General features: G+C 28.0%; 16 protein-coding genes and 1 non-coding gene across 45 annotated transcripts; 9 read left to right on the forward strand and 8 right to left on the reverse strand.

The window, feature by feature from the left end:
* The first annotated feature begins 318 nt into the window (after window positions 1–318).
* Window positions 319–4,609, forward strand: LOC103573906 (tyrosine-protein kinase Fer). Of its 3 annotated transcripts, none has more exons than XM_014443587.2 (13): window positions 319–920; window positions 1,014–1,187; window positions 1,269–1,365; window positions 1,466–1,661; window positions 1,869–2,006; window positions 2,078–2,287; window positions 2,372–2,555; window positions 2,672–2,836; window positions 3,055–3,279; window positions 3,369–3,545; window positions 3,616–4,105; window positions 4,173–4,295; window positions 4,380–4,609. In XM_014443587.2, the coding sequence occupies exons 1-13, from the start codon at window positions 708–710 to the stop codon at window positions 4,535–4,537; spliced, it is 2,550 nt and encodes an 849-aa protein (XP_014299073.1). In that variant the 5' UTR covers window positions 319–707; the 3' UTR covers window positions 4,538–4,609. The 3 variants fall into 3 exon arrangements, with proteins under 3 accessions (XP_014299073.1, XP_008551388.1, XP_008551389.1); XM_008553166.2 differs by lacking the exon at window positions 2,672–2,836 and having other exon boundaries at window positions 319–449; window positions 545–920; XM_008553167.2 differs by lacking the exon at window positions 2,672–2,836 and having other exon boundaries at window positions 330–388; window positions 545–920.
* Window positions 4,610–5,091: 482 nt separating this feature from the next.
* Window positions 5,092–6,840, reverse strand: LOC103573907 (translation initiation factor eIF-2B subunit alpha). Its single transcript, XM_008553169.3, has 7 exons — window positions 6,582–6,840; window positions 6,395–6,496; window positions 6,161–6,300; window positions 5,974–6,090; window positions 5,785–5,897; window positions 5,433–5,703; window positions 5,092–5,344 (listed from the first exon to the last, which is right to left on the reverse strand). Exons 1-7 carry the CDS (start codon window positions 6,601–6,603, stop codon window positions 5,195–5,197), a joined length of 915 nt encoding a protein of 304 aa, XP_008551391.1. The 5' UTR covers window positions 6,604–6,840; the 3' UTR covers window positions 5,092–5,194.
* A 1,451-nt stretch (window positions 6,841–8,291) lies between these two features.
* On the forward strand, window positions 8,292–9,876 carry LOC103573910 (inhibitor of growth protein 1). The gene is made up of 3 exons (XM_008553171.2): window positions 8,292–8,584; window positions 8,723–8,929; window positions 9,034–9,876. Exons 1-3 carry the CDS (start codon window positions 8,449–8,451, stop codon window positions 9,609–9,611), a joined length of 921 nt encoding a protein of 306 aa, XP_008551393.1. The 5' UTR covers window positions 8,292–8,448; the 3' UTR covers window positions 9,612–9,876.
* Window positions 9,877–9,962: 86 nt separating this feature from the next.
* On the reverse strand, window positions 9,963–14,478 carry LOC103573911 (ubiquitin-conjugating enzyme E2-17 kDa). 4 transcript variants are annotated; one of them, XM_014443590.2, is made up of 5 exons: window positions 14,258–14,478; window positions 13,623–13,764; window positions 12,825–12,905; window positions 12,509–12,713; window positions 9,963–10,630 (listed from the first exon to the last, which is right to left on the reverse strand). In XM_014443590.2, the coding sequence occupies exons 2-5, from the start codon at window positions 13,664–13,666 to the stop codon at window positions 10,475–10,477; spliced, it is 486 nt and encodes a 161-aa protein (XP_014299076.1). In that variant the 5' UTR covers window positions 13,667–13,764; window positions 14,258–14,478; the 3' UTR covers window positions 9,963–10,474. The 4 variants fall into 4 exon arrangements, with proteins under 4 accessions (XP_014299076.1, XP_014299078.1, XP_014299077.1 ...); XM_014443592.2 differs by having other exon boundaries at window positions 13,953–14,478; XM_014443591.2 differs by having other exon boundaries at window positions 13,926–14,478.
* A 312-nt stretch (window positions 14,479–14,790) lies between these two features.
* On the forward strand, window positions 14,791–16,204 carry LOC103573912 (60S ribosomal protein L24). The gene is made up of 5 exons (XM_008553177.2): window positions 14,791–14,900; window positions 15,027–15,102; window positions 15,261–15,346; window positions 15,576–15,737; window positions 16,023–16,204. Exons 1-5 carry the CDS (start codon window positions 14,896–14,898, stop codon window positions 16,156–16,158), a joined length of 465 nt encoding a protein of 154 aa, XP_008551399.1. The 5' UTR covers window positions 14,791–14,895; the 3' UTR covers window positions 16,159–16,204.
* On the forward strand, window positions 15,807–15,940 carry LOC128668491 (small nucleolar RNA SNORA79). The gene has a single exon (XR_008404168.1). It is a non-coding gene; the product is annotated as a small nucleolar RNA SNORA79 (small nucleolar RNA).
* Window positions 16,205–16,278: 74 nt separating the features above from the next.
* Window positions 16,279–21,399, reverse strand: LOC103573914 (lambda-crystallin homolog). 2 transcript variants are annotated; one of them, XM_008553180.3, is made up of 7 exons: window positions 21,122–21,399; window positions 18,547–18,781; window positions 18,220–18,407; window positions 17,928–18,136; window positions 17,550–17,707; window positions 16,711–16,853; window positions 16,279–16,634 (listed from the first exon to the last, which is right to left on the reverse strand). In XM_008553180.3, the coding sequence occupies exons 2-7, from the start codon at window positions 18,579–18,581 to the stop codon at window positions 16,420–16,422; spliced, it is 948 nt and encodes a 315-aa protein (XP_008551402.1). In that variant the 5' UTR covers window positions 18,582–18,781; window positions 21,122–21,399; the 3' UTR covers window positions 16,279–16,419. The 2 variants fall into 2 exon arrangements, with proteins under 2 accessions (XP_008551402.1, XP_008551401.1); XM_008553179.3 differs by lacking the exon at window positions 21,122–21,399 and adding an exon at window positions 18,863–18,951.
* Window positions 19,188–21,111, forward strand: LOC103573913 (uncharacterized). Its single transcript, XM_008553178.2, has 5 exons — window positions 19,188–19,474; window positions 19,562–19,678; window positions 19,752–20,132; window positions 20,214–20,780; window positions 20,844–21,111. The coding sequence occupies exons 1-5, from the start codon at window positions 19,438–19,440 to the stop codon at window positions 21,062–21,064; spliced, it is 1,323 nt and encodes a 440-aa protein (XP_008551400.2). The 5' UTR covers window positions 19,188–19,437; the 3' UTR covers window positions 21,065–21,111.
* A 249-nt stretch (window positions 21,400–21,648) lies between the features above and the next one.
* LOC103573915 (nuclear factor NF-kappa-B p100 subunit) lies at window positions 21,649–26,433 on the forward strand. 3 transcript variants are annotated; one of them, XM_008553182.2, is made up of 10 exons: window positions 21,649–21,757; window positions 22,290–22,448; window positions 22,540–22,691; window positions 22,779–22,942; window positions 23,610–23,893; window positions 23,974–24,078; window positions 24,149–25,287; window positions 25,357–25,665; window positions 25,748–26,110; window positions 26,192–26,433. In XM_008553182.2, exons 2-10 carry the CDS (start codon window positions 22,298–22,300, stop codon window positions 26,306–26,308), a joined length of 2,784 nt encoding a protein of 927 aa, XP_008551404.1. In that variant the 5' UTR covers window positions 21,649–21,757; window positions 22,290–22,297; the 3' UTR covers window positions 26,309–26,433. The 3 variants fall into 3 exon arrangements, with proteins under 3 accessions (XP_008551404.1, XP_008551403.1, XP_053597046.1); XM_008553181.3 differs by lacking the exon at window positions 21,649–21,757 and adding an exon at window positions 21,764–22,007; XM_053741071.1 differs by lacking the exon at window positions 21,649–21,757 and adding an exon at window positions 22,124–22,178.
* A 213-nt stretch (window positions 26,434–26,646) lies between these two features.
* Window positions 26,647–28,663, forward strand: LOC103573917 (protein odr-4 homolog). The gene is made up of 6 exons (XM_008553183.2): window positions 26,647–26,856; window positions 26,970–27,149; window positions 27,231–27,433; window positions 27,495–27,852; window positions 27,929–28,145; window positions 28,217–28,663. The coding sequence occupies exons 1-6, from the start codon at window positions 26,761–26,763 to the stop codon at window positions 28,552–28,554; spliced, it is 1,392 nt and encodes a 463-aa protein (XP_008551405.1). The 5' UTR covers window positions 26,647–26,760; the 3' UTR covers window positions 28,555–28,663.
* Window positions 28,664–28,837: 174 nt separating this feature from the next.
* LOC103573918 (palmitoyltransferase app) lies at window positions 28,838–34,216 on the reverse strand. 8 transcript variants are annotated; one of them, XM_008553191.3, is made up of 10 exons: window positions 33,688–34,195; window positions 33,099–33,320; window positions 32,830–32,990; window positions 32,587–32,745; window positions 32,344–32,481; window positions 32,113–32,267; window positions 31,904–32,021; window positions 31,710–31,822; window positions 31,528–31,630; window positions 28,838–29,912 (listed from the first exon to the last, which is right to left on the reverse strand). In XM_008553191.3, exons 2-10 carry the CDS (start codon window positions 33,245–33,247, stop codon window positions 29,611–29,613), a joined length of 1,398 nt encoding a protein of 465 aa, XP_008551413.1. In that variant the 5' UTR covers window positions 33,248–33,320; window positions 33,688–34,195; the 3' UTR covers window positions 28,838–29,610. The 8 variants fall into 8 exon arrangements, with proteins under 8 accessions (XP_008551413.1, XP_053597047.1, XP_053597048.1 ...); XM_053741072.1 differs by lacking the exon at window positions 28,838–29,912 and adding an exon at window positions 33,400–33,568 and having other exon boundaries at window positions 29,933–31,630; window positions 33,658–34,216; XM_053741073.1 differs by lacking the exon at window positions 28,838–29,912 and adding an exon at window positions 33,400–33,568 and having other exon boundaries at window positions 29,933–31,630; window positions 33,635–34,216.
* A 455-nt stretch (window positions 34,217–34,671) lies between these two features.
* LOC103573919 (histone-lysine N-methyltransferase PRDM9) lies at window positions 34,672–38,860 on the forward strand. Of its 2 annotated transcripts, none has more exons than XM_053741178.1 (5): window positions 34,672–34,945; window positions 36,626–36,867; window positions 36,980–37,678; window positions 37,764–37,940; window positions 38,027–38,860. In XM_053741178.1, exons 2-5 carry the CDS (start codon window positions 36,631–36,633, stop codon window positions 38,408–38,410), a joined length of 1,497 nt encoding a protein of 498 aa, XP_053597153.1. In that variant the 5' UTR covers window positions 34,672–34,945; window positions 36,626–36,630; the 3' UTR covers window positions 38,411–38,860. The 2 variants fall into 2 exon arrangements, with proteins under 2 accessions (XP_053597153.1, XP_008551414.1); XM_008553192.2 differs by lacking the exon at window positions 34,672–34,945 and adding an exon at window positions 35,871–36,094.
* An 849-nt stretch (window positions 38,861–39,709) lies between these two features.
* Window positions 39,710–41,854, reverse strand: LOC103568495 (proliferating cell nuclear antigen). Its single transcript, XM_014443595.2, has 4 exons — window positions 41,449–41,854; window positions 41,176–41,341; window positions 40,734–40,878; window positions 39,710–40,398 (listed from the first exon to the last, which is right to left on the reverse strand). The coding sequence occupies exons 1-4, from the start codon at window positions 41,667–41,669 to the stop codon at window positions 40,142–40,144; spliced, it is 789 nt and encodes a 262-aa protein (XP_014299081.1). The 5' UTR covers window positions 41,670–41,854; the 3' UTR covers window positions 39,710–40,141.
* On the forward strand, window positions 40,585–49,089 carry LOC103573920 (eukaryotic translation initiation factor 4E-1A). Of its 2 annotated transcripts, none has more exons than XM_014443596.2 (4): window positions 40,585–40,691; window positions 48,021–48,199; window positions 48,482–48,799; window positions 48,873–49,089. In XM_014443596.2, the coding sequence occupies exons 1-4, from the start codon at window positions 40,656–40,658 to the stop codon at window positions 48,985–48,987; spliced, it is 648 nt and encodes a 215-aa protein (XP_014299082.1). In that variant the 5' UTR covers window positions 40,585–40,655; the 3' UTR covers window positions 48,988–49,089. The 2 variants fall into 2 exon arrangements, with proteins under 2 accessions (XP_014299082.1, XP_008551415.1); XM_008553193.3 differs by lacking the exon at window positions 40,585–40,691 and adding an exon at window positions 47,575–47,682 and having other exon boundaries at window positions 48,873–49,086.
* On the reverse strand, window positions 42,886–48,001 carry LOC103573922 (uncharacterized). Of its 6 annotated transcripts, XM_008553203.2 has the most exons (7): window positions 46,882–47,222; window positions 46,443–46,486; window positions 45,229–45,852; window positions 44,649–45,148; window positions 44,197–44,581; window positions 43,817–44,125; window positions 42,886–43,027 (listed from the first exon to the last, which is right to left on the reverse strand). In XM_008553203.2, exons 3-7 carry the CDS (start codon window positions 45,817–45,819, stop codon window positions 42,971–42,973), a joined length of 1,842 nt encoding a protein of 613 aa, XP_008551425.1. In that variant the 5' UTR covers window positions 45,820–45,852; window positions 46,443–46,486; window positions 46,882–47,222; the 3' UTR covers window positions 42,886–42,970. The 6 variants fall into 6 exon arrangements, with proteins under 6 accessions (XP_008551425.1, XP_008551427.1, XP_008551428.1 ...); XM_008553205.2 differs by lacking the exons at window positions 46,443–46,486; window positions 46,882–47,222 and adding an exon at window positions 47,774–48,001; XM_008553206.1 differs by lacking the exons at window positions 46,443–46,486; window positions 46,882–47,222 and adding an exon at window positions 47,440–47,485.
* Window positions 49,090–49,205: 116 nt separating the features above from the next.
* LOC103573921 (fas-associated death domain protein) lies at window positions 49,206–52,092 on the reverse strand. Of its 7 annotated transcripts, none has more exons than XM_008553199.3 (5): window positions 51,012–51,613; window positions 50,543–50,930; window positions 50,024–50,428; window positions 49,815–49,942; window positions 49,208–49,740 (listed from the first exon to the last, which is right to left on the reverse strand). In XM_008553199.3, the coding sequence occupies exons 1-5, from the start codon at window positions 51,045–51,047 to the stop codon at window positions 49,612–49,614; spliced, it is 1,086 nt and encodes a 361-aa protein (XP_008551421.1). In that variant the 5' UTR covers window positions 51,048–51,613; the 3' UTR covers window positions 49,208–49,611. The 7 variants fall into 7 exon arrangements, with proteins under 7 accessions (XP_008551420.1, XP_008551416.1, XP_008551421.1 ...); XM_008553200.3 differs by having other exon boundaries at window positions 49,228–49,740; window positions 50,024–50,179; window positions 51,012–51,605; XM_008553198.2 differs by lacking the exon at window positions 51,012–51,613 and adding an exon at window positions 51,701–52,092 and having other exon boundaries at window positions 49,206–49,740; window positions 50,024–50,853.
* A 365-nt stretch (window positions 52,093–52,457) lies between these two features.
* On the reverse strand, window positions 52,458–54,938 carry LOC106693944 (uncharacterized). Its single transcript, XM_014443580.2, has 3 exons — window positions 54,793–54,938; window positions 54,649–54,734; window positions 52,458–54,512 (listed from the first exon to the last, which is right to left on the reverse strand). Exon 3 carries the CDS (start codon window positions 54,096–54,098, stop codon window positions 52,458–52,460), a length of 1,641 nt encoding a protein of 546 aa, XP_014299066.2. The 5' UTR covers window positions 54,099–54,512; window positions 54,649–54,734; window positions 54,793–54,938.
* Between the last annotated feature and the right edge of the window lie 6,010 nt (window positions 54,939–60,948).

Raw genomic sequence — 60,948 nt, forward strand, 5'->3', positions numbered from 1 at the left:
CAGTCATGTAAAATAACACAAAATTACTTTTGTGAAAAATAAAATACTCAAAAGAATGGAAATGATTATAACATATTTAGATATCTAATTATGTTTATGACTCGTATTTGCTCGCGTACAGTTGTAATTTATATTTGATTTGACAGTTATCTCTGATCATTTGCATTTGATTGGCTAGAAAAACAGCTTTAACAGTTTACTACATCTATTTTAAAACATAAATAATAATATAATAGATAAAACAACAGATGACAGCACTAGTTTGTTTTGTCTTTTACTGCACTTTCACTTGATATAATCGCATATCTGCGAATTCAGTATGTCTTGTGGCGGTATTTCCGGAAGGTGGGTGAGAAATTTTCACCAAGTAGTAGACTGTAGTGGACTGGTGCGTATTGTATAAATAAGCATTAACGTAAATATAAGTTTTTAATTTCTACGTATTGAAGGTAGAATTTAAGCAAATTTAAATTTAAATAAATTTATTTACAAAATAAAATACAATAAAAAAAAGTAATTAAATAAATAAAAAAATATTTCTTAGAATGAAATGAAATATTTGGTCCTTCACTGTGGGAGACAATCTCCTATTTAAAGTGATCACGTCAGATTTGAGCAAATTTATAGGCATGAGTTAAACCTGATCGCGTTACCCTCTTAATCAAAGTGACATCAAGTTTAAAGTTAATTCTCAGTATAATTAAAAAATGGGATTTTCAACGAGTCTACAAGGACAATCTTCTCATGAAGCTTTGTTAGGAAGACAAGATGCTGAAATTAAACTTCTGGAAACTATGAAGAGATGTCTTACCACCAAAGTTAAATCCGATCGCGAATATGCGTCAACTATTTCATCTTTGAGCATTCAAGGAAAGAAAGTTGAACGTTATGATGACCTTGCTGGCAGTTTGATTACTCAGGTAATAAATATTTACCTCTAAATATTTTATACATTGTTAAATATACTACATACCTAAAATCTTTGTATTTATTATTGTATATTCTATAAATAGAGCTGGAGAGATATCATGGATTCTATCGATCAGACAGCTAGATTAATTAAACAACAAGCTGATTCTATGGAAAGTCTTGTTGTCGAACACATTGGAAATCTCTATGTGGAAAGAAGAAAAGCTAGGAAACTTTATCAAGAAGAACAAACATGGCTTAGTAATCAATTTCAACAGGTAGTCATTCACATTCTTTGTACATGTTTACCTTTTTTTATTGCTGTACACACAATATAAATGAATTATTTATTTATTTAGCTAACTGATGATGTCGCAAGGAAAAAGACAGAATATCAAAAGAATTTAGAGGCTTACAAATTGACTAGAGCTAGATTTGAAGAACACTATGTTAATCGTAAGTTTTATTAATCACAATTATTAGAGTTAAAAAAGAAAAAAGTATTTATGTCTTAATTTTTTTTTTTTTTTTTTTTTTTTTTTTTTTTTTTTTTAAGGTGGAAGAGGAGGTAGAAAATTAGATGATGTGAGAGAAAAATATCAAAAGGCCTGCCGTAAACTTCATCTTACTCATAATGAATACGTACTTTTACTTGGAGCTGTTGCTGAGTGTGAACACGATTTGAGAAGTTGTTACCTTCCCAGTCTTCTTCGCAGGCAGCAAACTATTCATGAAGAATTCATAGTAGCTTGGTAAGTTATAAAAACATATTGTGATTATTATTTATTAATATAGAAATAAAAGTAAATTTATTTTTTAAACTAATTATAAATTACTTAATACATTTCACCTGTTGCGTATTTTGAAGTTAAAAGAAAGGTAATATTTATATTAAAAAATCAATGTATGTATTTAAATTGAAATTATAAATTTATATTTTATAAATAATTAATTTATAGGAAACGCATTCTTCAAAATACCGTCAAGTACTCGGATTTTACTTCAGAAAAATTTCAAGAAATCCATGCAAGAGTACAGGCAGCTGTCGATTCAATAAAACCACTTGAAGAGTATAAAGATTTTATTGGAAAACATCGGTAATTAAGTTTTTTTCTACTTTATTATTTAATTTTTATTTATGAAAAAATTAATGACTCGTAAAATTTAGAACACGACCGGCATCCCCACTACGTTTTACCTTCGATGAAAATCTAGTCGACGACACATCTGGCAAGCTATTGCCAAACAAATTAACCGTAGACAATCTAACGATAGACTGGTTACGTAGTCGTTTAAATGAACTAGAGAATTCGTTGAAAAGTACTCAACAGAATCGTTTGGCTGCTCAGTCATCAAACGAAAATACCAGTGACCCGAGGTACTACAAAAATATATAAATCATTAAAAAATTAAAAAAAAATAATTATAAACAAAATCATTATTGGTAATTATTTTATTTCAGAATGACGATGTTAGATTATTCGCGAGAAAGAGAAGAATTACGGTTAAGGTGTCAAGAAAAAAAATTACAAAGACAGGTAGAAGTAATTCGTGGAGCTTTGAATGAATTAGGATGTGAAGAATTACCATCAGGATGTGATCTATCCATGGAAGGATCATTTACAGAACCACCACCAGTACTTAAGGTAAATTTAATGACAAACTAAAATATTATAGTTATAAATATATTTATAGCCGTTAATTGTAACATATTAGAATTATAAGAATTTGGTAGATTGGAAGAATAAATTGAACGTTGCAGAGAAATACAGTTGCAGATAATGGTATGTTTACGCTGAGACGAAATCAACGATTCATGACAATGATAAAGACCCCATTTAAATCTATACCTGCGACGAATGTTAATGGTATTATTCGAGCAAACAGCGTAGGATCATCAGCTAAGCCAATTCGACCCCGCCCGCCAGTATGTTTACAATTACCAGTGTGACAATAATAACAATTGGTTTTGAAATACTTACACAAATATTGTTCTTTTCCCATCTCCCCTTTAATAAATTTTAATTTTTGACGTGTGAACTAACGTGACTTGACAAATAATTGCATTGAAATATGAAAAAAATTTTAATTTACATATGATTTTTGTCATAAATTTAATTTTTGTTCATTGAAATTGTTTAACAGGGTCCATGCGGGATGAACAATTCGAGTAATGATCAAAAAAGTAACGGAGGATTAATGGAAGAAGAGTGGTTCCACGGAGTATTACCACGAGAAGAAGTAGTGAGACTTTTAGTTGTCGAAGGAGATTTTTTAGTTCGGGAAACTATGAGAAATGAAGAATCTCAAATTGTTTTGTCAGTTTGCTGGGACGGTCATAAACACTTTATTGTCCAAACAACTCCTGAAGTAATTTTGAATCTAGGATTTTATTTAAAAAAAATGATTAATTTTATAAATAACTATTTATTAAAAGTATGTATGTATGTATATTTTAGGGACATTTTAGATTTGAAGGACCAACTTTTCCAACTATTCCAGAATTAATAAAACATCAATGGCAATCAGGATTACCAGTAACTAGTCGATCTGGTGCAATATTAAAAACTCCTATTCCACGTGAACGATGGGAGCTTAATAATGATGATGTAATTCTCATAGAGAAAATAGGACGAGTAAGTGTTGAAATGAACTAATCTAAATATTTTTATTAGTATAGAAGTAAAAATAATATTTTGATTGTAGGGTAATTTCGGAGATGTATATAAAGCTCAATTGAGACCGTGTAAAACGGAAGTAGCTGTAAAAACATGTAAACTAACGCTACCCGACGAACAAAAACGTAAATTTCTGCAAGAAGGTCGAATTTTAAAACAATACGATCATCCAAATATTGTCAAGTTAATTGGAATATGTGTACAAAAACAACCGATTATGATTGTAATGGAATTAGTTCCAGGAGGTTCTTTATTGACGTATTTACGAAAAAATTCAAGTACGATATCAACTGGAGAACAACTTAGTATGTGTAGAGATGCAGCTGCTGGCATGAGTTATTTAGAATCAAAATTTTGTATTCATCGTGATTTAGCCGCACGTAATTGTCTTGTTGGCTATGATTCAAATGTTAAAATTTCGGACTTCGGAATGTCGAGAGAAGAAGAAGAATATATTGTATCTGATGGTATGAAACAAATTCCTATAAAGTGGACAGCGCCTGAAGCTTTAAATTTCGGTAATTTAATTTAATTTAACTTTTTTTTTTTTTTAAATAATTGACCAAATGAATTATTTTTTTCTAGGCAAATATACTTCACTTTGCGATGTTTGGAGTTATGGAGTACTAGTGTGGGAAATTTTCTCTAAAGGTGGTAACCCATACAGCGGAATGTCAAATTCACAAGCTAGAGAAAAAATAGATGCAGGTATAATAAAAAATACGATAAATATTAAATTATTAAATAAGTTTTGTTCTATATTGATAACTAAAATTAATCCTCTACCATCAGGTTACCGATTACCTGCACCTGATGGAACACCAGAAGAGGTCTATAGATTGATGCTAAGATGTTGGGAATACGAACCAGAAAAGAGACCTCATTTTGACCAAATTTACACAATTGTTGAGACGTTTTGCCTAGCTTTCAATCCTCCAAATATCGTTTGAACTCTTGTAATATAATCAATTAATAATTTCTCAAATTTTAATATTTCAAAAAAAAAAAAAAAAAAAAAAAAAAAGGAAAAATGATTCATAATTTTGCCAAGTACAATGAGAAATTGAGTTTTAATTTTAAATCGAATCCATCGAAAAACGAAAACAATGTGCAATTGCATTAGAACTATAAGAATTAATTAAGAAAAAAAAAAATTAATTATATTAATATCGTATGTGCCAATCAATATGACTTTGCAATACATATTTGTTAATAGTTCTTTCATTATCATTTAACGTAATACTTAAATATCTTTATAATTTATTTCAAATCAAACGTACGCCTTTAAATATTTTCTCGTGATATTCGTCTACATAATCATGTTATGTTTATACAATAATAATAATAATTTATACAGTTCGACTAATAACCATAAATTATTAACATTATAAAGATATTGATTGTTTATATTTACAAGTATTTTATTTTATAAGAAATATTTTTTGTTTTAATTGAAGTGGCAGCTATTTTGAATAATTAATAAATATTTTTTTTGTCTTTTAACCATTGTAAAACTGTTAACTTTATTTTTGATGTAATAAACTCTTATATTACGTTCAAATTTGTATAAATATTTATTATTTTATTTATTATAATAATTATAAATTTTATAAATAAAGTTTTATAAGTTCATCGCTTACCGCCGACGGTGTCAGTATACCCAAATCAGTAAACAATAAATTAATATATTGAGGTGGAGTATAATCTACCAATGGATGTTCATTCTTTAAATTTTTTGCTCTTGTACTTGTCGTATACTGAAATTAATCAATGTTAATTATTAAAAGTAATCTTCATTATGTATACACTTTCTATTAGCAATAGTTATAAGTAAAAAAAATTTACTTTGAATTCATCTGGAAGATCAATTTGATTGAGAGGATATATTCTCGAGAATTTAAAACTTTCAGTAAGAACATAGAGTGGTTTTTTTATTTCTTTCGCACACATTGCCAAGGTATAAGTACCAATTTTATTTATGATACCTCCACTCTCAGCAACACCTTCAGCACCAACCATCACCATATCAACTTGTTCCATAACATAACCAATTGCTGAGTCAAGAATTAAAGTACAAGATACTCCTAGTTTTGTTAAATTATCATACATTTCTTCTCTGAGCAAATAATAAAAATCATTTTCAATAATTTATTCTTATTTGATATTCAAATTTAAGTTATTGATCAAGTGAACATACCCAATATTATCTGGAGCAGATCGTGTGACATAGACATGAAACATTTTGTTATTTGCAGCAGCTTCTTTTAACGCCAGTAACACAACTCTGGATTTTGAATGTGTTAAAATTTTCTGTAAGTAAAAGATATTAAAAATACATTTATTCTCCTTCAATAAACAGTTAAATAATAATATATTTCAAACTTACACAACCATCAGTAATAAAATTGGAAGCTAATTTAGCAACTTTACTACGAGCATTTACTAACTTTTCATAAAACAATTTTCCTCGGCGAAGCATTATGCCCTTACATTCAGCAAACGACTAAAGATAAAAAGAAATAAAAATTTTTGAATTAAATAAAATTTTTTTAATAACTAATTATCATTCTTACTGGAGTGTCTAAACTTGCTAGGGTAATAAATCGGAGAAATAGTTCAGATCCGGATGCTATTGATGTTACTGGACAATCTAAAGATCTCATGGCATCAATGGCATTTTGTAAACAATTATGAACTTCTTGTACGGTTACAGCTATAAAAAATTAATAGTTATGATAATTACAAAATTTTAAAACAACTCTTAATAATTTAAAAATAAAATGTAATTACAAATTAATTGAACTTACATTTAGAACGTTCTAAAATTGTTAGAAGAGTACGTATAGCTGCCATTCCGGCTGATACATCTTTTTCATTTTTAATTATTTCACCAAAGTACTGACAGATTTCTGAAAAGAAGTAATATTTCATGCATTTTAATACAATATAAATGAAGAAATATTTACAGTTAATGTCATCATTTTAAAAAATTACCTTCTCTTTCCATATTATACATCGATAACCTCAATGAGTAGTTGAATTCTTTTGTTGTTTCTTATTTATATATATATATTTTTTTTAAACTGATTAAAAAATATTTTCAAATGCTATAATTATAAATTATCAATACTTAATCATTCCAAGCACCATGACAGTAAAAATTGGTAGCTTATTGTTCACTAAAGTATTAAAATATTTTTAAAAAATTGTACATATGTATGTATAGTAAAATAGATAAACACACACTCAATATGGAACACATGTGCTATCTGTTTTATCAGTATTAAATAAAGTTGAAATATTTTAAATTATATAATGTACGAATGTGAATGTAGTAGACATTTAGACAAATTTCAAATTATAGATAGATAGAGTAAACAATTAAAAAATAATATTTATAAAAATACACTTATTAGATTTAAAATTTTTTAAATGCCCAGTTTTTAAAAATTTTATTTTATTAATTATTTACTCTATTTATTTATAATTTTAAAGTTGTCTGATGTCTGCTACATTTACACTCATGTATAATATGTGTAAATAATTGTAAAATTCTTCATTGATTATAAATTATTATTAAATAAAATTAAATAAATTTTTTATTGTTCAATTATTTACTAATTGTAATCAAGTAAATCAAAATAATGATTGTTGTTGAATCATTTTTTAATTCATAGACTATATATTCAAGTGCCATCTTCCGTCATAACTATCAAGACTAACATCTGTGATATCCTATCACGGTTCGTACGAGCGATTAAAGCGACACCGCGTAGAGTACGAAATAAACACAATCGCGCGGGATTATTTAGAATGTACCAATTTAATAAAATATAATTTAACACCTAATTTAATAATATAATATATACTACTTTATTTTAGTTGTAGTTTATTATACTTTTGGGAGTTTCCAAATCATTTATTTAAGCTAGGTCTGGTCACTTAAGTTATATTCCTTACTCTCCGAGATCATAAAATTGTGAGATCTCGGGAAAACCCACGGTCTTGGGAAACTTATTTTCACAAGTCTGTCCTTTTATTTAAAGAATGGAATTTGTTCTAGACGTAAGCTTTTTATTTTTTTTGTAAACGTGAAATATTTATAAATATTGTAACTATAGTACCTAAGATAGAACTAGTTAAGCCGATTAGAGACCCCAATAAAACTTGGGAATCTCCAACGTTGACAAAAAGGCAAGTCCGGAGCCATAAAACATCGCACCCTGGGAAAACCCTTAACCACGTTGGACAACCGCACAGCTGCAGAGCGGACGAAGCCAGTGGTCAAGAGGAGACCCGATTCTGCCTCTCACGTGACGTCAGATGGACCAGCCCCTGGGATGGGCCCAACCCCCACTCAAGCTGCCAGCGCGGACTTGCCATAATTTTAAGTTAAAAAAGAATCAGAAACATTTTGTAAGTCGAATCGACAAGCCGTAATTTTGTAACTTGGTCGACAGAATATAGACTCTTTGAACCTTAGTTAATTCAATTTATTTCTCAATCATATTATTAATAAGTACACCGCGTTCTACAAAGTTGAATATTTTAATATTCCCGGGCGAATCGACCCACGTCGATAAAAAGGAAAATCAAACTAAAATTAAATCTTTAGCCAACCGCTAGGAGGAGGCGATAACACATCATATGAAATAAAATTTTTTAGGAAAGTTTACGTTCTATGTTATTTATAAATTCCTCTCATACAATAGCATCACCTAACGATGCTTCCCTTCTTTGTTTTGTACGAAACTAATATTTTTGTCCGAATGTAAAGTGAAAATTATAATTGTTAGTAAAAATTTTTTTTTACATCTATTTAGTGAAATAATATAATTTTAATTGTGTAACTGACTACAAAATGTTGAATCAAGCAGTTGTAGAAGCTCTTTATTCAGCAGGTTACGTTGATAATTATCTTGATTGCGTTGAAAATTTTCCAAATGATGTTCAAAGACATGTTTCACGTCTACGAGAATTAGATTCCACATGTCAAAGTAAGTTACCGATATAAAATAGCCGTATAAAATATTTAAATTGAACTAATTTGTCTTCAAGGTTTTTTTATTATTGTTGTTTTTGTTATTCATAAAATTATGCTTGTTGATATTTATTAATTAATATTATTTGTGTAGCGTACTTGCGAGAAGTTGATCAACAACAAGAAATGTTAACTAAAAATGATACGGATGTAGTAAGTAGACGGCGAGCTCTTGCACGAGTCCAGCAAGCCCTTATTGCAGCTCAAGAAATTGGCGATGAAAAACTCCAAATTGTTCAACAAATTCAAGATCTTATAGAGAACAAGACACGTCAACTTGATCTCGACTATCGTAATCTAGGTATGTATATTTAAAATTTATTTTATTTTCGCTTGGTATATATTAAAATAAATATTTTTTAAATTATCTGTTGATAACTTAATAGATGCATTGAATTTTTATAGATTTTGGTAAAGAGCAAGAAACCAATGAACCAAAATGTGAAGCAAATACTAATACAAATTCAAATGCATCAAATAATTCAAATAATGTTGAACGCCAGCCAAAACGAGCACGTAGAACTAGAACTGAAGCTCTTGTTGAATCAGCACATGCTATGGATATGATTGCATTGTCCGAAAGCCGATCAACAACTTTGGCAAATACAAGTAATGGGAATCAAAAGAAAACAGCAGCTGCTGCAACAGGCAAAAAGAAAAAACGAAAGGCCCGTCAAGGTAATCAACAGAATCAGCATCGTGAAGATACTCCACCACCACCAGATGATGACATAGCCATAGATCCTGATGAACCGACATATTGTTTATGTGATCAAATATCTTACGGTGAAATGATTCTCTGTGACAATGATTTATGTCCAATCGAGTGGTTCCACTTTTCCTGTGTCTCGTTAAGTACGAAACCTAAAGGCAAATGGTTTTGTCCAAAGTGTCGAGGTGATCGGCCAAATGTAATGAAACCTAAAGGACAATTTCTCAAAGAATTAGAACGGTACAACAAGGAAAAAGAAGAAAAATCGTAGCAGAATTTAAATAAGAAAAAAAAATTTTTAAAATAAAAACATTTATATACAAATATATATAATTATTACTATTACACTGAGTTAATAATTCCAGTGGAATAAAATAATAGTGAGAATATTTTTAATATATTCTAAAGCATTCGATTAAATTTAAATTGAGATTCAGACTTAATTATTAATTTTTTGAAATATTTTATTTGAATCAAAGAAAATTTATTTGTAATTTGAATAATTGTAAGATAACAGTATTAAAAAATATGGGTTTTAAATATTGTTTTGACGAAGATAGTTGTATTTTTATTTTATATAAGGAAATATGAGGACTATTGAAAATTAAAAACATTCTAAATGTAAACAAGCATTACATGTATTTTAACAAATTTTTTTTTAAACTCACAACTAACATTCTAAAATATTAATAATTATTGTTTTTAACTAAATAAAAATTTTATTGTCTAAATATAATCAAACAAAATTGATAATAGTAATGAAATTACTTACGTTAGATTATTTTTATTATTATTATTATACCAAATATCTATATGAAAATTGAATAGTGTATTACATCATATTTATTTCATTAAGTAACTGAGATTCTACGTGGCGTCTGCAGAGATATCTCATTTCTATACTAAATGATTAATTAATACGTAATAATCACATAAATTTCATGAGAGCATATATTTAAATAGGATTTAACAATTACCTCATCATTACGTTTATTTATTATTATTAATTTTTTTTTAATGTTGCTTTAATGAGTGGAATGAGGATAAAATTATTTGTTTATCATTAGAGCCCTTTCATAATTCGAATTAAAAAATTTATTTTTAACTTTAGGGCGAATTATATCATCTTTAATGTCAACGAGGATCTTCTACGTGGCTATCTTGGAAATTTAGCCAGGATTGTTCCACAACAGTAGCGACACGTTTTTCATATTCACGTTTATTTTCTTGATACAGTTGTGCTGCTAGAGAATTCGCTGGTGAATTTGGGTTCGGTTCGTCCAGTAGTGACTGAAATAATGTGAGTATTAGAAAAAATTAACGAAAAAAAAAAAAAAAGAAAAAAAAACTATTAGATGATTAACAGAAAAAATTAACAAGCAATCTTGGAGTTTATTAAAAAATAACTAATAAAGACGATTTAATCGCACAAATTTGGTTTATTAATTATTTAATTATTAATATTCTTATTATGAATTTTAATACGTAGTTTTGTTGTATATATATTTTTTTTCTTAGTGTTTAAATAATTTTTATACGTTAGAGTACTCAAATTAAATTTATACGAACAAAGTAACACTAAATTATATATATCCATAAGTTAATTAAGTTAAAAGCAATAGAACGAAGTTATTTTAGTAAAACAATTAAATGATCTCTAATTTTTTAAATTTCGTTCTCAACTTCCATTATGATTACTATTTTTTTTTTCAATACATCTCGTTGTGTATTATTTGTTTGACAACTGATTAAATGATAACACAAATTTCGTAATAACCATTTCCATGACATTAATCGAAAATTCTACCATTATTATAATTTAAGAGGCTTGTAATGGTTTATTTTTTTGTTTAAATTAATTGTTAATGCTTATTTACTTGATTATTTTTAATAATTATTTTATATTATTATTTTTAATTAATTTAGGATTTAGGAGTGACAATGCTAAGTGATTAGCGTTAACTCCATGGTAAGGCTGGACATCTCCTTTCACAATGGATGTAGGATGTTGTTGATGGTTGTTGATAATAGTAGCTCAACATAAGCATATTGGCCAGCAACTAATCCACAAAACTTTGTTCCACGCACGCCTTCACTCGTTTCTCGTACTCGCGTCGATTCTCTTTATAAAGTTGTGCTGCCATTGAGTTGGCAGGTGAATTCGGGTTCGGATCACTTAACAGCGACTGCAATCATACAAGCCATTAAAAAAAACTTGTTACTCATCTATTTCAAGTTTTCGAATATTTTTAAAATCATTCTATTCAATTAATTTAATGTTAAAGGTATTCTTAGATAGTGTCACCCACTTTTTTAAAATATTCAATGACCTTGAACTGCTATAACAGTATTCAAATTTTATTAATCAATTTCAAAAATATTAAAGCATTAATTGAAAAAAGGACAACACAGTTACAATTTAGCCGAGATAGATTTTAAAAAACATTATTTACAGTTTTATTAAAATTTATTTTTCAAATTTCGTTTAACTCTTAATTGATATCAACTGTGAATAATTTTTTTTTTAAATCTATATCTCGGCAAAATTGTAACTGCGTTGCCCTTTTTTTCAATTAATGTGTTAATTTTTTTTTTAATTAATTATCAAAATTTTAATACGATTATTACAATTGAAAGTAATTGAATATTTTAAATAAGTATGAGTGTGAATGTAGCAGACATCAGACAAATTTTAAATTACAAATGAATAGAGTAAATAATTGAAAAAATAATATTTATAAAAAATGCACTTATTAATTTTAAAATTTTTTAAATGCGCATTTTTTACAAATTTTATTTTATTAATTATTTACTCTATTTATTAATAATTTGAAGTCTGTCTGATTTCTGCTACATTCACACTCACAAGTGGAGAGCAATGCCTGAGAATGGCCTTAATTTATATTAATAATCAAACAAAAAAAAAGGAACAAATATTCTATTCAATTATAGTGAAACAAATGATATAATATTAATAAAAATACTTTAATGATTTTAAATACTAAAAATTACTCTACACTAATTAACGACTCTGATGAATTGCAACCGCTGTTAAGACATTCAATCAATATAATTAAGTAAGAGACTAGTGATGTAATTATAATATAATAAAATATATATATTTTTTAATTATAATAAAACCATAAATTTTTAAATAATATTAATTACCTGTATTGATGTTAAGATAGCCGAAACATCATAGGTTGGGCTCCAACGATTTTGTAAAATATCCAAACATATTCCACCATCAGCATAAACATTTGGATGAAACATTTTACTAACAAATCTAACGGTCGGTGGTTTATTTGGATACTCTTCAGTGAACTCAATAGTAAGCTTGAAGGTACCATCCTCGAAGGGTGTGTCGTGTGGCCTGAAACGCATGTCGAAATAGCCAGTTTAATTAATATGAAATTTTAAATCCAATAAGTAATGCATAACAAATTATAATTTAACAAATAACAATATTTATTCATTGGCTTACCCAAATATAACAGCATTCCATATCATGATATTGTTATCAGTTGGTGCTCCAGAAACTCCAGTTGGTGGATCCTCTTGAAGTCTTTATAAATAAGAAAAATTTGTCATCAACAATTTTTTTATATCATTAACTATTATTAACCCTAATCGGTTGAACATGGGTCGTTTATCTCCATGAATTTTCAAATATTCTACTGTAAACAGCCTTCATGTCTCCGAATTTTAATGAAAATGTTTATTGAAAAAGGGATTTTTGGGGCTGGCAACAACTTTATCGCACAGTTAGAAGGCCGAATCATGATACGATGACCAAATAATTCAATTTATTTAAGTTAATTGTTTAAAAATTATTTCGATAAAAAATTATTATTTTTTTTTTTATTCAATAATGACTTTAACAATCACGTGACAGCTGGAAAATATAAAATAATACACAATGAAACTTGTGTACACTATGCATTATTCGTAGCACGTTATCAATGTCACTTGAATCATCGATCGTCTAGTAGGTATACGACAACTGAAACATCATATTAAACGAGTAAAAGCCCAAGATAAAAATATAAATAACGAATTTCCAACAGCGTAGTGATTTCTAATAATAAATCCGCCCATGGCAACGTGAAGATGCTCTTTAAGATGACGTTCTCAAAAGCTCTATTCATGTTAGCCTTAAAATTAACCCGTATATTTTCAAGTTATTTTTTACTTAAGAAATAAATAAAGTAAAATAATTAACTGGCTATCTTAGAACCTTAAAATATCATCCATTAATTAATATATGTGTATAATACGTTACCTCTTGAAATCTCTCATAAGTCTTCGTCTTGCTGGAGTCGACATTTCTAATATGAGGTGTCCTTGTCTCAATTGGAAAAAATCTGTTAATGCTTCCGATGACCTCTACGTATAGACGCACTTTACACTACGTGTTCACCCGTCTTGTCAGAATAAAATAATTTTAGAATATTATTATTTAGTTTATAAGTGTATGCACTTAAATGCCGTTATATACTACGTATTATATATAAATAAATGATGATAATAATAATAATAATTAATCAACTGTAATGATAATGCATATATGAGCTTTTGTTAGTACCGAAGGTCACCCTCTTTACCACGATACCGTTATTATTCGTTCTTTCCAAACTCTCTTTTCCACTTCCGTGATAAAACGACACTTGCTCTGATCTGATCACAATGATTCCAACTGATTACTAAGTTTTTTTTTTTTTTTTTTTTTTTTTTCAATAACCAGACGATATCCAGTTCATATAGTTTCAGGTGATACAAATATAAGACCTTTTTATGATATTAATATATACAAAAGACTAGTTTGTTGTTTTTGAATTATTTTATTATATTGTACAATGATTATGAATGAATTTTGATGTTATTGTCCAGTTAATTAAGATTGAAATAAAGACTCACGACTAAATGACGGCCAAAACGATCTATGAACGTATGTATTTATATATACATATAAATATGTATGTGTATTCCAAGTGAAGTACAGCTGGACACGAATTACTCAGTATTCGTAGAAGGGAAATTACTAGTACTGACGTCACATACTTTAATTTATCCACGATATCCAATAATATGTCAGTATGCATCGCATGCACATATGTATATATATATATATGTTGAAAATTTGTGTTTGAGTCTGTGTATGTAAATTTATATAAAATGGCTGTGAACAAAGAGAGGAAAGAAATTTAATGCCAAGACAGCGCTACCAGAAATTTCTAGCTCTGTCGATATTATGTAATTGCCTAATGAGTGTGAATGTAGTAGACATGAGATAATTTATAAATTTTAAATAAATTAAAATAATAAAATTTTTAAAAAATGCGCAATTAATTTTTAATCTACTTCACATTTTATTCATTTATTACAAAATTTAAAAAATTGTCTGTTGTCAGCTTCACACTCATAATTGCTACAGGAATTTGATTTTTCGTTATGTTGGTAAAACAATAATATTCCCCAAATACAAATGAAACTATACTCGGCCATTTTCCCGTCTGACGTGCACGAAAGTGTTTCGTGCACCGTAAAAAAGCAAGATGAAGTAAGTTTCATTTTTCGACAATTTATAATCTATAATTGTTAATACCATCGTTTAATAATTTGTTAAAATAAATAAATGAAAGTATTATCATGTTTAATAATGATAATTATCTTATAATCTTTTTAGGATCGGATTATGTGCGTACAGTGGATACAAAATTTATCCAGGCCATGGCAAAACTATGGTTAAAATTGACGGAAAGGTATGTAATAATTTAATTATTTTATATTTTTTTTATTCTAAAAGGTTATTATTAGAGCATTTGAAATAACATTAATTGTAATTGTTTACAATTCTTTAATGCTCATCACAACGTGTCCTGTCAATTTAACCTAAAATATTATGGTTTTTTGATGCCAGACTTTCACTTTCCTCAACTCAAAATGTGAATCCGCGCATTTAATGAAACGTAATCCCAGGAAAGTTACATGGACCGTTCTTTACAGGTAATTTTATTTGTTTTAATTTCTGTTCATTTTGTTCATACTTGATGTCGATAAATGTCATTCCTACCATGTGATGATTGGATTTCTCTAAACAGTTACATTTTTGTAATTATAAAAGTTAATCAATATAATCATAAGCATTTAAACATCATTTTGTGAAAAATATAAAAACATTTTTTTTAATAACGAAGTGTATACTGAAAAAAAAAAAAATGACTTAATTCATTAGACGTAAACACAAGAAGGGTCAAGAAGAGGAACAGGCCAAAAGGAGAACACGAAGAACTCAAAAATTCAATCGTGCTATCGTTGGTGCATCTTTATCTGACATTCTCGCCAAGAGGAACATGAAACCTGAAATCAGAAAAGCTCAACGAGACCAAGCCGTAAAGTTAGTTTTATTTTTTTTTTTTTTTTAAATAATCTAATACAAAATTTTCTTTTATGCTATAATTTGATTAGACATCTGTTCCTCAGACACAACCAATCATTTTGTGTTTGATTTCAGAATGTCTTAGAGTAAAAAAATGAGCTGCTTCACCCAGAATTGTCATTTTTTTCTAACACTGTTTGGCTTTGCGGGCTCAGACATTTTTGTTTATATCAAATTTAATTATTCATTTAATTAGTAATGTGAAGTTTCAATAATAATCTTTAAAATTATCTATCTTTACAGAGCTGCGAAAGAACAGAAAAAAGCCGCGAAAGCAGCAAAGAAAGCAACCGCACCACCCAAACCTAAGCCAACCAAGAAGGATAAGGCCGCTAAGGTGACGCAAAAAAGTGCGCCACGTGTTGGTGGAAAACGATAATTTTTCGGTATTAAAGTTAATAAATAATTCCGTCAAATTATTAAAATTTTCTTGCTTATAATTTACCTCTCGTTACGATCACTTTTCTAATTTTAAAAACAATTATAATTAAAGCGGTAATTAAACCCAAACAATCACTTTTACTTCCTTGAATTAGTTTTCCAAAAGTTATACATATTTACAAAGTTACATCAAGTTCACTAACAAAATAATGTAAGAATATTCTCACAGGCGTAGGATTTGAAAATTCTTTTTTATTTATTACTTATTTTTAAGCTCTTTCTTTAAAATGGATAATTTCGTAAGAGCTAAGTCTCTCCACGCTCGACGTTCTTGTAATTTATCCAGTGGACAAATTTCTTCAAGCTGTTTTGAAATATTATCAGCAGCAGCTCCAACGAATTTTGGTATTGGTCCAAATGTTTGACTTACATCATAAATTGATTTATTATAAGTTTCACAGTACTTCTTCATACCTAATACAATAATTATTAAATATTATTAATCAACAATTTACGATAAATTAAATATTATTAGAATAATGAACATCACCTTCTGCATTGAGATGAGCTGCTTCGAATGCACCTAAAAATGCATAACGCATTCCTAAACCTTCACTCATAACAGTGTCAATGTCTTTGACGCTGATAACTCCGTCAGTCACAAGTCTCCAGGCCTCATTGAGAATAGCATACCTGAATGAAAAAAAAATGATTATAGGGCCAGAATTTTTGCTTTAATTTAAAAATAATCATTAATAATTAATGGAGTCAAATTTTTGATACTACGGAAAAAGTATTGGTCGTATAAAAAAAATTTTTAAACAAAAGTTGTAGGAAATTTAATCTTATAAAAAAAAAAATTGTCTCTTGTAATTTTTCTGAGGGCTAATAAAAAAACTGTAATTTCAAGATTAAGATTTTCATAATTAACAAAAATTTGAATCATTCATTATGAATCTTGATTTTGGAATAACGGTGAAAATATTGGTCGTATCAAAAAAATTTTCAATTAAAAGTTGTTCAAAATTTAATTTTATAAAAAAAATATCCCTCATAATTTTTTCATAGGACTAATAAGAAAGCTGTAATTGCGAAAGTAAGATTTTCGTAATTATCAAAAATTGGAGTCTTGATTTTAGAATTACGGTGAAAACATTGGTTGTTTAAAAAAATCGTAAGAGATTTTTTTTTTTTTTAAATAAATTTCCTACAACTTTTTTTCGAAAACTTTTCTGATAAGACCAATATTTTCGCCGTAATATCAAACATTTGAACCATTCATTTGAAAATTAAGGCAAAAATCTTGTCCCTAATGATTAATAATGATTAAAAAAAAAAAAAAAAAAAAAAAAAAAAAAGCAGGAAAGAGAAACATTATTTAATATGTACTGTATTCTATTCAAAGCAAATCCATCAATTTCTCGAGTAAATACCACTGGTGCTTGACCAATTTCTGTCATAATAGCTTTGGTTTTCTCAGGAATATCAGAACGCGTCCATGGACTTGGTACAATTTCTACAAGAGGCACGTAATAAGGTGGATTTACCTATAATTTTAATTAAATTTAAAACAAATGAAATGAATTTATAAATAATAAACTTCAGTAAATATTTTTATCGTTCGTTATCTGAATTTTGTTTTTCATCAGTTGAATTATCATTGCAATTACGTAATAGACATCCAAGTTATTAAAACAACCTTGTTTTGTTTTCATTCTTTAAATAATAATAAATCAAAGATAAAATATGTTTAAAAAAAAAACTTACAGGATGTGATACGATAACTTGAGCACGATGTTTAAGATTTTCGCTGAACAACGATGGTTTAAATGTAGAAGTGGATGAAGATAAAATTGTATTATCGTCTACAACCTTATCTAATTCTCCGTACAACTTTTTTTTTAATTCTAAATTTTCTGGAACACATTCTTGTATAAGCTTCGCTCCTTTAGCAACTTCAGACAAGCTTGATGTACCTATTTAAATCAATTAATTAACACAATAATGTGAACAAGTACTTTTTAAAACATTATCAACCTGTTAGGATAAATAAACATACCTTTTATAAGCTCAAATTGTTGTTTTGCAGTAAGACTACCTCGAAGTAATCCGTCAGACTCAAGTTTTTTTAGCTGTTGATTAATATCTGCTAATGCATTATTAATTTGTTCTTGTACGATGTCATAAACAGTTACTTGATACCCAACACTGGCAAATAACATAGCCCAACTACGTCCAATAAGACCACTGAAGCAAATAACATACATCATATTTATCAGAGTTCTCAACAAAATTTTATAATTTAATTTACAGCATACGCTATCGAAGTTATTCATATATTTTTTTTCATAAAGTATGATATAAATATTATATAATTCATTTTTACCTGCCAATTATTCCAATTTTTTCATTCTTAGCCATCTTTCAAATAAGTAACAATTTTTCAACTCCAAAAAAAATTAAGTCCAATCAAAACGACTATTGAATCGTAACTAATTTTAATTTTTTGCAGATATATTCTCTTGTTCCCCTCTATCACTCTTGATTACATATATACATGTGTGTCAGTATGTCATTTATCAGTTATCTCTCGTCTGCGCATTTTTTTTTCTTTTACCAAACTGTAAATAGATAGTAATGGTATTAAAAAAATGCAATCATAGATATCAAGATATTTAAAAATGACTATCAATAAAACATACAGATGTCGGTCCTAGGAGTCATAGAAAATTTATGTTCTTTTTTCCATCCCAAAAAAGTAATTTCAATTAAAAATGATTTAGATTACTTATTTGACAATTATTTATAATTTACTTTTTGTCGTCACTTGAGTCAAGTCTTTTAAGCAAATATTTTTTGGGTGAAATTAATTCCTGATTATTTTGTCAACATATGGGCGCCTTATCGATAGGTCAAAAAACAGTCTCAAAACACTGCTATCTTATAGATGTCACAAAGCCAAATCTGCTACTTGGGACATTTATCTAGTTTAAATTCAACTGTTTAAAGTATCCATTAAGGTTTTGACAACTGAACTTCGAAAAAAAAAAGTATCAAATATTATTTATGAAATGATGACCATTCGTTTGTTAATTTATAACACAATAAGTCATAATTTACGATTACGTTTTTCTGATTGATTTAATTTACAGGCTAATTATTTATCATTAATATAAAATAATAATAATAATAATTTCTATCTTCATTAGCTTCTTAATTCATTAAATTAATTACAAATGTCTTTTAGTTATCAAAATTAAAGAACAAAATATTAATCATGAAAATTGGTCACTGGCATCTTATCATTTTTTTTCGTAAGACGTATTTTTATTTTTGTTATATTTTTTTTTTCTTTTTTTTCGTAACAATAATTAAATAAAAATAAAATCATTATTTATCAGCAATTCATTTTGGAGTATTAGCAACAAATTTAACTACCATTAAAAATGTAGAAGTAACAACAAAAAAGTTTATCGAAAATATTATGAAATTACAACCTGGGATTAGTTTATCTCAACGTATGTTTTATCATTACAATTTTTAGGGTACAGTTATTTTCAATTTTATAATAATCTAATTACTCAATTATAGCTGAAATAATTAATAACTCATTATTACTAAATCATTGGAGGAAACATATACATCATGGTAAAAGACATCGTAAATCAATAGAAAATTCAAGAAAACGTCATGTATCATTATTATCAACTCAAAAAAATAATAATTTATCTATCGTTTTACCAATGAACTGGAAAAAAAATAAATTGAATATGTCGTCATCTGTAACTAAAGATCCCCAGCAAACCATAGCCAATCTTATCCACCGACTTATCAATTTAAATCACATCTCAAGTTTCTTATCAACACATTCGCCCATTAATAACGATTCTCAAATAATTAATCCTCAGAATAATCATCATGATGAAAATAATATTACAGATTCCATCGTTAATCACACAACTAATTATTCTGGTAATTTAAATATTTAAATGTTAAATAATCTAAAGTTAATATAAAGAAAAAAAACTTATTTTCAATGTAACATTTTTATAGATTTACCAGTAACATCAAATTTATTTAAAAATACCTACAAGTCATGCAATCCGACAAGTAATTCAAGCAATGGATTGTGCAACGAATATCATTTTTCAAATTTTTCAATCTTTAAAACCCCACTGTCATTGACAGATAATTTAACAACTCCAAGTAGTCTTTTAGCTCGACTCTCAAATTTAAATGAACCTCTCAATAAATCTGATTTAAAATTAGACCAAAAATTTACTAGTGATCCGTTAAAAATATTTGAAAAAAAATTGCCACTAGTTACTTCAGAAATAATCAATGCAACTACTGTTAGAAGTAAGTTCATTATTATTGATGAACTTGGGTTTTTTGGAGATCCTATTGAAGATACTCCAATCGCCAAACGAAAAGAAAATTACCACTCACGACCCTCATCTATTTTTGATTATATTTTTGGTGAAAATAATGACAACACAGCGCCTGAAATTGAAAATCGACTGAAACATGTTGATTTATGGAACATGGAAATAAATAGAACTGAAAGAGTTGAACCTGAGTCATTTACTATGAAATTTAAACTGATTGGCGATAATAATGGTTAGTAAAATTTCGTTTTTTTTCTAATAAGTAAATAAATAAATACTTTGTAATACTCATCAGATCATTATTTACCATCTTGGAGATCTAACAATAATATTTATTCATCTAAAATCCCAGAGCCACAATTTAATTTACGAATGAATAAAAAAAATTTTGAAGAAAAAATTAAGAATAATTACATTCCTTTACGGAGTATTAAACAGCCAAAATCTAAAATATTGAATGAAGCAGATTTTCAGTCTGCATTTCTGTCAACATTCTACAGTATATTTAAAAAATAAATTACTTATAATTTAAAATATTAATTCTTATAAAATTAATTGACTATATTTTTTTACCAAAGTTTCAATTGCCATTTGTGGAATTTTTTTTGCCATCGTAGTATGGTGGAGAAGATTTTCAATTATTAAAAAATCAAATTTCACAACAATAAGTGACTCGGTGCATTTACCGCCAACAGCATCGTCACCATTAGCAGCTCATCGAGCTGGACAATTAAGAGTATAATTTATTAAATAATAATATACATCTTTCAATACAACAGAATACATGTATTAATCTACTTATAATTATTTATTTTCTTATGGATTTTATTTATACATAAATAAATCATTATTTTTATTATCTTTATACTTTTTTTTTTTTTTTTTTAAATTCACAGTGCTTTAAAAATAACAAAAAATAATAATGTAATGCCATTATATTTAATTAATAAAACAAAATATAGATATATACAGAGCATAATTAAAAATTTTTACCGGGGATTTCCCGATGTAAATTGTTTTCTTTCCTTTTAAATCCCACTCTTTAAAAAACGACTGACAAATACTAAAGACATCGTGAAACCAAGCGATTTCATTGGTCAATCATCATACGTTTGTACTGCCGAGCACCGGGGAAGAACCTGCAGTTTTTATAATCACAAGGTTTTTAATGACGTATAACCACTGATAACTTGATCATCCAAGAATATGGTGAGTTATTAAACAACAGTTTAACTGTCAAGATTGTTACCTTTACTATTAACTGCAATTTATAATTAATTTATAAATTCTACTTTAATATCAAAAGTTGAATGTCTTAGAGCATATAAATATCAACTCTCAGACTTTATTATTAATTTTATTGTATTCAAAAAATTTAATATGCCTGTGGCTTATGAAAATATAAATGCATTACAATCAATATTAACGGATTTATCAAATTATCATCACCATAGTCCGGGTAAATGTTTTAATAATTTAAAAATAAAGTTTTTAATATTCTAGCCTCTATCACGTGTTTCTTTGTCTATATATACATATAAATATAGTATCCAATGATCGTCGTAGTCAGCTTATTCAACTACAAGGATTCCCCTTGTTTTGAACTAATGCGCAGTATTTTATTAATGAAGTAAAAAAACAAAAAAGAATAATTATTATCAGATTGAAATAAAATACGATCATGTATAGGTATAATGATTCACGACAATAAGGTTATATATAAATTTTGTTTTATTTGTAGACGCAGCGATGGTTACAGTAAATAGTCCTTACCAAAGTTCGACAGCATCTCCGTCAGTAGACAATATGGAATCACCTTTATCTACAGTTTCTCCTCTGAGAGAAGAGGATAATTTTACAATTAATATTAATGAAAATTTTATATTTGACAGTAATATGGGTAAAATTATAAATTTTGTTAAAAAACTGTTATTTAATTTAATAGTAATTGTATATAAATTTAATATAAATATTTATTGTACTTATTGTAGAAATGGAATTAGGTATTCCAGAACTTGTTATTCTCGAACAGCCGATAGACAAATTTCGATTTAGATACAAATCCGAAATGATGGGTACCCATGGTAGTCTTGCTAGTGCAAACTCTACAACTAGACGAAAAAAAAATGCTCCTACAGTACAGGTGAATTTTTAATTTTACTTAATTATTTTAATCAGGCAGTAAATAAATTAGAATTTTTCACATTATTATTTCATATTATTAATTTAGCTTAGAAATTTTTCTGGAACTGCAATAATACGTTGCATTATAGTAACAAAAAATGAAGACAGGAGAATACCACATGCTCATCATCTTGTAAAAAGAGAAGGTAACAGTGAGACTGATCGTCCTTATGAAGTTTCGGTTGGCCCGGAAAATGATTGGACTGCAACGTAATTAAATTAAATTAAATTAATTTTATTTCTCTCTGTACAAATTTTCAGTCTTACAATTTTTACATTCCATAGAACTAAATAACTCTTTATATATTATTCAATATTATACTTTATTTTTATATTTTTATACTTTTTTATATTTCCACTCTTACTTTCTATTTACACGATTTCTATATTTTGACTTAGAGTTTATGAACCGTTTTCTTGATAACACTCGAAGTCTGCTTCTGACTTGCTTTCATGTGCATTTTGGTGTTATCTGACTATCATAATTCTCATCCTCACTAGTTATTTTTGCTTTCTCATTTTTCTTTTTATCAGTAATTTTTCCAACTTGTCTAATATAATTTATTAGTATCACATTTGGTTCTCCTTTCAGTAGCTGATTATTTTTCTATATGAGTTATCTCCTTTTACTTCCAGGAGTATTTTGCTTATTCCTTCCACCAGCTCTGCTTCAAGTTTTTCCTTTATTTTGGTACATTCCAGCATAAGGCACAGGCTTTCTTTTTTTTTTTTTTTCCGCATATTCTGCAGCGTGTTTCCCTAAATCCTTTGTTATTTGATCTGTCAATATTGACTGTAACGTAATTATTTATTAAAAAAAAAAAAAAAAAAAACAGGTGAATTATAAATTATTTTATAATGCAAATTTATTTACTAGGTTTCATGGAATGGGCATTATTCATACAGCTAAAAAACACATTAAAGATGAATTGATTAAAAAATTGAGAGCAGAGGTTCTTGAACGAAATCGACGCATAGATCCTACTATAACTACTCTAAATGTTCGAGAAGAAACGCAAATTAAAATGGATGCAGAGGGTGCTCAAAAATGGATGGATTTGAACAGTGTTGCATTATCTTTCCAAGCATTTGTTCCAAATGAAAATGGAGTTATGACACCTATTACTAAACCAGTTTATTCTTTGACAATTAATAATCTAAGTAAATGAATTAATAATTATAATATTTTGATGTTCATTGAAAAAATTATTATCTAATAAATGTTTTATATATTTTTTCAGAAAGTGCCTTAACGGGAGAATTAAAAATCTGTCGTATTGATAAATATGTTAGCAGTTGTGATGGTAACGAAGAGGTATTTTTGCTTGTTGAAAAAGTTGGCAAGAGTAAGTTGAGTGTATTGATATATTAATAGCAATTTAAACTAAAGTTAATCCAATAAACATTTTTTTGCAGAAAATATAAAAGTAAAATTTTTTGAAGTAGATTCTAAAGGTAATGAAATCTGGTGTGCGTATGGTCGTTTTTCTGAGCTTGATGTTCATCATCAATATGCTATAGTGTTCCGTACACCGCCGTATAAAGATCGCGAGATAACATCTCCACGAGAAGTATTAATTCAATTGGAACGTCCAACGGATGGCGATTGCTCTGAACCAATGAAATTTACGTATAAACCATCGGATAGTATTTTAACCAGAAAACGACCGAGGATGTCTTATTCTGAAAGTTTTGATTTTGGTGATTCAATTCTTCCTGATACAATAATGTCTAAAAATGTATTTGCTATGTCATCAGACAATCCAACACCCAGTGATTTATCAGCAGAACTTAAAAAGCTTGCCTCAGAAAAATTACCTTCTGATGATTATCGTGACTTCCTAGAAAATATAGATCTTGGAGAATACATAGAGCTGGCAAAAAAAGATAATTATGATGACAGTATTGATGGAGATTTGTGTACTGATGGTAAAAAATATATGGATAAGTTAGATGGACCTAATTATGCGATGAATGTATTAAACGAAGCACTTAAGCAAGATAAAGATAGTAACGACTTTAGAAAATGTTTAAAAAAACTATTGGTAGAACGTACATTGTATGGAGATACCCCGCTTCATTCTGCTCTTCGTCATGGTAAACGTGAAATAGTAAAACAAATTTTAAAAATTATGAGCAGTGCACCAGAATTCAATAGTCTAATTGATATGCAGAATGCTGCTGATAAAACCCCATTACATTACGCCGTTATGCTCAATCAACCGGATATTGTGCGTACTTTATTATCACTTGGAGCTAATCCAAATACTAGTGATAATCATGGTTCGTATCCACTTCATGAAGCTGTTAAAAGACCACAATCTTGGGAATGTGTTGATGCACTTTTAGAGGCAAAAGCTGATTTTAATGTAAGAGATGACACGGGTTGGACTCCACTTCAATTAGCTGCTGAAAATGGTTCGCTGCGAGCTATTGATTCTCTTATTAAAGCTGGTGATGATGTCAATAGTACCGAAAGATCATTTGGACGAACAGCTTTACATATTGCCGTTGAAGGTGGACATATTGAAGTCGTTAAATATCTTTTAGAGAAGGTAATCAAAATTTTATTGAATAATAAATCATTTATGTAAAATATAAATATAATTGATATAAATTTACAGACTAAAATTGATGTGGATAAACCTAATCTTGGTGGAAATACAGCACTTCATTCAGCAGTTGTAAATACTGGATCTAGAGCTAAAGAATTGTGTGCAATTCTTATAAAACATAATGCTAATCCCAATATACCAAGTGGGCATGGTAATATTTACGATACTGACGATAATGATGAAAGAGAAACACAAAATCGTTTACACGAGTCAGAAATTAATCTTTTAAACAAACAAACGAGAATTAAACAAGAAATCGAAGACGATGATCCATCTCATGGCCAAACATCCTTTGATCTAGCTTATGACAACGAGGAGGTTGGTTTTATTTCTTTGATTTTGATAATTCAATTATTTAAAAAAAGTAATTAAATTGATTATAAATTCATTTATTTGACAGATAAGAAATCTGTTGAATGGGACAGATAGAGATAAAAGGAGTCATACATCAGTGCATAATATTAAAGAAGAAGCAGAAGAAGAAGAAGGAGGAGGAGGAGGTGGAGGAGGAGAAGAAGAAGAAGAAGAAGAAGAAGATAATGAAGCAGAGGAAGAAGAGACAACAGAAACATCTGATATAGAAAAAGAAAAAGAAACAATCACTGAATGGTTAGATGTTGATCAAATGGCTAGACTTGGGAATATATTAGACAAAAATGATGGATGGAAACCTCTTGCCAAAAATCTGGGTTGTGATTATCTATGGTCTTCACTAGATACACGTGGAGCCAGCCCAGCATTAGCTATTCTTAGTTACGCTGATGTAAGTTTAAAAATTTTCTTAATTTTTTCTGACTAATACTATTAATTTATTTACTAAATTCGCATAACAATTGATTTGTAGGTCCAAGGAAATCTCACAATGCCAAAACTTTTAAATTTGTTACATCAAATGAAACAAACAGAAGCAGCAACATTTATTGAAGATATCATCAATAATCATAATCGTAGTCATTGTTAGTTATGCATATTTATTGTCTTATCATGATTTTAATTATCATTTTTATACAAAGAATTGATATATTGAAATGTTTCCATTATATACTTATTGTAATTTTTAATATAAATATAAAAACAATCAAAGTACCCAATAAATTTATTTCCGTAAAAAAATGATTTAAATTTATTTTTTATAAAACGTCAGGTGGAATCCATTCAAAACAATAATTATTTAATAATTGGATATTCTATGAATAGAAGTTTTAATAGAAAAAAGACCGTTTCATTATAATTGAGAAAAAAAAAACGAGCATGTCTACCAACACAACAAGCAGAATTTTTTTTTTAACGACGTATGTCAAACGGTAAATAAATCAGCTGATCCATCGTGCGACGTACGAAATCAGCGTGTAGAGTGTAGGATTAGAAAAAAAACCTATTATTATTAATAAATAAAAAATATATAATTAAAAAATGGGACGAATAGTGTATGCAGAAGAGTGTTTATTAAATTATTTAGAATCTTTAGCTCAATCGGATGCTTACACCGTTGGACTTATTTTAGGACAGGTTGGAATTTTTTTTGTTTACTCTTTAATTTATTTTATCATTCCAGCTGTTTCATATATTTATTATCAATTTATAAATTTAAAACGTTACTTTTAATTTTATATATATTTTAGAGTACCGAAGACACTGATTATGTGATACACTTAGCACGAACACCTCCACCAGCATCAAAAGACGTTATCGAAGAGACTTTAATAGGTTCGACGACGAATCTTCATCAAGAATCGCCGGTTCAGTTTATAAAATCAATTAAAGATGTGCCAAGCAGCTGGGTTGCAGATCATGCAAAGCATGTATGACATTCAGGGATTATCAATTTTTTTTTTTATTCTGATTTTATAAACACAAGTTGATTGTTTAATTTTCATTTTTAGGTTACACGAATGTTGCCAGGTGGTATGTGGGTTCTTGGAATATTTATTGTTGGGCCGGATGATTGTTTAAATAACAGTGACTCGACTCAAAGACTGAGATCAATTATTACGACAATACATCAAAATTTAGAATCCGATCCGTATCTATATGGCAATAATCCACATGATAATATTATTCTTGCATACAATAGCAGAACTAAAAGGCAATATTTTATATTCATTAACATTTAAATATGATTTGATATTAATTATTATTATTTATAGATTTTCATGTAAATCTTTCGGAGCTAATGGTAGTGGGTCATTAAAAAATGCAGAAGTTAAATTTCAATCAAAGATAACTAAGTGGTATCAATTAGACACCCATGTTGATTTTGATCAGATGTATCCAGTAATTAAAGATCACGAGTCTGATTCATTAAAAAAACAGTTTCAAAATATTCTTGAAGATATTTCAAATAAAATAGGATCGTCGATTGTTGTTCTTGAAGGTGAATCAATGTCTCTTGATGATCCTGTTGAGATTTTAGGAGAAAAGAAGAAGAAAGACAGAAAAGAATCTAAAAGTAATGACACTAACTTTAACAATAGAGTTCTTGAAGCTGTTATTTACATTCCAAGTGTAAGAAAAATATTTTTAATTAATGTAGATATTTTCATTGAAAAAGTATATGATTAATTATTATGTTGGTTTACAGTTGCCTAACAAGTCCACGAGTTTAGAAATAAAACGTACGAATTTCTGTGCGTCTATTCGGTTACAAGGACAATTAATCAGTAGAACTTTTGTTCATCAATCATCAACAATTGGTGAAGCTGCAAGTGCAATAAAACATGATATTATGAGATCAATGACCAGTAGATTAGAGATGCACGCTGATAGTTTAATTGAAGAAGAAAATGGTCTACCAGAAGGTAAAATTAATTTATATTTTTTTTTCTTCAAATAAAAAATAATTTATTCATTTTTTTTCTTCTATTTGTAGACAATATCACACTTCATGAGCCACCACGAAGAGTACTTGTTGCATTACCAAAAAGTAGGATAACTTTATCGGACTACTTATTCCCCGGTGAAGGTCCTCAAGAAGCTCTAATATCACTCCAAGAGCTTTTAGATCTTGAGGTACAAGAGAGTAATGTTCAAAAAGATTTTGAATTACAAGCAGATCCATCTGAATTTTATTCACAAAATGAAATAATCAGTGAACCTACTGAACAAAAAAAATATTCCGATAATAATCACTTATTTTTATATATATCCGGGTTGATTGTAGCATTAATTATTCTCATTATTTCCATTTTAATACACTATTTTTACTAATTTGACAAAAGTAATAATTATCATTTATTTTGTATTGATAAAATTATGAAAAATAAATAATTAAATATATTATTGACAAAATTGCTCTTATAGAGCTCTTTTTACATATCACAAAATTAAAATTTAAAAATAAATATATAGCCTGTTGTTGTTTGTTTTCGAATTATATTTTTACATTGTTATTTGTAAATAAAATTTGTAATTTTATTAAATTTTTTAATATTATTAAAAATAATACACAAGGTCAATTAATTTAATGAAAACGTTTGAAATTTTTTCGTTTAACTTGAGTTTTTAATATTAATACTATAAATATTTACATAAATTTTTATTTTCCAATAACACTGTACAATTACAAACAAAAAATAATAATTATACTTAGTATAATTGTTATTTACTTTTTTATTTTTTCATCCATTATTTAAACAATTTTTTTTCTTAATTATTAAAACAGAAAAAAAAATTAGAAGTAAGAACGTAATTAGATTGTGCGTAGCTATATATATGTATATAATATCATGTACGTAAAAGACTCCCACAATTAATACCTGTACACGACCAGTCATCAAACTGGTATTATAAACTTTTTTATCAAGTCTTCATTATAGATTACGTGTACATGAGTTTATAACTGCATAATAGTCTGCCGTAATACAGAAATGTATTATAAGCTTCAATCTTATTCTCTCATGATAAAAATGCGAGTTAATTTTTTAAACTTGTTAGATTTATTTAATTACTTTTATTTTTAAATTACTTTATGTGCATTATAATCACTCATAATAAATTCATTAATATTTAAAAAATTACGTAGCTTAAAATAAAAATCGGTTCGTTGTTACTATTATTATAATACAAATTATATGATCAATTATTATTATTATTTAAATTAAAAATGAACTAAGCTGCTCGAGAAATATTATCACTTTTAAGTTACATCAATTATTTGTGTTGATATTAATCTTGACTATTTTTACACATCTTAGTCGCGAAGCGTTGAATGTGCTCAACTCTTGGTCATAGACTTCTTTTTTGTTTTAACGATAAACAATATAATTAAACAATACCTATTTTAATAAGACCTGTTTGACTGCCACGGCCGACACTTGACTCTTCTAAAGAGTCTAAATCTAATGCAGATTCGATCATTGTTGTGTCTTGGAGTAATCGTAATCGTGAGGCCGATAAGGGTGTTGTGACAGTCATTTGGGGTATTGTCGTATCTAATACAGGTGGAATAATTACACTCTGTTTCGGTGGTAATGGTGCTATCTCATCAATGTCTATTGGCGGTATGCTCAATGAAGCCAATGGCATTTCGTTGGATACAAGGTGGCTTACGCTATTTGTCGTACTACCTAAAATAATAATTTTAAATCCATATTATTATTTACATTTTATCATTTATAAATATTAGAAACAAAAAAAAAATAACAATAATAATTGATAAATTAAATTAATAAATAATTGTTATAAAGGATCTAGGAATAACTTGGCTTTTTAAAAATAAAATTAAAAAGCCGCATACGTTTTATGTTTTTATAAAAATGTGACAAATGGGTAAAAAAATTTACCTCATTCTCCCAAAATATATTTACAAATATTTAAATAAATATAAAAAATTCAAACCAAAATCCTCGTGAATTAGTCACAATCCAAAACAAGCTTATCAATACATGGTGCTCTCAGGGAAAATATTGATTATAAAGGTGATAAAAAAAATGCTGTCGGTTTAATGTTAATGCCAAGTAAAAAAAAAAATTAACAAAACAAAAATAAAAACAAACTATTTTTCCCAATGGATTAGAAAAAATGAACAAAATTTTTTTTTTAAATTGATTGTGCACGAATATGCAAGTGGTATGATGGACTTACCAAAATCACGGACTTGAGCCCTCGATAATAGGTCGTAATTATAAACAAAGAAACACGTTTTATTGATTTATATAGCATTAAAAATTTGCATGTATGTTTATCTATAAAGATACTATTGTTAAAATAATAGCTATTATATTTAGTTTAAATATGTAACTTTTTTAAATCTCTTGGAAGTTTTTGAATATATTAATCTCTTAAAACGTTATACATATCATATAAATATGTATGTAAATGTTTTCTTTTTAATAAGTGTAATAACTTATTTAATGTCATTGGTGTTATGAAAAATGCAATTCCTCGATGAGAAACGAGGGGCGTGAGTGCTAATATGCCGAGGAGTAGCGAGTAATCATTGTCAATCATTATCATTTAGGGGGCTGACAATAAAATGACGATTCATTAAATTATCCTCGGCCCTTTCCCCTGGGCAAATAGAATTATTATCCATAAAGGCCATATCATAATTTAAAGGTGCTGAACCAAATCTATTAACTACTAGACCGATTGCATTTTGACCAATCATAGGAATATTACCAGAGCCTAATATTCTATTAGGTAAAATATTCGTAGTAATTGGATATTTAAAGCCATGTTGATTACATCTAAGATTATTGTATTTAAAAGTTTGTGGTGAGTGATATTGTCGTGATGGGTCTTCAGAATAACGTTGAGGAAATTTTTGTAAATCAATTGATTTTCTGTAATTATCATCATCATCATCATCACCAATACCACCATATTTTAAATAATCTTCCGAGTATCCACGTGGATATTTTTTAAGATCAATCGCGTATTTTTGTTCAACAGTATACTGTTGTTGATTGTGTATTAAATTATTTTCAGAACAACGTTGATACTCTTCACGGCATCTTTGTGGATATCTCTGTAAAGTTTCCTCACATTTATAATTAAATTTTTGAACTTCTGCATTAAGACGTTCAATTTCGGCAGCATAAGCATCACCAGGTTGTACGCGATCTTGAGCACAACGTCGCGGCGTTGAATATTTTTGAATGTATACTTCATTTGTGTACTGACGATACTTGGGTAATTCAACGGGACAACGTGGTAGCTGGTTCATAAGTGTTAACTCACCGTTTAATGATTCAATCCGCGGTGAACGTTGACCTGAGACAAGATTATTCATTGAACCAGTCAAATCATTATCTACATGTGATGGAATATTGTGACCATTAGCCTGTATGAAATAATAAAATAATCATTTTATTGTACAATAATTTATTATAAAAGATTTCTATATTAAAAATAATATTTACTTGTGGCTGCATAATTTTAACTGTACCATAAGCTTTATTATTGGCAATTACATAATCATCACCAGTTCGTTCACGTTCAGCTCTGTATCCGGGCGTGACAATTCCTCGTCGATCTATGATTTTATAAATAAATATTTAAAATTAAATTTAATGATTAATTTTAATTACTATAAAAAGATAAAAAAAATAAATACCGATAAGGCTTGGTGGAGCTGGTCCACAGAGAACATAAAAACAATTACCACAAATATTTCCATGACTATATGGATTAAAACTTTCTTGTTCTCTTTTACTTGAAAATGAGCCTTTTATCTACAACAATTCAAAGAGTCATTAAAATAAAATTAAATATATATCAGTTAAATAAAGATAACAGCGATAGTAAATGATAAAAATAATTTACGTCTTCGTTTGTTGTTTGATTGCTGCTTGTAAGGTAAGTATGAAATCCAGCAAGACCTAAAATACTCCAAACGGAAAAAAAGCAAATAGTACCAACGAAAAGACTTCCTGGTGAATTTTTTATAGCATCTAAAAATGGTCTATCATCTCTCGTAACTGTTAATTAAATTTTTAATTACTAAATTAACTGAATCAATAAATTAACAAACTATATATTGTTATCAAAACTTACGCATAATGAGATGTGTTGTTGCACAAGCAAAAAGGAAAACACATAGGAAGGCTAAGGATACAATGAATGCATAAAAATATCTATAATTTCTTCGACCTACACAATTGCCAACCCACGGACAATGATGATCAAATCCCTCTATAAAAAAATTAGGTTTTATTATCAATACAATATATATGAAAAGCAAAAAAATCAAATTGACCTTGAATAATTCAGCAATAAATATTAGACTAATAGACTCACCAACACAGTTGTCACATAGACTACAATGAGACGCTCTTGGAGGTCGAAATATTTTACAAGTAAAACAATATTTTAATTTAACTGGCTGGCCCTTCACCAAGATTTCTTTTGTACGTGGAGGCGGTCGATACGTTGGTGAGTTACCATTGTTAGGAACTTCTGTAAATGTAATATTATTAATAGCGAGTGTGTAAATAAAGGAAAAAAAAAAAAAAACAAAACTATTTAAACTAAAATTATTGCCTATTTGTTTTTCAATATATGCAGCCTCATCAGGAGTCGCTCTAGGTATAACCCCAGGGTCACTAAAACTTGTTCGTAATAATGCTGACATTACAAACATAAAAAGTAATCCACCTATCACTGGAATTGCTGGAGTTATGTGGAGCGCCAAGTATGGACAACTGAAAATGATGAAAGTGTATTCATTAGTCACGCTATCATCCATTACATGCATCGCAAAATCTTAACAACTATTAGAAATGTTTGTTAATTAAATAAATAAATCTTACTCAAAAATAAAAAATACAGCACTCGTTAAATTAATGAGGCACAAAGTTAAGTAAAATACACCAGTTTGTGGTGCCATCATGACTCTACCATCACAGCAGAATTTATTTCGTCCTGGGAATAATTCCCATTTTCTTGTAACGTGTGGCATCGTTATTTATTTGTTGTTGTTTATTTTGTACATCAAAAAATTATTTTATCTAACCACAAGCCTGCAGAGGAATCTGTAAAATGTAAATAACAAAATTATAATGATTTCAAGGGTGAAAGTCTTTTCATTCTTCATTAACATAACTCACATACCATTCAAAATATTACATTATGCAACCATCATAACAACCAAGGTCACTAAATGACCATAAATATTTATATTTATCATATTTTTTACTTCCATACATTTATATATATACATATTACATTTATTATCGAAATCTTAAAAAACTCATGATTCATTGAAAATTATCGACTTAACCTAAGTGATTTTAAATGTAAAAAAATAAAAACTATACCATAATTAAATAGCTATTGTAATAAATACCATCACGTGAATGCTTATCGTACTTTAAACCCCAAAATAAACGATGAACTCACGTTCTGTACACCATCTTCTTCACCTTGCTGGAGGCCGTTGATATCATCAAGAGCACTCACTCCGAAATCATTATTTTTTTTTTGGCACGTATGAAATTAATAAAATCCATGGAAAATTAAAACTTTAGACTAATTACCCATTATATCTTTTTTACTATCATAGTTAAATTAATTCAAAAAATAAAACTTGTGTCATTCGAAATGGTTAGACAAAAACTTTTGACATTACCACACAATGTATTTAATTGTAAGCTTTTATATCTCTCTCACAACTTGAAGTAATGAAAGAAAAAAAAAATAAATTAATCTTTTTTCTGTCTCTTTAATAACACCACTCAGTATTTATGACAATACCTGACGTGTATTTACGACTGATGATCTTGGAATTCAACATGTGTGTGCGAGTGTCATGGTTTAGTGTGCTAGATAATAGATACTAGAGTGGGGCACGAGTTAAATAAATTTATCGATAGTGTGTTATATCGATATATATTTAAATCCTACATATCGATAGATAATAAAAACCCGCGAATTACGTTGTATATAAATTAAAGGTTAATTTTACTCACCTAATATTAATAAATAAAATATTTATTATCTTTTTTTAACTGTATGAAAATATGAGTACTTACTTAAGTTAACTTATTTTTATATATTTATTTTTACAAATAAGTAAGCAAGTAAAAAAAACAATGTTATCTATCATTTAAATCTTTTGATAAAGTTCAAAGAATTATAATGTCATCAATTTGTTCCGATCTATCAAACTAAATAATTAATTAAAAGTATAAGCATGTAATTAAATATAATTTAAGAAATTTAAATATAAGTTCGAGAACATACTGATATTTTTATTATTTTTTATATCAACAAATTTTGTTGTTGTTGTTTGTTGAGTGTTGACAGTAGTGCCGCCATCTCAAGGAACGCGTTCATTACCTAGATTAGCACGTGATTCAACACCGTTCTTAGTGTTGACAAACACATGCGGCTTATGTAGATCATGTAAATTAAATGGGGAAAAGGATTAAAATAATTAAAGCAATTAAGTAATAAATTATCTGATTATGAATCCGTTTTAATAATTCAAACACGTGATTTTTTTTTAATTTTATTGCATAAAAAATAATTCCTGATCGATTCGTCAACAAATCACGTGTGAAACGTTCGATATCACAACCGCATTAACAATCTCTGATCCCTTTAATAAGGTCTATTGGATTCTCTCTGAGGTCAGACGAAAGAAGGCTTTAATAGGGTAATATATAAAAAATAAATGTATGTTATTAATTTAAATAAAATCTATTATTCGAATAAAATGTATTTCCCGCCATTATATTACTCCCATTATGACATCAAAAAGACTAATAATAAAGCAATAATAAAATTTGTCGCAATGCAGCGAATTAAATAAAATCAATCAAGTTATTATTTTATCCTACATTTATTTCACAGCATGATTTTCTTTTATAATTCTTAATTGAGCATCACAATTATTATTATCAGTAATTGTTGGATTAATGTGAGTAAATTTAATGAAATTAAGTATTAATTATTGAAAAAAAAAAAAAAAAAAAAAATCAAGAATCGGATGTGAATCTTTGCTGTATCATATTTAGAGGGTAGATGTATCTGTTAGGCGGGAAAAAAATGGCAATAAGAGAAACAAGTTTTATATTTTATGAGCAAGAATGATGGCAATAAGTGAAATGGCATTAGGGGTTGTTGATACACATGGAAGTACATGTGTGGATGATATTGGCAAGTTGGATATAAAATATAAGAGAAGAGAAGAGAAGCATAGTTAAGAGCAAGACAGTTAATATCGAGAGTACAGATAAAGGTAAATATATAACGTAGAGAACAGATGAAAGAAAGAGAAAATAAATATAAAAGCAGTAGCAGCAGTATATGTAATAGGGAGAGTTTGTTGGGAGAGACGCAAACGCTAAAATCAGCTCGAGCGATCGATGGGATAAATGGATGCGTGCGATTGGTAGCCGGGGAAAATCGATAATGACAAGGGGGTACTCTACACCTATACCTTATATACCCATCCTCTACGAAACCAACATCGCACACTGTCGCACAACCGCACCGCACACCCGGAGGATGGAGCAAAGACCGAAATATCGATTTTTAGGCCCCTACGCCGTGGTTCGATGCTCATATTTGCCCCGTACCCCGTCCGCGACACGCCATTCAAAACACCAACGCGTGAGCGAATATTATTCACTGTTTCCTTGTTGTAATACGTTTAAAAACAATAATATTCATTGTTTTTAACTTACAGAATATAATTGTGTGATTAACAAGTGAAATTAAGCAAAAAATCTTGAAAATCATTTTGAAAAAATTATATTTAAGGTGACCATCGACCGACTGTAATCTTAATTGATGTCGTCAGGTAAAAATGAGAACACTTGGTTCATTATTTTATTTTCTTTCGTTATCATATAACATTACTAAAAAAAAATATGTAAATATATATTTACGTTTCATAAATATAAATTTTCTGGGTACAAATATGAGATCTACATAATATTTTATAAAAAGTTTTATTTACAAGTTTAAACGTAATCGAATTTGTGATTAAATAATTTTGAATTAAATGTTGTAACATTCAAGTGATGAGAGTGAAATTTTATGATTGTAAATAAACGCATATATAATTGTGATAATTTTTTAAGTTTATAAAAAAATAAAATAGTTGGAGATGGATAAATGATTGCGTTTGAAACGTGTACGGGATCGATCGCGAAACAATAGAGTCGGTCGAGCTTAGTGGTTGTACCCCAGAGGGAATAATTTTACGTTCGATACTAACTTATAATATTTTTTTTCTTTCGTAAAACCAGAGTTACATATTTTTTATTTTATTTTATTGAATTCCATATGCTAATAAATAATGATGTAATATTATTGATTTTTATTATAGAAAAAATGGCCATCGCAGCTTCAGAAAATTATCAACTGAAGTGGCACAGCTATGGAGCTCATCTCCATAGTTCAGTAGCAACTTTGCTACACTCAGAGTCCTTTGCTGATGTTCTACTAGCTACGTCTTGTGGACGTCATGTTGCCGCTCATCGCTTCGTACTTGCCGCCTGTTCATCTTATCTCAGTCATATCTTTCAGACTTGTCATTTTGGTGCAAATACCAATTCTCCAATCATCGTAGTAAATAATATATATTTATTTATAACTTTAGTTGAAAAAAATTATTATTTTTAATTTTAATAAATCAATTTTTTTTGTTTGTTTTTTTTTTTTTTTTTTTTTTTTCCGATAGGTCTTACCAATAGAGATCGGTTATCGTACATTGAAAATATTAATTCAATATATGTACAGTGGCGAGGCAACAGTCACTAATGATCAACTGGAAGGTGTATTAAAGGCTGGTGATATACTGAGAGTTCGTGGTTTATGGAGATCAAATACATCAAGTAAAAAAGAGAATATTCAATCAAATAATCAGAAAGTTGATCGTGATAAAAGAGAACAGCAACCAGTACCAGGACAAATACAGAAGATTAAATTGGTTCAACCGAGTACTGAAAAAGTTATTCAAGAAGCAACAACAACACCTCAACCAGTTCCTGTGCCACCTACTGCTCAGCCAATTATAACAGCAACAACAACAGCAACAACTACCATGGCAAGTACTACAATACCATCCCCAGTGCCACCAGTCCCGACACTACCAGAGAAAACTAATGACAAACCTGATGAGATATTGATCAATGCTGATCCAAAAAAAATAACAGAAGAAGCAAAAAATAATGAACAAATTAAAAATAAAGAGAATGTAGAAAATGTAAAGAAAAAAAGATCAAAAGACAACGAAACAGATTCAAATAAATCTAGAAGTGAAGTTGGTGATGGTGAATTAAATCTGGGTCTTCTAGTAAAAGATGAACCAATTGATTGGGAAGAATCTATGGATCCTACTGAATCACTTACGATAGATCATGATATTGATATTAAACCAGTAAGTATTCATATTTTTATTTATAAATAACTATATTTATGAATTATTAATTATTAATTATGTACACTTTAAATTATTTATTCAGGAAATCGTGCATAGTGCTGATGAAGATGGAGATCTAGAGGAAGAAGAGGAAGAAGAAGAATATACACCTTTAACTTGTGACATGTGCAGTCAAACTTTTAATCGTCCTTCAGACTGGGTAAGACACATCGAATTTACACATGCAGATATGACGGAAAATCGTCGAAAGAAACGTAAGGTATGAATAAACAATGAAAAATAATAACATTTATTTTTTTTTTTTTTTTATAAAACAATTTATCATGATAATTGAATATTTTTTAGGGTGACGATGATGATAATAAAGATTTTCCACCATTGAAGTGTGACCTCTGTGGTAACATGTATCCAACACCTCAAGAATGGGTTCGTCATATTCAAACAGAGCACACAGAAGAACAACTAGCCTTAATGAACAATTCAGCACCACCAAAACCTAAACGAGTTCATAATCATCAAAAACTATGTAATATTTGTCAAAAAGTATTTCCAAGTCATGCATCAATGGTAATACATCAGCGAACGCACACAGGAGAAAGGCCATTTCTCTGCTCTTACTGTAAAAAAGGCTTCAATGTAAAGAGCAACTTGTTGAGGCATCTTCGAACTCTTCACGATAAATTTGTTCATCCGAGTCTTTATGGTAGTAATGGCAGTAAAAACGCCTAAATAAATTCTGTCTCTTTTTAATTAGATAATAAGAAACAGAAAATAATAATCAAGAAAAGCTCAATTGCGTGGCAGTGATTGCGTTGATATGACATGTATATTTATTATTATATTATTGAGAAAGTTATTAACAGGTCAGATTCAACGGATTAACTGGAGGTATTAAAGTCTTTCTTCACTATATTTTTACTCCCCAATTTTAATAAGTCTAAACAATAATGAAATATAATCAAAGTCATTTTACATTTTAAATCAATTAATTTTATTTTTTGCTTCTTAGTAAATATTATTTAGTGGAACTCAATAAAGTAAAAGACCTAGTACTCGATCACTTCATGTATTTGTATGGATATATTTAGTAAATATAGATGTATAAATACATGAGTGATCGGGTACTGAGTCTCTTACCTTATATATTAACACAAAAATAATAATTTCCTTTTTTTTTTTTTTTTTTTTTTTATAAACTGAAACAATTACACTAATTTAATGTCAATAACAAAAGCAATACCATTCGTATTTCGAACCAAAGAGGCTGACTGATATTGCCAAAATAAAATTATCTTATTTTTCATCTAATCATGAATTTTAAAAATACATTACGTAATTTTGCTAATTAAAAATATACCAATTACCAAAGATTGTACTTACTACATTGAATAGCAAGAGTACCTCAAGTGTGTATGAAGAATTAAATTAAACAAAAAATATATGATAAAAAAGAAATAAAACATTGAATGAATCAGTAACCAGTAGCTTTTCATACAAGATAACGGTATCTTGTAACTTGTAATATATTCCATATTTTTTGCTCCTTCATTTAAATTTAACAAAAAATTTTCAATTAATATTATTAAGAAAACGATTGTTAAAAATCGAAAATGATTTAATCATAAATATATTAATATATATATATATAGATTAAATATATATAATTGTGGGCTATTCCATCCATAATAGCCAAAATAATTCCTTCGTAAGTTAATTATGTATTTTTATATTAAACTAGCTTATGACATTAGTATTGAAACTAATCAGTGATGATTAGTATTTGAAACTTAAAAATAAGATGATTAAATATCTTTGACTAGGCTAGGTAGATTAAATAACAAAGGTAATTATAATAAAGGTAAATAAATAATAAAAGACAAAAATTTAATTTTTTTTCTTCCAAAATGTATTAAGTTCTTACATGTTACAAAAAAAAAAAAAAAAATAAAATAAAATAAAAAAAAATACGTGCATCTTTAACAAAAGAAGAGAAAAGAAATTACAATTACTATTGATAATAAAACAAAATTATTATGTATAATGAAAATTTATTCGTACTGATACGATCTATATAACTAATTGTAAATTGTCACACTATTACAAAAAATGCGTCGATTCTGCGTTATTCTCTTCTAGCACTGTGACAAGCCAAAACTTTTAAATGTAAAATTTGAATAATATATTATCTTAAAAAATATACAGTTAATTTTATTTCATTCTTAATCTCTGTTATTCTCAATCAAAAATAATAATTACTATTTTCTTATTATTCTTTTATTTATTTTATGAAGGCACTGAGGCATTTAAATATAATCCTTTACATAAACGCATGTAAATCAAATATTTAACTTATTTTGACATTCATTGAGAAAAAAAAAATTTTAATACTAAATATTCTCAATGATAGGGAAATGATGAAGGTCTTTTAGGAAAAAAAAATATTTATACAGTCGCTAGTATTTATGAGTTTTCTTCTTCTTCATCGATTTTAGGCGCTAAATAATATCTAATATGCCCTATATCTCCAATCTTATATTCAACAACAAGAGGAACATCGGCCGATAAAGATAGCATTACTTGGCTACAGAGAGGTGTTGCTTTGACAAAACTATTCAAATAACGACAGGAGAATGATTGTTTAACAGTTTCTTGCATTTCAATAACAACTGCCTCCTCAGGATTTGAGTCATCTGCTGTTTGAGCCAACTTCACGTTTGCTAAAAACAATTTATACCAATAAATTTATAATCCTCATTACTTATTATAATTATTTGTAAAGAAGATTTGTATCGACAAATGTACACCGATACAAAAGAGATTACCACTAATCAGTGAAATAAAGCATAAAATTATTATATTTGAAATAATAATTTTGTAGTAACCCCGAGTTAGAGATTAACGACTGTCAGTTGAAAAATTATCGTCAAGCTGTTCGGTTGTTAAATAAAGTTTGTGCGACTCGTATAAAAACAAAATGTTTGCAGCAAAAAATTATGTATGGAGATGTGAGGTAATTATTTAATAATTATTAATATTATATTTAATATATTACCACTTCCGTAATCTCCGGCTGCGGAAAATTTAATTCCTTCTTTGGAGCATGCAATGGCTACAGTTTCACCAAATTGAGAAAGATCACGTACTATTTTAGCGAATTCAGCTGATGGCATTTTAACGACACATGAGTAAAATGTTTCCTAGACAAATTAAAGAGGTTATTAAATAATTATTCAATTTTATGATCCTGAAGTTAGCAGACAATTAACAATTTTCGGATTTTTTTTTCAACAAATTAATTTTTAATAAAAACAAAACTAAAAAAATGCATATGTAGAAAATTTAAAAAACTATGGATGTAATTTTTTTAAATATTGGTTTTTTTATAATTTATAGTTATTCAAAAAATCAAAAAACCCCAAGTCATCGACTAACTTCAATATCATTTCAATTTGAAAATTTTTTTTTTCATATTATTGTGCCGAATTTTATTGTACCGGAATTCCAAGATGTTCCTGGTCCATGTTGATGAGTTTGACCTCATACTCGGCTAATTTTTCTTTACCGGATGGCTCAAAAATAAATGTTATTGTGTCGGGATTATCAGCAGCTCGTAGAGTAACGGTATCCTCAGATCCAGCTCCTTTCAGGACTTTCGCCATGCTATTGAAAAAAAAATATTTATAAATTCATGAACTATAACTACTAAATCCATTGAATCAAATCCAGATCATTATCTGTAACATGTAACCTATAAAATAATTTCTTACGTTGGAATACTCATTCCCATTGAGAGATTTCTGTCACATCGGTATTTGTCAAATCCATCACTTCTTAAATTTAATGAGACCAAGGAAACGTGAGCGTTGTCCATGGCTTGGACTTGGATCCCTGAATCGGAACATTCAAAAGTTGCTTCGGACAAAAGATCTTTTACTGCATCCAAAACTTTTTTCAGAATAGCACTCTGAATTAATCTTGCTTCAAACATCTTGATTTATTATTTATTTTTACACTTAATAAATTAATCAACTGTAATATATGTGAGATAAATTGTAAGATTTAGCCGGACAAGCAACTCGACAAATAAACCAGCCCACTAAGTATCACTAAGTGCGATGTAAAAATGCTAGCCTTAGTTTTCCCTCGTGTTCTTTATTTATTCTCCCGCGTTTTCTTGATAGACGCCAAACTAAAAGGTTATTTACTTATGTTTGCTGTCACTAGACTGCAGTAAATGTTCAAAATACTCGCGGGTTTTTTTAAAAATTTGAGATTACTAATTAACTTCATTTAAGGAGGTTCACGCGTTTCTAATGATTGTCAAAAATTCTAACTTTAAGATTTTTAATTTTTTAACAATTATTTGAAGATTTACCGTGTAGTTATTGAGAAAAAAATGATTAAAAACCGTGTTTTTTAAATCCTTATACATGGGCTCGTATGACAGAAACACTTTGCCCCTTGCAATATGAATTTTTTCCGCTGTCAACTTTCCAACTTTGAGCTCTCAAAACCTGATATAAGAAAGTTGAATAAGTGTAGAGTTAAATTATATATTTAAAAGGTACTGTCATCCATAAAAACAATGAGAAAAATTAAGTTGAAAAAATTATTTTAGTGATTAATAAGTTGAGGCGATATAGAGGATAGACGCCTTAACAACGTTGCCAGAGACAGCTGTTATGTGGCGCCAATTTTAAAAACATAAGAAATAACAAAAAAATTGTTTTTGGTCTCCTCGGTAGAAACTCCAATTTCTAAGTAAACATAAAATATAATAAGACAATTTTAGAGATAAATGCTTTTTTGAATCATTGAGTAACGCCTGAACCGCCTTAATTTTTTTTTTCTAAATATGTTTCTAATTGAACGTCACCAATTTTTTTATTTATAAATTTACATTAGAAGGAATAGTTTGGCCCCAAAAAAGGGGATAGATCGTCTGCCGTAATCAGGAATGATTAGAAGGAATATAAATAAATAAATTAATTTTATTTCATTAAAAAAAAATCACTTTTAATTTTCAGTTAAAATACTTGTACATATATCACGATTTCCAGAGCTAGTAATCCATCAAAGGATTATTAATTTAGCTCGATATATTATCATTATTCATTATTATTTAGATATCAATCGATAAATCATTAAAAATAATATAGGTAACAGGTATTAGTCATACACAAAAATATTTACAACTTCATAAAAATGGAAGTCCATTGTTTTAACATCTACATTTAATTGAAAAGTCATATTAAAATAAAATCAATCATCTTATAATTAAAATTAATTTTAAAGTTCAATATCACCGACAATGTTTTCTAGCTCATTGAACATTCGATCCAAGTGCTAAAACAAAATATATCAAAATTAAGATTAAATTATTATGATTTATATCCATTTTTTAATATAATAGAAATAAATTTAGCGTTTCTTGGATAGTAGGTATTTATAATTAACGTTTAATTACAATTTTTTTACAACGTTTCGTCAGTTTCCTGATTTTATCAAGTACTGGAAAGATCAGAATTAATAATTAATATGTATATATCTCTCTATACACATAAATTAAAGTAACTAGTAAAAATGTTAATTGTTCAATTGAATTCATACTAGTTCTAAGAAACATAAATTAATCACTGTTTATAATATTTACCTCAATTATTAAACATTAATTGTCAGAATAATGATAATAAATTGAGACAGTGTAGTTAGTCTTTCCTCCAACATACTATTACTTATATTATCAATAATTATTAAAAAAAATTTAAAAAAAAAAAAACTTGATTATCAAGAAAAAAATTTTTTTACAACGTTAACGTTAGAAACGACATGCAAATATCAAGACAACAAAAATATACATGATAATATATAGTACGAATTGAATTTAACTATTAACATTTTTACTAGTTACTTTAATTTATGTGTATGCATAGATATATACACATTAATTATTAATTTTTGTTTTTCCAGTATTTGATTAAGTCAGGAAACCGACGAAACGTTGTACGAAAATTGTAAATAAACGTTAATTATAAACACCTACTATCCAAGAAACTGTCAACTTAATTCTATTATATTAAAATTAAATAATTTACAAGTAATATATTTAAATGAAAAATTAAATATAATAATTACATCAGGTTGTTCAATTCTGCCATTATTTCGTCTGCTCTGTAATTCAGATTCAATAGAATCAGTTTGCTCTTCTGTATCATCCTGTTGATTGTCATTTTCATCAACATCATCATTAGAGTCATCTAATTCATCTGGCTCATCATCGTCATCATCATCGTCCTCATCATCCATCGGAACATAAGACATTTCTATCTCATCAAAATCTACAGGTTCTTCTTTTATTGTTGTTATGAGAACTGATTCTGCATCATCTTTAGGAAGCGGTGGTGGAGCTTCTGCTGCTGATGGAAGTGGAGGTGATTCCTCCGTCTACATTTTAAATATAAATCAGTCGATTAATTGATGTTATGCTTAAATTTTTAATGCTACTGATTATTTACCCAAGGTTGTTGTTGTTGAGAGGCTTCAGTGGGTGCCGCCGTCGTTGGCGGATTATCTAAAGAAAATCGTGAGTCTATTTTCGTGTTATCAGGCTTATTTGAAACAGCTCCAATTGTCGGTTGATTAACTTCGAAAATTTTATTATTTTGATCATTTCCTAGTACTTGTTTATTACTACAAGAGGATTGTTCTGTCTTTACAATATTATCACTTGGTTCTTCTTTTACTTTTTTTGCATTATTTTTGGGTTCACCAGGTAAACAAGTATTACCACGTTGTCGCCTAAACCTTACAATAATACTTCTTGTATCCCACATTAAATCGTGAGCTTGTTTGTAGGCCGCTATAGATTCTTCAACAGATGTGTAGCGAATAAAGGCATATCTATAAACAATTTATGAATTTAAAATTAATTTTTAGTATTGTAAGTTTTTAAAAAATAACAATTTACCTAGTATTTCTCATTTTTTGAGCGTAACCAACATCCACCCGCGTAGCTGTAGGAAATTTACTTTTAACTTCATTAACATTTACTGATTCCGGTAAATTACCAACGTATAACGTATAAGGATCAATCTCTTCGGGCATAGGAAAATCTTCATCTCGTAGTGATTTTCTTTCAACTTTAAGATGTCCAATGCCAAATGGAATTTTTTCTAATTCTTTTATTGCTTCATCAATATTAACATCCTCAGACATTTGAATAAAACAATAACGTGGTCCACTGGGGCTTTGAAAGTGTATATTTTGTATACCAGGATGAAATTCACGTACAATATCTTTATTTAAATCAGGATCAGGAAATTTAATAATTAAACTTTGGGCACGAACTGTTTTATTATATTCATTTTCAACTTTTAATGCACTTTGAGCATCTTCACGATTCCAAGGTCTACTAGGATAATTTTGTGACATTGGTTTTCTTTGTTTACCTTTTTTAACTGGTACTTCCTAAAATAAATAAATATTAGTAATATATAACTATATATATATATATATATATTTAGTATATTATTATGTTGAAAACATACAGATACTATTTTTATGTCTTGATCACTCTCTTGTCTATCATTAACTCCAGACGATTGAGTTGACATAGATATAGCCATATGATTAACAAGATTTTGAGCATCATTATGAGCAGCAGCAAATCCTCTTTGCCAATCAATACTAATACCACTAGCTGCTAAAGATTGACCAAAATAAGCTGCTGTTGTAGGATCAAATGGAGTTTGAGGCTGATCAAACCTAGGTCTACGATTTTTTCGATGAAAATTTCCTCTAGGTGGATAAACATTATTGCGATTATGTGTAAATCTATCACGTCTTGTGTAATTTCCTCTCGTTGAATTCATGTCACGTGAAGTTTGAGCAGCTAGAGCTGTTGCTTGGGGTGCTATCCATTGCCAAGTAGGTGCTGGTGCCCAAGACTGAATTTGGGTAACTTGTGGCATTGGTGCAAATACATGAGGTAAAGGTGGAAGAGCTCCTGGTGGTGGAGGCATTGGAGGTAACGGTGGTTGACCTGGAAGAGGCTGATTTGCAGCCGATGGGGAATTAGAGCTTGGATAATATGATGAATATGTAGTTTCATATCCATAAGTATTCTCTTGTTTATTCATCCCATTCTTTACTTCACTATTTTCATTGTTAATCTAAAAATGAAAGTTCGACAGACATTTTAAATTAATTGTTCAAGTATTTAAAGTTGTTTATATCGAGGTGCATCATTTTATATACTAGTCACATAAGCGCGTCTTAATTACATTCTAACCTCCAGCATTATTTTATTTAGATCAGTATATTATTTATATGATTATTAAATAAGAAAATTATAATTGTTATTTATGAAAAATTACAATACATTACCATTTTATTTATAGTGATTTACGTGTTTGCATTCAATGTATAATTAATAACATTTATTTAAATTAATTTTTATCAGAAATTATTTTAAAAACACACAACATTGAACGTGATATTTACAGGAATACCAACCCTTCATTTCGGGGATGATTTTTTTTCAGAAAGATTTTTCTAGGATAGAAAGCAGCCGTATAACGGGTGGGATTAGAGTTTTAAATCACTATAAATGTATTCAATAAGCAATATAAAATAATTATTATTGTTATTACAATATATATATTTCTTATACCTATATTATTACTACAGAAATTTGTTAATAATGAATTATTGTAGGATTTAATTGAAAGGAATATAAATTAAATGATAAAAATTTACATACAATCCAACGATGGTTTGTTTTAGATATTTCATAGTAAATAATTTCTGTCAGCAAAAATTATAAACAAATAAATTAATAAGAATAGAAGTTTTAGTTAATTTTAAATTTAAAAAAATAATTAACTAAATATAAAATCTTACAAAAATTTAAATTTATTTACTGACATTTAAAAATCTAAAGTTCATTTCTAATGAGTGTGAATGTAACAAATATCAGACAAATTTTAAATTATAAATAAAGTAATTAAAAAAATAATACTTATAAAAATGCACTTATTAATTTTTAAATTTTTTAAATGCGCGTTTTTAAAAATTTAATTTTATTAAATATTTACTCCATTTATTAATAATTTAAAATTTGTCTGTTGTCTGCTACATTCACAATCATCATTTCTATTATGTTAATTATTTTTTCAAAATTGAGATTATTCATATTTTACTTGCTCATCATATGTAAGTACTGAACTAAAGTTGTAATTTCGTTTTTTATTATGAAAGAAAAAATTGCGCATAAGAGGTGTATTTACACCTACGGGAGCCAGAGACGTCCCCAAGTGAAATATATGCTAATACGTAATTTCTATGATACTACAAATTAAAAAGTAAAAACAATTTTAAATGAGAAAAAATTCAACAGGAGAATGCATCGGAGTTACTAATTTTAAAAGAATAGAAAATACCGAAAAAAAAAACATCGAAAAAAATGTTTGAATAAGATATTGTATCAAGATACAATAAATTTAAAGTAAAATTTTAAAAATAAAAAATTTCTGCAGTACAAAATAAATTCGGAAAAAAAATCCCGTAAAATACAATTTCATAGAATGACAAAAAAATTCACATTAAAAAAACTTCGAAATATAAAAACTTTTTGAAATTATAAGCACTTGAAAATATATAATAAAGAAATATATTTGAATCGAGAATGAATAGTATGAATATTATTTTGCATCAAAATGGAATTTGTTCGAAATCAATATTTAATACTATAGTGTTACCAATCGAATTCTAAAAAAACTTCTTTTATCGGAAGCAGTTATGTTTGACAGGTTGTTTTTCTATAATATGTACATTACCATAAATACCTACATGACAACTCCATAAAATAAAAAAGTGTAAAACGTAGCCAGTAGATGCCCCCACAATTCGTGATCCACATTCAGTTAGATCTTTCTTTTTTTTCGTCGATGGTTTTGTGTGACATGGCTACGATGGCTACGAATAATAGCGATGGAATTGAGGTAAATTAATATAAAAAATTATGTTTAAAGAACTTCCATTATTTTATAAATATTTATCTTTGCTTCTGTAAAATTAAATCACCAGACTTACTAATAAAAAATGATTAAATTTGGGCAGCTACTAGTCAGTCTTGTATCCTGCTATTTTCCACCCCATGCAGCTATTGCATTTCGAGTTCACAGATGGCCATAACCTCTTAATTTACTGCTTCAAATTTATCCAGAATGATCTAAATCAATTTTTTTTTTATTAATTTTTTATGTTGCCTACAGTATGTAATAGATTGCTGCTGATTATTTCAAAATGTGTATAATTCATTAATACTTTTTGATCGTAGGAAATGGAAAAAAAGGAACAGGAATCCACTAACCTGGAAGAGTATCCACCAGAGCTTCTGATCAAACATCCTCTTCAGCACACATGGACTTTGTGGTATTACGAACCTGATAAACAAAAATCTTGGGAGGAAAGTCAAAGAGAAATCACGAGCTTTGACACTGCTGAAGATTTTTGGAGGTAGATAATTTATTTGTTCATATTGTTTAATAGTAACATTGAATGATACTGAAGATAGCCGAGGTCTAATAATTTTTTAATTTTTTTTAAAAACGATAAATCATAAGAAAAGAAATATTTAAAAAAATACATCTATAGCTTTTTTAATTTTTTAACTTTTTGATTTTTGTAATTAATTTGTCAAAAAAAAATCCGAAAATTTTTAATCGTCTGCTAACTTCAGGATCATTAACATTGAAATTAATTTTTATTATTATTAATGGGACAATATTTTGTTTTCAGTTTATACAATCATATTAAACCCGCTTCTGAGTTGAGACAAGGGTGTGATTACAGTATGTTCAAACAAGGCATTCGGCCTATGTGGGAAGATGAAGCCAATAAACATGGAGGAAGATGGCTCATGACATTAGAAAGGAAACAAAGAACCTCTGATCTTGATCATTTTTGGCTTGAAATTCTACTATGTATGATTGGTGAAGCATTCAATGAACACTCTGATGATGTTTGTGGTGCAGTAGTTAATGTTAGACCTAAAACTGACAAATTAGGAATTTGGACCGCCGATTCTAGCCGAGCAACAAGTGTCATTGAAATTGGGTAAATATTATTTATAATTATGAAAATTTATTAATTAAAAACATGTTTTAATTTTTACTCAATTATATTTTAGAAAAAAACTTAAAGAAAGATTACGAATTTCGCCAAAACAAATAATAGGATATCAAGTACACAAAGATGTTATGGTAAAAGCTGGAAGCATCACTAAAAATACTTATCAAGTTTAATTTTTTTTCATTGAATTTATATTTAATTCACTTTCATATTTAATTATTCATTTGCACTTATATGAAATTTCATTAGATAGTTGGACAAAAAAACTAACAAAAATTAATTATTGAATTTATTACTTTTGAATAACTGTTTTATAAGATTAAATAAATAAATAAAATAAAAAAAAAAATAAAAAAATAAAAAAAAAAAACATTTGAAGTAGACATTAAGATTTAGATAATATTAAGTATTCTATCATTGTTAGATATTTCTTAAAAACAATATTAGAAATATTTCAAGCAATGCATAGATATATAAATATAATTAAATTAATATAAATATATATAATAATGAGGTAAAGGTAATAAAATAAATGCTCGATATAACATATAAAAAAAGTAACAAAAATACGTGCAGGCTGCTGTATTTATTTGTTAAAATAATAACGGTTGTTTTAGTTGTTATGTAATTACATTAAAAGTGTAAAGTCATAAATAAAAAACAAAATGTATTCACTTTAATTCAGCCTCTATCATTATTGTCTTTTGTTAGATTCATTTAATTGATTCAACAATGAAATGATACAAAAATTGTATGAAAATATATTTCAATTAAAAAAATTTAATAAAAAATATTTATTAAATATTTTGAGTAAGTAAATCTTCTACCATTTCTGCCAAATCTTTACGGCGAATGAACTCCAATGATCGTATCAATTTTCTTTGCCAATTACATGATTCGCATCTTGATAAAAATATTTTTAAACTCTATAATCATAAATTATTAATTATTTTATTAATTAATTCAATTAAATAAATATTAATAATTAAATAAAAATTACCTCAAAAGATTTATCTTTGATTGCTCCGTCTTTTAAATCTATCGAATCGATTTCAGCCTCTTTGACATTTAAAATTCTAGCCAAATCTCTCCAATACCGTCCAATGTTTTCACTTATCCGATAGAAAACTGAAATAAAATTTTTTATAGTCATTAATAATGCAAATAATAATAATAATAATATACTAAATTATAAGTAAAATTAATAACTTTTTGTTTGAAGATCTGTTAGGCGTAAAGTCTTCGCATCAGGTATCGGTAGATTGTAAGATGAAGTAGTGACGTAGCGAGTCTCATGATAAGTACTCGTAGATTGATGCTCTGGTTGAGTTGATCCCAATTCAGTTGATGTTGATGTTGCTAGCGCTGATGGTTTTATGTAAATTGTAATAAAATACAAAATAATAATAAGAGCTATCACCAATGTTGAAACCCTTATGCAAGTTATAAAATATTTCATAAGTGGTATTGAGTTGTCTTTTGAAACATTAATATTATTATTATAAGTATATTGATTTATTTGAATTGTCTCAAATGACGATTGTTTTATTTCATTGTTTGATTGTAAAGTTAATATAGCCTCTGACGTTTCTTGTAAGTAAGTAATAGTTGGTTCTACGTGCAAAAGGTTCGTACCTTCATAATCATTAAACTCTTCCAATTGATGATTAGCATTAGCACTATTATTACAAAAATTATCATCATTCGTAATTATGTTGGAATACTCACCACTTCGGCATTTATAAACATTAAAAAGAGGTAATGTTTGATAGCTGTGTAGTTGATCTTCATAATCTTTTATTATTTTGTCTAGCACTGGATCTTTAACATAAGTCGTAGCTATTTCTTTTAACGGTTTGATTTTATTGTAAGACAACACTGACCGATTTTCTAATACTTTCAATAAACCCACAAGATCTTTAATGTCATCTGCTACACGTTTTGAATAAATATCACGATTATAAGACAATTTAATAGTATCTAAATTTGTACAAGTGATATGAAGATTTGATATATCCAAGAATTTTTCCTTAAGATGACTATACTTCAATTGATACTCATTCCAAATGGACAAGTAATCCATATCGGCAGGTATACGATTCAGCCATAAGCGACCCTACCAAAAATAAAACTACCCAATTGAAGCCAGCCGAATCATACCTACCTAGAAAATTCCTGCTCCAATAAAAAAGTCTACCATCTCAAAATCTCTACCAATGAAAATATCTACCATGATATAATTACTACCAGAAAAAAACACCACCAAGTTGCATTTATGAATAAACTCTAACCGTTTGAAATCCCTACCATCAACTTTAGAATGTATATTTTATAGACAATAAATTTATTTTTAATTAATTGGGAATTATTTGGGAAGATTTAGGAATATAATATTATTATTCAGCACTAATTAATTTATGGGTAAATATTTAATATTGTTTGAGAGTTTAGTGTGCATGTTAGAAAATATAATTAACTCGACTTTTTCGTTAGCTAATAGTAAACTATTTGGGAAGAAAGTTATGAATTGTTATTAGTTTAAAAATCCCAAATGCTTATTAATTAATTAGTCCTAAATAATAGAATCATATTCCTAAATCTTCCCAAATAATTCCCAATCGATTAGAAATAAATTTATTGTCTGTAAAATATACATTCTAAAGTTGAAGGTAGAGATTTCTAACCGTAGAGTTTTATCCATAAATGCAACTTGGTGGTGTTTTTTCTGGTAGTAAGTATATCATAGTAGATATTTTCATTGGTAGAGATTTTGAGATGGTAGATTTTTTTATTGAAGCGAGAATTTTCTAGGTAGCTATGATTCGGCTGACTTCAATTAGGTAGAGTTTTATTTTTGGTAGGGTCGCTTATGGCTGAGTTGTATACCTGCCATCCATATCTACTGTCATGGTTAATGATTTTATTTTTCTATAGTTACAACAAACCAAACTTAATTAACTTTTGGGAATCCCAGAACTGTTTAATCATTTTTTGAATAGGTAGTTTCTATATAATCTTGTAGTATCGAAGGTTTGGCGCTCGATTCACATTTTATCTTCCTGTTATCTTATATAAAAACACTTTCTTCATTATATCAGTGTTGTAATAATTTATTAAAATATGTGACTTTATATTTTAAATATATATCAGATCATTTTTATTACTTTAAATTTTATTTTGAAGACAAAATAATTCAATTTAAAATCATAACATAAACTGATAATATGTAGCTGATTGGCAGGTATACGACTCAGCCATAAGCGACCCTACCAAAAAAATAAAACGCTACCCAATTGAAGTCAGCCGGATCATACCTACCTAGAAAACAGTGTTGCCGGTGGCTTAAGTTAGAATTACCCACTCCACAAAATCCAATTACCCGTTTTTACCCGACACTGAAAGTTAGTGTCGCCATCTACTAAAAGTGCGGCAAATTTAAAATTAAATATTAAATCGTAAAGTATTGAAATAAAAAAATACACAATAGTTATTTCGTGCTAAAATTTATTCAATAATTTATTTTTTAAAACATAACATTGTTAAATATTTATGAAATAAATAAACTACACAAGTTAAAAAATAAACATTAGAATAATAATCCTTATTATAATAATATTAATTAAGATTTTTTTAATACTTATCGTTAATTTTCCCAAATACTTGCGTCAATCATTTCGTTTGTTGGCTCAAAATTAATAATTTCACTATCCTTAGATATAAAATTTTTAGTTATTAAAATAGATTTTAAGGTTTCCGTCGACAAATTATTTCTATGATCTGTTTTTATGTTCTTTACATCGCTGAAAATTCTTTCTACAGAAGCATTAGAAAACGGTAGAATAAGTAGAAAGTTTATAACTTTTTTTAGATTTTCAAATATAACTTGGCCATCAGCGTTTTTGAGATTAAAAATTTGCTTCCAATAATCCTCAGATTCTGAATTAATATTAATACCATAGTCACTTAAATTCAATAAAGCATGCTTTTTCCACTCGTTGTCTAATTCTTGAAGCACAACATATTTTTGTAATACCGGAAACCTTTTTAAAATAACACCTAAAGATTTAATGGTGTAAGATCTAGCTTGTTTTGGTTCTAAGATTTGTAAAAATGTATATAATGAGTCACTAAAATCAAATCGCTTTTTAATTTCACTTATAACTTCAATATAGAAATTAAGAATTTTATTTCTAAATTCTATAACATCCGAACTTTGAACTTCATTATTTTCGATCAATTCTAGTAGACTTTCATTTGCATCCAAACCAATATAAATTTTATCTAATGGCACAAATAAGCGAGGATTTTTGTGATCTACATTAAATATATCATTTTTTCTAATGTATGCAATATCCATGTAATTTGAACATATATCTTTCATAAGATTTTCAATTTCCGGCTTAACTTTATGCAATACTGGTTTTTCAGTCTGGAACATTAGATTAAAATCAGTAAGAACACCTAAAGTATAACTCAAAAATTGTAGAGTAATAAATGTAAAACGATTATCCATCGTTTTTAGCATAGTTTGTAATGTTGGTGATGGGTCCTTTAATAATTGGCCTTGAAGATAAACTTGAAGTGGCGTGTATTGTTCAAGAATACGGTCAACGCAGCTTTTTAATGACAACCAACGGGTGTTGCTAGGAGATAAAACTCGGTGGATTTTGACTTCAAAATATTCTTGAAATTCTTGCAATTCTTTGATTCTTTTCCAACTGCGATGAAAATAAGATCCTAAATTTCGTAGTAAATCTTCGGCTGATTTTGATAATTTGGCACATGCTTTTGAAGCAACGAGGTGAATCATATGGCACGAACATTTAACCGTAACAATCCCATCAATATTTTGTTTTAGCAAAGCAAAAATTGATTTTTTATCACCAACCTTTACATTAGTTGTGTCAGATGAAAATCCAATGAAATTATCTAATGGTATTTTTTTATGGGTCACAGCGTTTTCCAATAATGAATAAAGTCCTTCAGCATCACCTTCATCCGTCTCCGCTAAGTCGAAAAACTTAGTTGTAATTTTTTGAGTCGATTCGTCATAATAAATAACAGTGAATGCACATTGTTTTATGTTTTTAGTATCTGTCGTTTCATCCATTATCAATGAAAAGAAAGTTCCCGGAATTTGTAAATAATCATCACATAAATTTTTCATTAGTATTTTTGACAAACTTTTAACTGTTGCGGTTGTTTTTGTTCTTTTCATAGATAGATTTTTTGCTATCTTAGAATCTGGAAATATTTTTGTGATAATAGGTCCGAGAACATCCATTATCGAAAAAGATAAACATTTTGTTGCTATCACTGCACTAAGTATCAACTCAGCTTTTTTTATCTGTCGGTTCTATGGTGTCTCTCGAATTAAATTATCAATAACATTATTATTAATAGGTTTTGAGACATTTGATAAATGTCTAGCTGATTTTGCATGTCTTTGGAGACTATTTTTGTTGTAGCAAGTTATTTCAGTTAAACAAATCTTACAAAAAGCTTTAGTAAGATTATTGTGAACTGATTTTTTTAACCAATTTTTAAATTCTGAGTTATTAAGCCAGGCATCACAAAATTTAGGAGCCACAACTTTTTTTTTATCACTTAATCTTTTCAGTACTCTAGGTTTCTTGAAATTTTGATCTTGATCATCTTGATTATCTCCAAAATCATTCTCTGAATCTGAACTACTTTCCTAGAAAAGTAAAAAATTTATTTTTTATTACGAAATTTCTGTCATCAGCAAAAAATTAAAAATAAACACATTGAAAAACATATCTTTGACTAAAAATTATGTCTAAATCAAAATTAATTTAAACCTATATATTTACTTTTAATAACCATTTATCCATTTTGAAATATATATTATCAAATTATTCTTCTCGTTTATCCGTGCTATCTAATCTCTCATCATGTACTGTAAATAAAACGAAAATTAATTTTTGTTTTTTATATATAAATCAAGTAATACTTACAATGAGTTTCTTCGTCAGATATTTGTGATGAATTAGATAAGTTTAAAGATTCATTTGGGCTCTGATCTTCGAATAAAAAATTACTTTGGTGAACTTTAAAAATTATATTCCCTTAAAACAAAAGAAACAAACCCTCAAAATATAATTTAAAGTATACAATATATCAAATTAAAATAGCTTACCTGGTTTTATTATAAAAAATCTGGTCGTCGGTTGACCCTGCGGGCCAGCCCCAAAACTTCCCGCTGTTTTCGACCTCAAAGAGCTCGAAAACATTAGTGTAGATATATTTTCGAGCTCGAAAATGCTATCACATGCAATTGTTTTTTTACGATCTTTTCAAGTTCTAACAAGTTACCTGTTATGCTGAAGTTTGAAAATTTATGAATCGAAAATCATCAATGAAGCGGTTTTTAAAATTTAGTTCCTGATTATGTTCAGTAAAATAAGTGTATTGAGGCAGAAATCGATGTCAGGGATCAAAATCAGGATTTAAATGAGTTTTGACTCATGTAAGAAACAATAAATTATGAAATATCCGAGAAAAATATTAAAAACTACGTTTTATCGATTTTTTTGTTGATAATATGATGTAAACTAAAAACCAAGTTCGATGACATTATATGATCAAAAGAAACCATAATAAAGATGAGTTGGTATGATAACAGGCACATTTTGTTACGTTATATTATGATTTATCCGGAAAAAATAACATAAAATGTTATTTTTTTAACTTTTCAACGCCGATATCTTTTGAACTAATCAATTGATTTTGATAGTTGACGTGGCAATCGGCGCGTGTTATTGAATTCTAGAGCTGATTAAAATTTGAAATCGATCGCGTCAGCCGTTTCGAAAATATTTAGAAAAAACCGTTTTTCACCATTTCTTTCTCCCGCGATAACTCTCGAACGAATTATCCGATTTTGATGTTTGAGGTGGCAATCGACGCGTTTTATTGAGTACTAGAGCTGATTAGATTTTGAAGTCGATCGTATAAGTCGTTTTTGAGAAATCAATAAAAAACTAAAAAAAAAAAAATTTTTTTTTTTTCGTAATTCGCAAATATTTTCGAGTCTATTCGATCAAATAATCTGAAATTTTCAGGAAAGTTGATGGCCAACAAGCTCTTTCGATTGCCACCTCAACCATCCAAATCGATTAATTAGTTCAATAGTTACAAAGAGTTTACATACACACACACACACACACACACACACACACACACACACACACACACACACACACACACACACACACACACACACACACACACACACACACACACACACACACACACACACATCTGAAAATAGTCAGAATAGCTTCGTAGGGCCTCAAAACGTCGAGATCTAATGAAAACTCGATTTTCGAAAATCATACCGAAGCCAATGATTTCCCTTTTTTAGAAAATTTTCAATTTTCACAGCGGGAAGTTGAAACAAATGTTCCAGTCAGCTTTCTTAAAATTTTAGAATTTTTATGGCTCGTTCGCCCTCTCTCCTTTTCTTGTCAATTATTAACTATTTTATTTATTGTCTCTACATTTAATTTAACAGCCAGAAAGATTGCAATTACTTCAATAAGGGCCAAAGAAAATGTCTCTTCAGCAACAAATGCTTTTATCTTCATGCCTTACCTGACGGAACTAAAACAGACGTCGGTTCTCCAGCACGTCAAGCTTCTCATTCTAGCGGTGAAATTGATTTCCTTCAGGTACAACGACTTATTTATCATTTTTTTATATTAATATATTTATTAAATAACTAAATTATTTATTTTAGCAATTAATATTATGGAATTTTCTCGAAGAAAGAGACAATCGCTGGATCTATATAGATGATCATGACGATGTTGTCGTCGTGTACTCAGATTCCGAAGATTGCGTCTGGTAAAAATATTTTCGCCTTTTTGTGATTTAATAATTAAAAAAAAATGAACCTTAAATTTTTGATTTCTACGTAAATTAATAATAATTATTATTAAAAATAGTAGACATAAAAAATATTCAAAAAATTTAAGTTTTGTTATGTATATATAAAAAAAAATTCTTTTTCTTTTTCATATAGATTTCCAAGACAAGTCACAATGCATTAATCGGCTTTATAAGTTTTTTACAATTATATTTAGATAAATATTATACTTTTTTGGCTTTACAACAAAGATATAATAGATAATATGATAGCAAAAAAAAATTTAAAGGTTGTCGGGTGAAAAAATAATAAAAATAACACAATAAATGTGTTATTGCTAATGTGCGTTAATTACGAGCGTAATGTACATTAGTTTAATAGCGAAAACATTGTTATTATTGATTATCATTTTTGAATTTAAATGACATCTAAATGTTGGCATATAATTAATAAGTCATAGGCAAAATACTAAACACTTATTGAAGTGGTTTGAATGTTTTTCTGCTCACTCATTATCATCGTTTATTTTTTACAATAAAAACACTTTCTTTTTTCATAATGTTATATTGTGTATCTGTTAAAATTAGTTTTTAAATGATTGATTAGAAGAAAAAAACATAAATTAAAATAATATCCTACTAAAAAAAATCTTGTTATTTCTTAGCATATTTTTTATTACGTATAAAAAAAATCTTGTATATTTTATTATGCGTTTGTTTTAATTTTGGTTTAGTTTTTTACAATTCTTATCATTGAGTTATTCCTATAGAAAATTAATTTAATTGGTTTTTTTTTTTTTTTTTCAGGTTAATCTGGTCCGATTGACAATGATCTCGGATCCGTACTCCATTATCAAGTCTCCGTTTAAAAAAAAAAATAAAACGCCAGATATATATATTTTTTTTTTGATAGGTACGAAAATATTCATTGAAATTTTTGAGTACTTATTCACGATTTCATGGCATCAAGTACGGGATTACAGTATGATCTAATATTATGTATTATTGCTTATTGACTATTTATTTTTACGTGGTCAATTATTATTTGTGTACTAGTAAGCGTGTACATAACTAATATTTTGAGTTATCTACGAATTAGCAGCTATAAGATTACTATGGAATACAAGGCAGAAGAAAGCTATCAGGATAATTCGTATGTACTTATAATGTGCTTTTTATTTTTTTGTTATAAATTTATCGAATAATGTATTGATTTTTATAAAAAATTTGCCAGGAAAATACAATAACATTAAAGAAGAATATTATCAACGAAAAGAGCTTTCTAGAATACTAGCTACACGTATTTCCACGATGCCTGGAGTAAGTATTAATATTTTTATTCCATCAAACAAAAAACAAAAAATTCTAATGAAAAATAGAAAATATAACTTTTGTAAGAATCTGTCTATCACAACTTAAAAATACCATTTCTTTCCATTTTTTAAATTAATAAGTATGATGATATAATGCTAAACGTAATATAAATCATCGTAAATAAGTTATTTAAAATATTTTATTGCATTCAAAAAATTATGTGTTCACATTTCATTTTCATTAGCTTATAAAATATTAGTTTCGTTGGTTCAAAATTTTTTATCTACTAAATATATTTATTAAATAATTTATAGATTTTGTTTTCAAAGAAAATTTGATATAACTATTACAAATAAGACTTTACCTATTTATATAAATATTTAAGTTTTTCTAAAAAAATATTCATATTTTATGTCTCCCAAACTTATTAATACGAGGATTATAAATATGTTGTCAAAAAATTGTTTTTCATTAATTTTAATTTACTGAAAAATTATTATTATTTTTTTTTCATTTTCATTTTTTTTTTTCATTTTTTATAATTAATTAAATAATCTATCAAACGTTTGTTGTAATTAAAAAGTAAGAACAAAATTAATCATCAGTCGATACGAGAGATTTCAACAATTGTGTATTTTTATGAACATCTTTTGACTCTGTTATTTTCATTAAACAAATGACAATCAATCGAAGCTTCGCTTTTCTTAAATATCTCTGTTTACCGTATCTACAATTGTTATGAACAAAGCATATAAGTACAAAAAAATAAAGTAAAACGAATAAGTACAAAAAAATAAAGCGTATAATTTGTTAAATCCTATTCATTAATAAACTTTCTGCCGCGCCTTATTTAATGTAATCAAAAAATTTCCTTTAAATTTATTATCTTCATAAACATTCACTACATTATTGTTTGTCTTCAATTATATCGATTCTTCAATTATTAACAAAATTTTAATCGATGGTCGAAGTTGAGTTTGTATACTGCGAGTTCAATTTCAATTTTTATCCTGTGTTCAGAGTGAGTGTCTCGATTTGGTTTTGTGCTCCTCAGTGTTCCATAGATCAAGCTTCGCTAAGTGTTCGGTGTTTATAAAGTGAGAAGCGAACCTGAGGCTTTTTTCTGACTACAGAAAGCATCTCTTGTTCTAGTCAAACCATCATGTCTTCTCAAACAGTATTGGACAATTACGCCAATGCTGCCAAGAACGAAGTATTCTCCACTAAAGAATTCGCAGTCATCGTCGAAGCAATAGAAGGAGCCAAAATTACTGACTACATTAATGTTATCGCTGCTAAAGTAACAGCTATCAGTCTAAGATTCATTTAAAAAATTGCTAATAACAGAATTTGCGCATACCTACACAGGAAAAAAGGATATCTTGGCGTAAGAAATTTTTTCTTGCCGCAAGAATATTTTTTGCAATTTTGAATGAAAACGAAAATTTTCTTGGTTCAAGAGCAAAATTTTTTTAAATTTAGTCATCTTGGCATAAGATTTTTTTTTTATTCAACCAATACAATATATGTTTCTTGAAGTAAAAAATATTTTCTTAAAGTGAGAAAAATAAATATTTTGCCCCAATATATAATCAATTGTCCGAAAAGTAAAATATTCTTTCTTGAAGAATAATTTATTTTGAATCGAGATGATTTGTGACTCGAGTCAAGAATTAAAAGTACTCGATTCAATGGTAAGAAATATCTTGGCTTAAGTATTTGTTGTGTTGCGGCAAGTAAGCATAGACGTTTGAACCAACAGCAAAGGCGCTCACGGCTCAACGCACAAATTCTCTTGGGAAAGCTAACTGTACTATACTAAAGTGGTGGTAGTTTAGACTCTACATTGTACAGTGTGCTAACTAGATATGGGTAAAATGAACGAATGTTCAGGAAATGGTCGGGTAGCATAACTGGTAAAGCTCTCGCGTGATGCCGAATCGGTCTAGGTTCGATTCCTACCATGAGCAAACAATTTATTTTTCTCAATTCGTTCATAAGCCATTTAATCGAGAGAGTTTTTTCCTTATCCTCTCTACTGCTGTATTGCCGTGTTCTAAATATACGCATACACTTTCCTGCTTGACAATATTTAATATTTATATTAGGTTAGATTCACTGAAAAATATAGGTCGATATATTTTTTTAAGTAGAGTCATTTATTTTCTTGAATCGAGACTAGAATTTTTTTAAGTCAAGAAAAAAAATCATCAATGGGAGAATTTTATGTCTTCCGTTAAGTAAATATTTGCATGATTCAAAAAAAGTTATTTTATTAAGCTAAGATTATAATTTATTTAAATCAAAATTAAAATTTTCTCATTACAATAGACCGTTGTCTTGAGTCGATAATGTAGTTTTCTCAAACTGAGAGTAAATGTTCTTCTGTCACGCAAAAAAAGTTCTTGGTTTGAGATGTTGATATATATTGTGACAATTTACTATACTCACCAACCAAGACAGAAAAGTATCTTGTTTTGATAGTTTTTTTTACTTGGTTAGAAACAAAATATATTTGACTTGAAATAAATATTCTTAAACCAAGATTATTTAACTTGAATTGAAATTTAATTATTCTTGATACAATATTTTTATAATATTAGTCGAAGAAACTGTTTTCGGATTAAAAAAACCCAATTACTCAGCCCAAGAATAAAAAAATTAGAATGGCCGCTGATATTAGCATTCCTAAAACATCTCAGAACCCAAAAAAAACATACGAATGGTGCTCAGAGGAAGCTAAGAAGCCCATTCGAGAAAAAAAGCATGCGTTCAACCGCCTTAAAAAACGCATAGACGACCTCCAATTAAAAATCGAATATAAAAAACACCGGGCGGAAGCGAGAAGAAACTTAAAAGCCTCCAGAACTTCTTGGCAAAACTTCGTATCAACCATCAACAATTCAACGCCAATAGACCAGATTTGGAAA

Source organism: Microplitis demolitor, chromosome 8 (genome assembly GCF_026212275.2).
Source record: "Microplitis demolitor isolate Queensland-Clemson2020A chromosome 8, iyMicDemo2.1a, whole genome shotgun sequence".
NCBI classification, from domain to species: domain Eukaryota; kingdom Metazoa; phylum Arthropoda; class Insecta; order Hymenoptera; family Braconidae; genus Microplitis; species Microplitis demolitor.

Bases quoted from the DNA above. Each gene is read 5' to 3' on its own strand.
- LOC103568495 (XM_014443595.2), bottom strand. From the start codon at position 41,669: ATGTTTGAAGCAAGATTAATTCAGAGTGCTATTCTGAAAAAAGTTTTG. The intron at 41,342-41,448 runs GTAAGAAATTAT...TTTTTTCAATAG, and splicing joins ATGGGAATGAGTATTCCAAC to CATGGCGAAAGTCCTGAAAG. The intron at 40,879-41,175 runs GTACAATAAAAT...TAATTTGTCTAG, and splicing joins AGGAACATCTTGGAATTCCG to GAAACATTTTACTCATGTGT.
- LOC103573913 (XM_008553178.2), top strand. From the start codon at position 19,438: ATGAAAATTGGTCACTGGCATCTTATCATTTTTTTTC. The intron at 19,475-19,561 runs GTAAGACGTATT...ATTATTTATCAG, and splicing joins GCATCTTATCATTTTTTTTC to CAATTCATTTTGGAGTATTA. The intron at 20,133-20,213 runs GTAATTTAAATA...ACATTTTTATAG, and splicing joins TCACACAACTAATTATTCTG to ATTTACCAGTAACATCAAAT.
- LOC103573915 (XM_008553181.3), top strand. From the start codon at position 21,929: ATGCCTGTGGCTTATGAAAATATAAATGCATTACAATCAATATTAACG. The intron at 22,692-22,778 runs GTGAATTTTTAA...TTATTAATTTAG, and splicing joins AAAATGCTCCTACAGTACAG to CTTAGAAATTTTTCTGGAAC. The intron at 25,666-25,747 runs GTTGGTTTTATT...TTTATTTGACAG, and splicing joins TAGCTTATGACAACGAGGAG to ATAAGAAATCTGTTGAATGG.
- LOC106693944 (XM_014443580.2), bottom strand. From the start codon at position 54,098: ATGGATGTTCTCGGACCTATTATCACAAAAATATTTCCAGATTCTAAG.
- LOC103573911 (XM_014443590.2), bottom strand. From the start codon at position 13,666: ATGTCGACTCCAGCAAGACGAAGACTTATGAGAGATTTCAAGAG. The intron at 12,906-13,622 runs GTAACGTATTAT...TTATTTATAAAG, and splicing joins CTTATGAGAGATTTCAAGAG to ACTTCAAGAGGATCCACCAA. The intron at 10,631-12,508 runs GTAATTAATATT...ACATTATTTCAG, and splicing joins CTATCTTAACATCAATACAG to TCACTACTGGACGAACCGAA.
- LOC103573910 (XM_008553171.2), top strand. From the start codon at position 8,449: ATGTTGAATCAAGCAGTTGTAGAAGCTCTTTATTCAGCAGGTTACGTT. The intron at 8,585-8,722 runs GTAAGTTACCGA...TTATTTGTGTAG, and splicing joins ATTAGATTCCACATGTCAAA to CGTACTTGCGAGAAGTTGAT. The intron at 8,930-9,033 runs GTATGTATATTT...GAATTTTTATAG, and splicing joins TCTCGACTATCGTAATCTAG to ATTTTGGTAAAGAGCAAGAA.
- LOC103573922 (XM_008553201.2), bottom strand. From the start codon at position 46,953: ATGCGCAATTTTTTCTTTCATAATAAAAAACGAAATTACAACTTTAGT. The intron at 45,149-45,228 runs GTATGTTTTCAA...TATTTATTTTAG, and splicing joins AAGACATAAAAATAGTATCT to GAAGTACCAGTTAAAAAAGG. The intron at 43,028-43,816 runs GTAATTATTATA...ATTTTGTTTTAG, and splicing joins GCAGAATTGAACAACCTGAT to CACTTGGATCGAATGTTCAA.
- LOC103573918 (XM_008553188.3), bottom strand. From the start codon at position 33,247: ATGCCACACGTTACAAGAAAATGGGAATTATTCCCAGGACGAAATAAA. The intron at 32,268-32,343 runs GTAAGTTTTGAT...TTTAATTAACAG, and splicing joins AACAACACATCTCATTATGC to TTACGAGAGATGATAGACCA. The intron at 31,823-31,903 runs GTATTTATTTTT...ATAAAATCATAG, and splicing joins AGCTCCACCAAGCCTTATCG to ATCGACGAGGAATTGTCACG.
- LOC103573919 (XM_008553192.2), top strand. The intron at 36,868-36,979 runs GTAAATAATATA...TTTTTCCGATAG, and splicing joins CCAATTCTCCAATCATCGTA to GTCTTACCAATAGAGATCGG. The intron at 37,679-37,763 runs GTAAGTATTCAT...TTATTTATTCAG, and splicing joins ATGATATTGATATTAAACCA to GAAATCGTGCATAGTGCTGA.
- LOC103573914 (XM_008553180.3), bottom strand. From the start codon at position 18,581: ATGGCTAAGAATGAAAAAATTGGAATAATTGGCAG. The intron at 18,408-18,546 runs GTAAAAATGAAT...TATTTGCTTCAG, and splicing joins AAAATTGGAATAATTGGCAG to TGGTCTTATTGGACGTAGTT. The intron at 16,854-17,549 runs GTACATATTAAA...TTTTTCATTCAG, and splicing joins TTTGCTTTGAATAGAATACA to GTATGCTATTCTCAATGAGG.
- LOC103573920 (XM_008553193.3), top strand. From the start codon at position 47,575: ATGCCCCCACAATTCGTGATCCACATTCAGTTAGATCTTTCTTTTTTT. The intron at 48,200-48,481 runs GTAGATAATTTA...TTTTGTTTTCAG, and splicing joins ACTGCTGAAGATTTTTGGAG to TTTATACAATCATATTAAAC. The intron at 48,800-48,872 runs GTAAATATTATT...ATTATATTTTAG, and splicing joins ACAAGTGTCATTGAAATTGG to AAAAAAACTTAAAGAAAGAT.
- LOC103573907 (XM_008553169.3), bottom strand. From the start codon at position 6,603: ATGTATAATATGGAAAGAGAAG. The intron at 6,301-6,394 runs GTAAGTTCAATT...AATTTTTTATAG, and splicing joins AATTTTAGAACGTTCTAAAT to CTGTAACCGTACAAGAAGTT. The intron at 6,091-6,160 runs GTAAGAATGATA...TTTTATCTTTAG, and splicing joins TAGCAAGTTTAGACACTCCA to TCGTTTGCTGAATGTAAGGG.
- LOC103573912 (XM_008553177.2), top strand. The intron at 15,103-15,260 runs GTATGTAATAAT...TTTTGATGCCAG, and splicing joins TGGTTAAAATTGACGGAAAG to ACTTTCACTTTCCTCAACTC. The intron at 15,738-16,022 runs GTTAGTTTTATT...CTATCTTTACAG, and splicing joins CAACGAGACCAAGCCGTAAA to AGCTGCGAAAGAACAGAAAA.
- LOC103573906 (XM_014443587.2), top strand. From the start codon at position 708: ATGGGATTTTCAACGAGTCTACAAGGACAATCTTCTCATGAAGCTTTG. The intron at 3,280-3,368 runs GTAATTTTGAAT...TGTATATTTTAG, and splicing joins TTGTCCAAACAACTCCTGAA to GGACATTTTAGATTTGAAGG. The intron at 4,296-4,379 runs GTATAATAAAAA...CTCTACCATCAG, and splicing joins TAGAGAAAAAATAGATGCAG to GTTACCGATTACCTGCACCT.
- LOC103573917 (XM_008553183.2), top strand. From the start codon at position 26,761: ATGGGACGAATAGTGTATGCAGAAGAGTGTTTATTAAATTATTTAGAA. The intron at 26,857-26,969 runs GTTGGAATTTTT...TATATATTTTAG, and splicing joins TTGGACTTATTTTAGGACAG to AGTACCGAAGACACTGATTA. The intron at 27,853-27,928 runs GTAAGAAAAATA...GTTGGTTTACAG, and splicing joins CTGTTATTTACATTCCAAGT to TTGCCTAACAAGTCCACGAG.
- LOC103573921 (XM_008553194.3), bottom strand. From the start codon at position 51,047: ATGGTAGATATTTTCATTGGTAGAGATTTTGAGATG. The intron at 50,931-51,011 runs GTAGACTTTTTT...TATTTTTGGTAG, and splicing joins TTGGTAGAGATTTTGAGATG to GGTCGCTTATGGCTGAATCG. The intron at 49,943-50,023 runs GTTATTAATTTT...ATTTTATTTCAG, and splicing joins AACAGATCTTCAAACAAAAA to TTTTCTATCGGATAAGTGAA.